Below are 72089 nucleotides of genomic sequence, written 5' to 3' on the forward strand. Positions count from 1 at the left end.
ATCAAAGGTCCTAGAGGGCTGTGGAGGTTCTAAAATGTTTATTTTTAATGGATGCAGCAGTATAAGGTAATGTGTCTTCAGGTGAGAGTAGGGCTGCACGATTGTGGCCAAAGTGATAACTACGATTATTTTGATCAAGATTATAATCTTGATCAAAACACAATTTTTATTGCACTATTTTTAAACAAACAATATTTGTAGTTTTCAGTGTAAAATGAATTTACCAAAGGATAACTGAATAAATACACTATTACAGAGTGCAGAGCCTGTATTTTAGATGTAAAATATTGCCGACGATCAGGTTAATTTAATTGTGGTGACCAAAATCGTGATCACAATTAAAATTCTATTAATGGTGCAGCCCTAAGTAAGAGTGGGATTATTCTAGACTTTATATTATTTTATCTGCAGCAATCCCATCATATAGTTGCAACAGATTTAGTTCTTTTAGTATGATACTGATAACCTTTCAATCCCTCAATAATTTTTGCAATATATATTCAAAATCTCTAAAACTAAAGATTACTATAAAACCATTACTCTAATTGGAGTGTGAGAGTGTTGTGAAGGGGTCACCAACATAGCCCGCATGGACCATGTGAGGGGCCCTCAGGAGCTTTATTAACCAATGAACGCCATCTAAAATCTGATTTACTTTCCAGGATTCAAACTCACAAAGCACTGAGTAAAGGTAAATACTGCTGCACGTGATAAAGTTTCAGTATTAAATTAACCATCTTTAAATGTTTAGTTTCACTGAAACATTGTGACAAATGTTTTTAAATGCTGCATATTTGGTGTATGGTCAATTATGGTCATATATGAAACTTGCTTTTAAAAATGTTATTGAGTTTTATTCTTATTTATAGTTTTTAATGTGTTTTTATTTATATTTATTCTTTTAAACTGTTTTATTTTTATTTATTGTTTTATACTCATTTAGTGGCAGAGCTCATTTGTATTGGTTTGATTTTATTGTTGTGGTCGCATGTTCAGCACTTTGGAAACGTTTTGTTGTTTAAATGTGCTATATAAATAAAGTGGATTGGATTGAAAAATGCAAGGTGGATTTTCACAATCTGTTACATTTTACAAATGTTCATGTTACACGATTAGTCAAAAGTTATTTGTTAGTTTGTTTTTACATCCTCGCTTCGATAAATATTTCTTACCCTTCCTTTGGGAGGGCTGGTGATGGTCACAATTATACAATAACATAAGTTCATTTATTTACTGTAATTGCAATAACAAAACATGCATTGTTGTGCTAAAAAGATGCACTTCTTGTAGTGTTGTCCTTTGGCAACATGTGCAGAAAAGGTTCAAAAACAAAAAAAAAAGTTATTTGTTAGTAGCTAGGAACATGATGGTTTTCAGTGAATTGTAAAAAATTAAATAAACTGTATTGCATGTTGAAACTTAAACATTTCCTACTTAGGGCTGTGATAAGCGATTATTTTTTCGATGCATCGATTAATCTATCGATTAATTTTCTCAGTTCGATTTGACTCGATTCGATTATCTCCCCATTAATTGACTAAAAGTAATTTATACATGTTGATTAACGTATAAAAAACATGAATTCCTTAACATTGCAATATATGTTTATTGCTCTTCAACTATAAAAGTAGATAATAATGCATTCAGAGTCAGAGGTTGCGTTTAATAAAAAGGCAGTAGGAGCCAGCGGCCTGTCATTGTGTCCTTCCTGAACCAACAGAATTTAAGATTCGTGCTGAAAACACATAGGGCTAGCTTACTGAAAAAAGTGCATCTTTTAATTCTTCATTCACATGAAAAATAATATACCTCTGCCACTCACATTTTTCTTAAACTCAAAATTCCAAATGCTGCAGAAAGTGCTTGTGTGCGTGCGTGCTGCTGATGTGTTTTCTCCTTGTCCCGTCGATGCGCTGTCGTCCAGCCACACCCGGGATAAAGGACGCGGTTACGGGGAACAGCTATCTTTGACGAATAAGTGCGTGCCCTCACTGCCTTGCACTTTTGAAACTAGGAGGAGCCACTTGCGTTAGTTATTCTCCGGCGCCGCCATTTTTGCGTTGACATATTTTTTGCGATGATGTCGACACGTTGTCCCGGCCCTATTCCTACCTTTTTAAGTTACTGCTAACCGTTCTTAGTATCTTAGCCTCTGATTAAAGTGAAACCGTGAACATTTAGTATTTAAGAAGCTCTTTTCAAACTGGTAGCCCTTTGGACTATACAGTCTCTATTAGGGATGTACTGATACAACTTTTTCACTTCTGATATGTTACCGATTTTGCAGTCTTGAGCATTGGCCGATACCGATCCGATATCAGCAGGAATCATACATACTTTTATTACTTATTTTGTAGTGTGGAATGTTAGAAAAGGCTTGATCAAGTGATGTCACTCAAACAGAGAACAATAGTCAGCAACAGTAGGGATGAGAAAAACTGACTCATTTATTATTAACCAATTGGTTACATACATTTAACCTTCAACATAATATCTACAGTATTCTGCAATTGAATAAATATAATATAATATATATCGGAGATTTTAGATGCAGTCCGATAAAATCCTATATTTGTTTTCTGGCTGATGTCGGACCGATATTCAATATCAATATCAGATCGGGACACCCCTAGTACCTATGAAGTAGCTCACAGTTTCAGAAAGGTTGGTGACCTCTGGTGTAGTGGTTATCACTTCTTCCACTGGTTTGAAACCTGAGGTGGACATTCTACACAACAAAAGTCACATTGGATGAACTCCAAAACATTCCCTTGTTATTTAAGCAATTTCACACAAGAGGTTGTGCTGTTGTGCTGAAATATCAGCACTGGTGTGATTCGGTCGTAGGCTGTAGATAATCACACCAGTGCTGATATTTCAACACAACAGCTCAACCTCTAACGGTTATTAGAACACCTGAACAGCAGAATGATAGCATCGTAAAAAATCCCAGTGTTGTTGTTACTCTATATCAGCACTCATTAAATGTCTCCTGTCCCATCAAATTACTTGGTCGGAACTAACTGTTGTAGAAAGTTCCTTAATTTAAATGTAGTACAGTTTAGTTTCTTTGTCTTCAATCATATTTTGGATATGATAAGAATTTGTGTTCATGTACAGTATATATCCCAATCCTTATATCAATGTTTCATGTATCAGCCGAGTTATTAGTTATTGGTTCGGTATTGGCCCCAAAAATCCTGAATCAAACCGGCTCCACTTGTGACCTTGTGCAGGGGAAAGAGGAGAGAAATGAGAATGAACGTCATCAAGAAAGACATCGATTTATTCTCTTATTTAAAGAGAGGCATTTGAAACCACTCCATGCTTGTAAATGACTCAAGAAGCTGTAGCAATTCAATTTTTTTATTGGATTGCTTAAGATAAATCAATTTCTTGTATTTTTATTTTTCTTAGCTTAAAGTCTTTTGACATGCAAACAAGGTACACTTCTATATGTTGTCGGGACATCAACAATAAGGGAAATTTATTGGAATTTGGGAGAAAACCAGCATACTTGGAAAAACCAATTAAGTTCAACCAGTGAAAATAAGGCACTAGTAGAGTAGCAGCAACCCTGCAGATAAGAGTATAAGCTTAATTAATTCATAAAAATATGTTTTATATATGAAATAATCCAAAATTTCATTTCCACATTTGTTGGGGCACCAAAAAACAAAAATCCATACCCAAGCAGGGCACGGGAATAAAGTTTTTATTCTATTTGGGTGCGTGGTCTATTGAGTTTATAGAATGAGTGCATTATGGTCACAGTTCTCTGGTGTACAAAACAAAAAAAAGGATTATTACGCCTTGAGCACACAGACGAGCTTCCTAGCTTCCATAAAGGTACATTTGTGAATGTGTTGAATTGGTATGTTATTGGAACATTTGATAGTAGACCAGCCCCAGCACCACCCACCGACCACAGCTGAGCCTGCAAAACATCTGTCAGCATGCAGCTCCTTCTGGAGCTCAGATGGCTGATTATCTCTGTAGACACCTTTCTGGCTAGTGTGTGAGGTGGTCGTACTGCTGCTTTTGTGGGCCGGGAGGGGGTCGGGGTGCATCCGTTCCGTTCTGGTTATTGGTCGTAGGCAGCTGCTGGGATGCGGTGGGGCTGCCCTGGTTCACCTTTGGCTAATTGTCCTGTGGTTTTGGTGTTGTGTTGGGTTTGTGTACTCGTGTTCGCACACAGAAAGTAGTACTCATCAGCTTTGTCTGCCGCACACACTGATATATTTATTGCTCAGCAGCTTAAAAGAGTTTTATTGTGAGGATGAAGGAGGGAACACATTTCAACTTTTTTAACCAATTTCAACTTTTTTAACCAATTTCAACTTTTTTCAACCTTTTCAACCCATTTCAGCTTTTTTCAACTTTATCAGAATCAGAATCCCTTTATTAATACCAGGGGAAGTTGCTTATTCAACCCATTTCAACTTTAAAAAAATTTTTTCAACTCATTTTGAACTTTTTCAACTCATTTTGAACTTTTTCAACCCATTTAAATTTTTTTTCAATTTTTTAACCAATTTCAGCTTCAACCCATTTCAACTTTTCAACCAATTTCAACCCACTGGAGTGTCTGCTGGTGAGCCTTAGTGCAGCTGGAGTACAATGCTAAAAAACTGTGTCAGATCACTGCTGATGGCACTGTTGTAAAAGTTTACCATCAGCTGATCTGGGATCCTGACGCTCCTAAATGCCTTAGGTAGTAGAGGCGTTGCTGGGCTTTTCCTTCAACTGATCAGCTGTTGGTTCCCCAGGACAGGTTCTTGATCACAGATTTTCCCAAGAATTTAAAATGTGGCACCTCGTTGCCAATAGATAGAGAACACTGATTGAGTCTGCTTTTGCGGAAGTCCACATTGATCTCCTCGGTCTCTTTGATGTTCAGAGACAGGTTATTATTGACACAACATGATGCTAGATGTTGCACTTCAGTCCGTTAATCCGCCTCGTTGTTGTTGTTTGAGTCCAAGCACTGTGGTGTCGTCGGCAATATTAACAATGAGATTGGAAGGAAGGGAAGCAGAGCAGTCATGTGTGAATAGAGTAGAGTGTAGAGCAAGGGGCTAAGTACACACCCTTGGGGGGCCCCGGTGTTGATTAAAAGGGTGGAGGACATGTGCTTGCCTACTCTAAGACTCTGTGTTCGATTTTGGTGTCTCCCTGGCCACGAGAGAAAAGTCCAACAGCTGGGATTGGTCAAATATGAATGTTTCATAAATCACACGTTGGTCCTCTCGTACAACCAAATGTGCACCCGCACGGGCCATCGTGTCCAGCTCTGTAGAAGATCAGATTAAAAGTTACCTATTACTGTATATTTATTAAACAGCAGACAAAGCCTTCTAGATCAAAGTTCCTGATCTTCGAGTACTAATCATTTTTGCAGCCTAAAGCTTGGCTTTACAAAAACTGTAATTGCCTGATTATTTTTGATATTTTGCCAGTTTTCCAGAGTAAAAGACCTAATGGACAGTCAAAACATTATTGATTCAGCATCAACAGTCATGCTGCCCAATCAATTTACAAATCTTGTGCTTACTGATGGAAAATAATAAACAAGTTTTTTGGTGCTTTCAGCATACACTTTAAAGCTAATTGTTATAACTGATGATTTATTTACAATTTATTCATTTTTCACATAAAAAGATTGTGTAGGGTCAAGCTGGACTTATAGTACATGTTATAAGGATATGCTATAGTCATCATTGCCACAGTACTGATCCAAACTATAGAATTTTAGGATAGAAATTGACTAATGATAAACCAAGGAGATTACATTTTTCATGTGACTAATCTTTTAAAAAACCAAGGATTGCATGGCAATAGGCATGAGCTGGCCCAGTCTATTTGATCAGGTTGAAAGGAGAAACAGGTTCTTCTTTCTTGTCTCACAGTCTGGCCTCCTGGACTAAGGCTCATTTAAAGTATCAAATGATAGCCTTTAGGCATTTTTAGGTACATAATGCTCATGCAAGAATAGCAACAGACACACATTGATCATTTTTTTTTGTTTTTTTAATCCAGCCAGAGGCGTTACAGCCTGATTCAACTACCGGCTTTTGCTTCAATATTCTGCTCTATCTGCTCTGGTCCAACCTGGTTATCCATTAGAAATCAGATGAAGGTTTGCTGTGAAGGCAAATGCTCCATCTTGACCCCCTTCTATTGCTACATTGCTACTCACAAAGACCAGTGAAGAATTAGTTGAGTGAACTCTTGGTGGTGACTATTATATGGTAACATCAATGCAAGCAAAACTGTTGAGCAATTTTCTTTTTACCCAACCACAGGTTTCTCAGAAAAACAGGTGATATAACTTTGTTCCATGAACAAAATGGGTAAGTGCAGAATGTCCGCGCTAGAATAATTTCAAAAATAGCCCGTATTGTCCCCCTATTCATCCACAGCCGAATGTTCAGTTAATACAAAGCCTAAGATACAAAATGAATGTAAAGCTTTCTTCAAAAAGAAAGGACACAACAGTGCCATTATTAACCTGTCAATTCTGCCAAAGTAGAATGCAGGACAAACGTTTGTCCTCAGTAATGACAGTGTTTCACTAATGTAGCTCAGCTCTACACAGCACCCGTCCACACATTAACAAAGAGTGTAAAAAGTTTGAGTGCATCCAAAAAGAATCAAACCAGGAGCTTTGACTTTAACTACTTTGGACTAGATTAGAGAATCACACCCGAGGTGTGAACAATGAGCTTTGTGTTTGCTTTTAATGTCACATACAGCTGTTTCCAACAGAGCTTTGGCAGAATAAATCCAAGAATCACAGTCCTCAGAATCATAAGGAGTCCCCTGTTGTTTCCTGGAGGTTACAGCATTGAGCTCTTTTATCCCTCTCGTTTCCATCTTTTCATGCACCGCAAGATGAGCGGTTCCCCAACAGTTTTCCCCCTTATTGTTCCTCATGGATGTGAACTTTGTGGCCAGCCCAAAAAGTTCTTATAGGATTTCACTGGAGGGGGGACAAACCATAGTACCAAGAAGGAAAGCGATGATGTCAGTTGCCCTGACTTTGTTCAGATTTTCCAAGGTTTTCTTTAGAAATTTCTTCTTAGCTGGAATACCGTGAATAAGGAAGGTGTACTTCCAGAATTCAACAACCTCCCCTTTTTCCTACTCCACCCTGTCTTTTTACCTCTTACTGCTTTGCCAGCTGTGCTGCCCAAACACCCCTTGCCAAATGACACACTGAGATTACGTCAACTTCCAAATAAGGAGCAGCTGCAATACTTTCACCCAAAAGAAAGACACTGGAAGTTGGGAGAAAGGGGTGGTGAAGAAGAGGAGGAGGAGATGGACAGGGAGAGCATCCCCTCCTTCTCATTCATACGCATAATATACTCGGCTACCTGTTTGTCAGCCCAGTGCACGTAGAGCGTAGTCTCTATAACCGCCCTCTCTCATTCATCCTTTCTCCCCGTCTTATATCCTTGCCTCTTCAGTCATTCACAAGCGGAGGACAACACCACCTGCGACCAGGTAAGGGGAAAAAAATAACATAAAAGCCATTGAGGTCTATTTTTCCGGCAATAATTCTCATGTTTCGAGGTGAGTGATGTGATGCAGGGACCGAGAATGATTTTCTTCATTCATGCCTTTGTTATTGCAGAACGCTGCCACAGCAGCAGGCACTAGAAAATCACAAGTCGTGCTGCCGTACGCCAAGACAATGATGTTTGAAGGATTTATTTATTTATTCAGCTTTAGCTGTGCTTCGTCTGTAGCGTCTGTATGTGTGTGAGTGTGTGTGTGTGTGTATGAATGAAACAGTGGTGGGTGCGTGCAGCGTGCGGGTTGTGAGCTGAATTCAAGCTCTGCAGCGTCGCTTTAGCTCGGGAGTGAATGAGCTTCACTGTGTGTGTTGTGCATCCAATCTCTGCTTTGAGTGTCCTCCTCCTGGCGGACTTGTGGGAGCACTCTTGGAGTACGCACACACACAAAGCATGTGTGCGTACTCCCCAAGGGTCTCTCCTCTCCATCCCTGGGGACTGATGTCATCAGCTTGATCACAGGGGAGCTTTTTTGGCTGTTGCTCCTGTTAGATGAGTCTGCAAGATTAACATATTTTTACTGCATCTCATCAAAGTACCTGCTGCTGTTTTTATCCGGATTCAGATTTATTGCCCCTGTAGCATCTCAGAAGGATAATCTATTTTTTTTATGATTTGGCATCATTTTCAACTGTTGGTTTGATGGGTGACCCATTATTAAAAATCATCTTGCTTCATATTTCCAAAAAGGAATCGATATAAGTATCAGTAAGGTAGAGCTACAAGAGCACTACAATATTTTTTTTGCCTTTTTTTTTTTTATTTTAGCTGTATTTTCTCTCCAAAAAATGTAGCTTCTGGGTGGAGGGGTCACCTTCGCCTACCTCCTTTCCTCTCTCCTCCCTGTGTAGTCGGTGAGGATGCTGGAAGATAAATTTAGCCCTCCAGCTCTCCTTCCATCTGCTACCACATGGTTTAGGACCGTTTCCATAGGAACCACCACTGGGTTAAGTGTGAGGAGTGAAAATGGACAAGCGTCTTTAAAAATGTGTGCTTGAATAGCCATTGTCTATTATTTGGAGATGTAATTTTGGTTTATTTTTACTTTTTTCTCTTTTGAACAAAAGTGTAACTGAATGCCTACAATGCACTGCAATTATTTAATGCAGAAAAAACTGTGTTTTGACCCTAATTTGTACGTTTTTGGCTTTTATCCTTATTATGGTGCATTATATTATGCTGCATATATATGGGCTGAGATTTGTGCCACTCGAAACTGAATTTGAATAGTTGGTATTGAATCTGAAATTAACAACTTGGAATTCAATTTACTGTTTTTTTAACTGATTTAGTAACTTGAAATTGTATTTTTCCTGCATCTTAGTACATTAAAAAAATTCAATATATTTCTGCTTCTCAAATTCAGATTTACCAGAGACGCACTTCCGGTTCACAAGGTTGAGCAATCAAACACTGGAACTCCTGTTTACATCTACAAAATCTCCTTTACGGCCCGTTGAGGGTGTGACCATGTATCTACATTCATTGAATATTTAAAGAAAATGCAAACTCTCAATGAAGATAGTAAACTCAACTTCTAGCTTCTTCAAAAGCAAAGAACAAAAAACAAAACAAAATGGGTACATTAAAGGAAAGTAAAAAAATGAAATATTGCAAATCAACAAATATGTGCATCAGGGTTCCCATATGAGTTGGGTATGCAAAAGTATACATATGAATAGGCACATCAGGAGGAGATCAAGGTTAACATAGCAACAAATGGTCAGCCTGTAAGCAAAAACGGATAAATCTGGGGCGATTGGACATTTCAATTAAAGTGTCTGTGAGTCTTACAATCTTACTAGTCTGAAGTTTTTGTCAGGGTTATATATTAAATATTAAAGGCCTTAACGGACTGTAAAGGTGTTTTTGCAGACATAAACAGGAGTTCCATGAATCAGTGATTGATTGCTTAACCTCGCCGTGTCTCTGTGTAATGAAATTTAATTGCGTGCAGTGAATCTGAATTTGAGAGCAGAAATATTTAGAATTTTTGGAATGTACTTAGATAAAAAAAAAATTCAACAGGAAAAACACAATTTCAAGTTACTAATTAAGTTTCAAAACAGTAAATTCAATTTCAAGTTGTTTACTTTCAAATTCAATATCAACTATTCAAATGCAGTTTCTAGTGGCACAAATCTCAGCCCATATATATATGCAGCATATCTTTCATTTTAGCAGAAAATTATCAACATCATGCACCATCATAAGGATAACAACAAAAACGTACAACATAGGGTAAAAAAATAATTCTGCATTAAATAATTGCAGTGCTTTTTAGGCATTCAGTTATTCTTTTGAACAGAAAACAGTAAGAATAAACTAAAATTACTTCTCCAATTCATAGACAATGGTTATTCAAGTGCACATTTTTAAAGAAGCTTATCCATTTCCAAATTCAGTTTCTAGTGGCACAAATCTCAGCCCATATGTATATGTTAATTATACTGACTTTTATAATTTCTCTTTAAGGCTGCTGGGCTTTGTGTGATGCTCTCGTTGCTCTCATCAGAATTAGCTTACTATGATTACACTACATATGCAATGAGCTCTATGTTTTTATGTCCAGTGGCCAAATACATTGTTAAAAATTTGTATCTTTAATGTTAATTAAGAATTTGAATGTTGACTAGCACATTACTAGTAATTAATGAGACTTCAAAAGTCTCTCTCTCTCTCTCTCTCTGTGTACTTGCATGTGCATTGCAACATTACAAGAAAAATGGTTACCTTAGCATTACTGTGAACAGTGATATGCTACAAGCATTCTATTACTTGTATTTACAGTTTTCGCAAGTTGGACAGTTATCAGTAAGTTGGATATCACCCAACAGTTTTCTCGTCTTACACCAGAGTGTGGGTGTAGAAACCAGCTGGCCGGTGTGTGGGATGCCTTGTTTACTGGTTCAGCATGCCCGTAAAAAAGAAAATAACAGGAATTTTCTTTTGTTTTTCAACTAATCCCCCTTTCGTTTCCTGTGGCAGCTATCCCTAAACTTTATATAGCCAGCTACAATGAGATGGATTGAAATATGGCTTTATTTTACTACAATACATTGTCCAACCATTATTGAAATGCAAAATAAAATGACATAATATTAATAATTTTGCTAAATAATTAAGTGCTCTATGCAAGGTTCAAAGTCTCCGTTTGTTGTTTTTGGTGTAAGCATTATTAGGGATAAATTGCAATGACTTTCTTTCTTTTAAAATTGGAATAGAAAACGAGTTTTAGACCTCGTATAAAACTTAACTGCCTTATCAAGAAATGTAGGGATATCTTGTATTGATCTTATTCTGTTGTACAATCAGAGCCTCTTACAGGTTTTGATGATGTATAGTGGTGTATGTAACAAAATGTTTCTAGCAGAATGGCTGAAAAGAAAAAGCTTATATGAAAGGGTAGAGGTGTGAAGTGACCATGAGCTCGAAAAACTGCTCCTCGAAAAATAGTTAGAGAATTATTGCTGTTATGAAACACATGCTTGTATGTTTTTCTCTCTCTACACAAATTATTACATAAACTAATCTAATTTAAGATACTTAACAGCCAGGGGAGAGTAAAATATGAATGTTATGACACATAAACGCATTATGTAATCTGAAACATAAATATCCATATCTGGCAAGCATGAAAATGTCAGAGGCCCAACATTAACATTGTCTAAGCACTGTTTAGTGTGCATCCTGTTTGATGATGAAATTCTCTTTTGTTTTCATAGATCTTTATGTCCAAAACATAGAAGAATGAACACTTCAACTGATTCATCACTGTGGCAGCAACAATTGCTGTGAACTTCAGGATGGGCTACTTCAGGTTAACAGGGCAGAGGACTCCCTCAACACCAAATGGCATATACAAGCTGCGTTCTGCAGTTCCACAATTTAGCATTTGATGGCATTGTTTTATTACCAAACAAAAAAGATGAAGCTTGATAGTCAAGTAACAAAAATATTGTGAAAGAGCTCATCCATAATTTAAACCATTATCCAGTTAATGAGTAAGCTGGTCCTGATTCTGTAGCCTGATTCAGTAAGCCGCATCCCACGTGTCACCCTAAGGTTGCCTTTCCGTTTTATGGAGGCGTTGGAAAGTCGCCTGACGACTGGGGAGCAGTCCGGAGGTCAAGAATACTCACAACAAGGGTCTCTTCAGCAAGACTTGCAGCCTAAATCTCCCTTCCAGCCCCATCAGCAAAAACAGCAAACCGGATCCCCAAAGCCCCATGTTGCACCCCAGCCACCCAAACTGTCAAAAAGACAAAACCCTGAACGCAAACGTCTCAGGCATCAACGGCAGACCGTTGATTCGGACTCACCGCCAGAAAACAAACATGAGACGTCATCTGAAACAAAAGTGTCGGCGGATTCCAGTTTGTTACCAGGGGTTCTGCCAACAATATTGGGTGCCTCTACCCAATCCAAAAAAGAAACCCAGGAGCTCACCTCAAAGCAGAAGCGTGAACGTAAGCCTCAGAGACCAGGCAAATACGTCTGCTCTTATTGTGGACGTGCTTGCGCAAAGCCAAGTGTCCTCCAAAAACATATTCGCTCACACACGGGTGAAAGACCCTATCCCTGTGCACCCTGTGGTTTTTCTTTTAAGACTAAAAGTAACCTGTACAAACATCGTAAATCACATACCCACAGGGTAAAAGCTGGACTGGCACTTGGGGAAAAACAATCGTTAGAGGAGCAAGTCCCTGAGTCAGAGGATGAATCAAGACCGCCGCCACCTATTTCCTCTTTATCAGAGACACAAAACAGTGTAGTTTCAGTCAAGGATAATGAAGCAGATGGTGCCAAAGACTTCAATATTGGCAATAGGGAATCATTTGCAGTGAAAAAACGATTGGCTCTACGTCTAAGTAGAGGGAAACATCCCCCTCAAGAATCTGATGAGAAGAACTCATCCTTAATTTTAGGTAGTAGAGGCAGCACAGAATCTGGGTATTTCTCCCGCTCAGAAAGTACTGAGCAATCACAAGACAGTCCCCCAAATACGAGTGCCAAATCCTATGCAGAGATCATCCTTGGAAAATATGGACGTCTTGGACAACTACATAGGATGTCTCGCCATCAGAACCAGCAGTCTTCTGGCGAGGAGGAGAATAGTGTTGCATTCACAGTTCCCAAGAAACAAGTAATAGACCATATCACCAAACTTATCACCATCAATGAAGCGGTGGTGGACACTAGTAAAATTGACAGTGTCAAACCAAGGAGGTTTTCTCTCTCTAGAAAGAATAGTTCAGAATCTCAGAAGAGTGTCAATATAAAGGAACTACACTTACAGAGCCCCAAGCTAGAAAATGTTGGCTATAAGAATAGTGGTTCCATTACCATGGGAGTTCCATGTGAAAGATTTCATCATCCATCCTTAAATTTGCAGCAGCCTAGTGGCCAGGCATCTACTGCCCCTCTTGTGAGAAGTCAGTCCATGCCGTCGGCAGCAGGTTCATTTGACAGTGGTGGCCCTGGAAAATTTCGAATTAGTCAATCTTTTGATGAGCAACAGCCGTCTCAAAATCGCACACAAACCCCTCGACGTTATGGAATGCTAAAACGACAGCCAGCTATTGAAATTCCACTTGATAGAGAAGAAGATTGGGGTCCTCAATCATTGTACCTTGAAAGTATGACTACCAAGCAAATTAATCCACAACCGTATGTGTGTGAGGCCTGTGGCATTAGTTGCATGGATTGGGAAGGTTATAGGACACACATGCAAAGGGTTTGTAGGCATCATCATCCTAAAAATGAAGAGGTGAATAGTCAAATGGAGTGCTCCCAGATGATTACCCAAACAGCCAGAGCTGGATCTTTAACAGTGCGCAAGAGAAGGAAAGAAGAGAGTTTTGAATTTGATGACTCCTCTTCTCCTTCATTACCCTCTACTAACCTTGCATCAGAGCAGTGCAAAGACAAAACCAGTCTAACATTTGAAGTTAACACAAGGCCTGTCTTACAAACCTGTTCAGTAATTCAACATACAAGTTCATTTGAAAAAACAAGAATCTCTTTGCAATGAAAATCAGAAGGTTACAAAAGGCTCTCCATCTCATGTAGACTGTCAGATTGAGCCTCAGAAACCACCTCAGCAGCCACTGACAAAAGCAATGCCCCGAAAGTTGGTTCGTCAGCACAATGTGCAAGTTCCTGAAATATTGGTGACAGAGGATTCCAACATGAGTAGAGAGAATCTAACAGACTCAACCATCACAGACAAGTATGCAGAGAAACCTGAAGAATTTCAGTGGCCACAAAGAAGCTCTTCTCTGGCACAGCTCCCATTGAAAAGCTTCCCCCTAAGAAGAAGCGATTACGTCTTGCTGAGGCTGCACAGTCCTCAGGAGAGTCGAGTTTTTGACTCCATATCCCTGCCTCACAGTCCCAGCCAGGACAGTAGTGCTTCTTATGCATCCAGCCGGTCAGCATCCTTTGAAGAGCCGAACAGACCAGAAAATGACACTTCATCATCAAACACCATTAAGGAGATCAAGAGCTCCTCACATGTTGACGGTACCTGGAGTGCATCAGCACAGAGAGCTGAGGCGCTCAGCATCTGAGCAGGCACCTCATGACCCTCAACCAAACACCCTGATAGCTGAGACACGCAGCAAGTCTTTTGACTACAGTTGTCTATTCACCAGAGCGTTCAGCAGCAGGGTGGAAGGAAAGAAGAAAATGTCTTCTTATGAAGCACACCCCGGTCAGAGATCCTGATGAGGAAGTAGAGGAGCCAGATACTATCTCAACCCAAACTCTGGTTCCAAGCAGATCTTCTGAAATAATACCTTTGTGCTCCACAAAGTGTTCTACCTTAACGTCTTTGTGAAGAAGTCCAATCAAATCCAGTCGAGTTACAAAACAAAGACATTTTCTCACAGGGTAACTTGGTCAAAGTATTCAATTGTCAGTAATGTCCCACAACCCTGCAATAGTTGTAAAAGAGGACTCACAGAGCAGTCCTGTACAATGTTCCCCCGCCCCGTGCAAACAACGGGACCCTCAGGTGCAGCCAGAGCCCATTACCTACCCATGTTCTACAGGACTAAAGCTAAAGATTCCCTTCCAGCAGATGGATTACTGGAGGTCCAAAAAGGTGACACCAACATTCAGGACACTGTCCCTCTGATTACATCGAGTCAGGAAATATTGGTGCCATTTACATCTCCAGCAGTTGTGGTGCATCTCCAAACCAACACTCTCACCCCTGCATGTGCCATATACACAACCTTTATCCCAGTGTAGTTCCCCTGGACCCCTAGAAGCATTTGATGCAGTCTCTAATAGTATGGGTATCGCCACAAACCGATTATGAAAACCTCAAGGACACAAACACAGATCATCAACCCTTTCTCTGAATGGAGGTCTGAGGTTGTTTGGCTCAGGAGGCAACAAACGTATGCTCTCTCCTTCAAACAGTATCGAACTTCCACCTGAATCCAACAGCAGCAAAAAAGAGTCAAAGAAGAAGAGGACAGAGATGTGGGATGTGCTGACAAGGCAACAATTGTCACATGTAATCAGGAGCTCTCACAGGAAACTCAAACTGTGCTTACCAGCAGTTTCTTCCACTGTGTCAAACGTGGGACTAACTTTCCCCAGTCGGCTGTCCAGTACCTGTAACAGCTGGTGCGATTTGAACTATATCAACCAAATCCTTCTGCTCTAGATGACCAGAAGCCTTCAGTGTATTCATCATGGTCCCAAGTAGTTACAATCCGAACCCACCTGGGCCTCTCCAGCAAGGACAGCTCTCTCCCCTATTGCACTGCAAAGCAGAGACTCAGTCCCTCTATATACACTGTTTCTCCCATGGCAGTGTCTGAGTCAATGGACCAAGAGGAGAACAAAACCTCCTGCTCCACAGAGGTAATAACATTGACACACTTGGATTAATTCTGTAAAACTCAACCAGCATCTTTTAATTCATACAAATTATAGTAACTATTCAAATTTAAAATAATAAGCTCATTTTGAGCTTTGAGGTTGGAATTCCATACGAATGTGAGTTACTAAGGTATTAAACTTGAGAATGTGGCCTTGTAACACACCAATGGAGGCCAAAAAATATATAAGAATTTTGCTATAAATGCTATAAAGCCTATCTTTCAATGAGATTTTCTGATTTTTGTCTCCCGGGCATACTGGAGCAGGGTTTGGTGAATTTGCCCATGTTTCTTTTGAGTGTAGGTTGAAAACAGCAGGTCGGGCTGCAGGGCCAAGAGAAAAACGGGGAAGGGACTGCTGATGGCGCAATGAAAACAACTCAAGCCAAAAGACAAAGGGGAGGAGAGGATGGAAAGGAGTTACGAGGAAAAAGGATGTCCACTTCACCCATCAGAAAGAAAACCGACTACCTAAAGATTGGATCTCCGTGCAAGGGTAAGAAGAACCTGAATCAACTTTATTTAAAAAGGAATAGCTCATGATAGCTCAATGTTTTTTTTTTTTTTTTTTTTAATATTTCTTTTAATTGTGTGTTGGGGGTTTATTTGGTGAAACATGACTTCTGTTACAAATATTTTTGTATGTATCTACTGTTATTTATGTCTTTATAATAGCGTTTCCCAGTGTTTGTATAATTTACCGTATGCAACACCTGGCAAAGTGCTTGGTCCACCCTCGTGGTTCAGTTTTGCTCTCTTCATTTATCCTTTCACTCACAAAATGTCACTTGTACAGACAAGTTTATTGTGGTTTAGACCAGAGATAGCAGCAGAGATAGCAGCAAAGGGACAGGGCAGTGCAGAGCTGTACCATCTGTGTATGACTGCTTTTTGGTTCTCGTGTACGACTGCAAACCAATTCCGCGGTCTGACTCATATTGATGCTCTTCCTAGATTTTTACAAGGATTGAATCATTCTCACACCTTTTTTGTGCTTTCTCTGAGCCTGTTTGAAGAACTAATGGAAAAATTCTTAATCTGCTGGAGACAATACATTTAACAAGCTAAAGACAGCGTAGGCCTCATAGATACATAAATCACAGATATTTTCCTCACAAACAAATGTTAAATGGTTTGGAAAATTGCCATTTGAAAGTTTGTTTTGATCTCAACTTTTAATACTGGGTTTGTTGACAATATCGAAAAACATTGCATTGTGAGATGTGGACAGAGGTGTTAAAGAGTACTTATATCTCCTACTCAAGTAGGAAGTACTGTTACCCTGATTGAAAATTGTCAAATGTAAAAGTACATGTAAGTCATACATAAAATGTACAAGTAAAAAAGTAGCTCAATTAAATAGTACTCAAAGTAAAAGTTACTAGTTACTTTCACCCCCTCTGTTTATTTTTGGTAATAAATCTTGCCACGGTTTCCTTGCATCCAGTAAACATCTCATGTATAAACGTAAAAAGGAAGAGACCCAAATGTTGCACAATTTGAACTTCATTTATTTTCCACAAATGCATCTGTATAAAATAAAAGGTTGTCAAAATCTACAGTTCTTTTTTTTAATTTATTTTTTAAAATAAAACAATTCATTCAATTCAAAATAAAAATACAATTCTACATTTATGAACTGAGAAAACTAACTGAGAAAATAACCTCCATTCAATGCTGTTTTGACACCTTACATTACGTTTGATCTGATTGGTCGCCTATGAAGTAATGCATTTGATTATTGTCTGGTTAATCGTAAATTTGATTTTAATTGCATGAAAAAAACTTCTATATGTTAAGTAAGTGACATATAGAAAGGCCATTAGCTGTTATGACTAAGTTTATAAAGTTTTGGTTGGTGCACCATATGCTATAATACCAGTGTGCATCTAAGAACATTTTTGTCTTCTCCAATATTTACTTCTTCCGCGCTTAGCTATAGCACATGCTCTATTGCAGTGGTTTCTCAAAACTTTTTTGGCTCTTATTTCTCTTTTGGCTCTTTTTTGGCTCTTATTTCTAAATTCAAGTACACCCTTGTCCGACTGCAACATTTTGCTCAGAATTTTGGTGAAAAAAAACAACTATAGATCATAATGATGGAATGAATGAGTGATAACACACAAGTTGAATAGAATCTAATTTTGTAATAAGTGAAATAAAACAGTATTCCAGTGCCGCCTGAATATTTAGTATTCATTTCATCATTTACAGTCATCTCCTTCTGATGTGGAAAACCAAGGACTGATCCTTGATTTTTCAGTTCATGTTCTAATCAAGATCATGTTCTATTGCCACTTTGGATGTTTTTAGTATAGTTTATGTGTTTTGTTGGTATATGTAAATTATTATATCTCAGTGTGTATGTTTTTGTTGTCATTTTGGTTTAATTTTGTTATTGTTTATCTGTTCTTTTTATTATTCAGTATATTTTTCTCTTGTTTTGTGTTTTGGTATTATTAAAATTATTATATCTCAGTGTGTTTTGGTGGTCATTTTGGTTGTTTATATGGTTTTGTATGTTTCTCTGTTATTTTGGTGTATTTTGTAGGGATCTTTTCTCTCAATTTATTGTGTGTCTTTGTTGTCGTTTTGTGTGTTGCTGGTAATGGTAAATATCTTTCTCTCTTAGTGTGATAGTTTTTGTGTATTTGGTTGTTGTTTGTCTGTTTTTTTTTTATTATTCAATATTTTTTTTCTCTTGTTTTGTGTGCATTTGTTGTGAGTTGCTGGTAATATTCAGTGTGATTATAATTTTAACTAAAAATAAACATTATAAAACACCATATTTTAAATGCTTTCATTACTAATGTTCCTCTCTCTCTCGTCTCAAGTGCCCCCCTGTAGTGCCATCACGTTCCTCTAATTTGAGAAACATTGCTCCATTGGTCAGACCACAGACCCTTCATCGCCCATATACTGTACCTATTTATATATATCTCATATACCTATACCTATTATCATCTATAAGCAGTGGCTGTTCACTACTGTTTCCCTTCTTCAACAGTTCTGATCAATATGGGGACCGAGGGCAACAAACTAGGTCTGATGTAAACATCCATCCACCATAAGCTTTCACTAACACACATCGCAGCCAGAATCAGTCCTGATGATTGAATAAGGGTTATTTCACTTCACCTGTCAGTGGACATAAATATATGTCCACTGTGTGTTTGTGTGTGCCAATGTGGGTGAGTAAGTGCAGATTTCATTCGGTTTGAAAGAAATCATACAAGGCCGCCATTAAGTTACCCACTCTGTTTATCAAGTCTGCAGTGAAAATAGAGGGAAAACAGCCGATGATATCCGGAACTGTTGTTTGTTGTATGAACGTGTTTTCCTTTTTCGTGTTATTTGGAACAGCAGCTGCTTTGGGCCTGGGTTTCCCTCCATCTTTGACCTGTTTTTATTGGCCGGCTGCAGCTAAATGGCTGGGACCTAATGCTGCATGGTAGGCAGGGTCTTGTTTGGACTCAGTGGTAGTGAAGAGGTTTTTCAGGCAGTTGGAGGGTGGGAGCCTGGTTTTAGTTTATGAAAGCTGCTCTGTTGAAGCTGAAGTAGGCAAAGCTGAGGGTCCCCTTTAGTGCATGTGGAGGGGTGGAACCCCCGGACACCAGCTGCCTCAGTGTGAGCTTCCTGTATAGGAAGGGTAAAACAGATTGCACACTTCCACTGGGCAGATAAATAAAGCCACTAACAGAGCTTCTTACTTGCACTGAAGAGCCCTGCCGTCTGTCCTTCTGTGTTTTCATCCTCACAATGGCCATTCCTGTCATCCTGAGAGCAGCAGCATCAACAACAGGTTTATTGAAACTAAACAATTCAATATAGAACAATATCTGGGAAAAACATCTTCCATTACGTTAACATGTCTCCCATTTCTATAAAAGACTCATCAGACTTTTATACTTATAATATTAAGGAGAAATAGGAATTGGAATCTAATACCGTAATACAGACATGGGCTCTCGGTTTAATTTTGTGTGGCCCCCAAATCAAATCCCATAAATTGTATTTCAAGAAGTTGGAAGGAATATAAAGCCAAAACAATACACAAAATAACTCTGATGCACACAAATCGACAGCAAAATGCACAAAGTACACAACAAATTCCAAAAATACACAAATGGACTTGTATAACATAAAAAGACAATAAAGACAGACACAACAACCACTTAAAACAAAATGACTACAAAAACACAAAAAGAAACAACACAGCTCCCAAAGACACACAAACTGCAAAAATGACAGGAAAATACATAAAACAACAATGCATAAAGTGACCCCAAAAACGCACAAATCGACAACAAAAATGCAGAAAATGACAGAAGAATACACAAAAAATAACAAAGTTGTAGTTTTGTCTGTTAATGGAGTAATTATGCATAGTCCCCCCCCCCCCCCCCCCCCTTCCCCGTCATTTTAGTGATTTTTGTCATTTTGCATAATTTTTGTAATGTGTTTTTCTGTAAGCGTTTTGGTGTATTTTTGTCGATGTTTTGTATTATTCTGGAGTCATTTTGAGTATTTTTATAAAAAGTAAAAAGGCGAAATTGAGAAAATTATGAAAAGAGATACCCCCTCAAATATACTGTTTGACTTATATCGGGGTCATACCGGTTGCCAAGATAAATGTAACGGCAAAATGGAAGAATGTTATATCATCGAGCATTGCTGAAGTAATGATATCTCTACTGTTGATGTAAGAGACTTAGCTCTTACTATCTTTTTTTACTTAGAGACTAACATCTGTTCCCCCTACATCTGTGTGTTTTAAGAAAAAGTACAAAAATGACAACACGTGCAGAGTTTATGGAAGCCATAGCGATGACACCTACTTTGAGTGGTCTTGGATGAGTTTAATACAAAAGTCTGTAATGTTATAGATGTGGTGGCTCCAATAAAAAGTATGAGTAAACCAAACACACAGAAAACACCATGGAGGAGGACTGAGATAATGCAGAATTTGAAATCTGATTGTAGAAGAGCTGAGCGTAAATGGAGAACAACAAAACTCCAAATTAATTCAGAACTGTACAAAATAAGTCTGTGTAAATTCAATGATGGTTTGTTCAAAGCAAGGCAGCAATACTTAATAGTTACTGAAATTATTGCTAGAAATGTCAACAACTCTCACACATAGTTTTCTGTAATTGAAAAGCTCACAACCCCCCCCCCCCACCAGATCAGATAGCTCCTGAATTACTGTCACTGGAAAATGCAATGAATTTGCTGTATATTTCAATGAAAAAATACAACCAATAAGGTCTGTTTAAAAAAGAGATCACTGGATGCCTCTATACTGGCTAACTATAGACCAATCAGCAACCTTCCATTCATGGCCAAGATCATTGGGAAGGTGGTCTTCAACCAACTGAGTCAATTCTTAATATTCAACAAAATATTTGTTGTATCTGTTCTCATTCTATTGGATCTAAGTGCTGCATTTGACACTGTAGATCATACAATTTTGTTGCACAGATAGCAAATATGGGTTGGACTAAATGGAACAGTAATGCAATGGTTTAAGTCCTACTTGGAATAGCAAAGTTATTTTGTAAGCAAACTTTGAATCTGACAGATTACCAATGTCCCGTGGGGTTCCTCAGGGCTCTGTTCTTGGACCCGTTATGTTTAGCCTTTATATGCTTCCTTTAGGACAAATTTTAAAAAACTGTAATGAGACACAACTATATCTGTCACTGAACCCAGATGACTATCGTCCCATTGAGGTGTTGTGTGACTGCTTAGAAAAAGTAAACTGCTGGATGAGTGAAAACTTCCTTCAACTAAATCATGACAAGATGGAGGTGATTGTCTTTGGTAACAAGGAAAAGAGGACTGCTGTCAGCAAGTATCTTGAGTGTCGATCTTTAAAAGCTAAAGACCAAGTCAAAAACCTTGGTGTTCTGATTGACTCAGATCTGACATTCAGCATTCAGATCAAATCTATCACAAAAACAGCCTTCTACCACCTAAAGAACATCTCCAGAGTGAAAGGTTTAATGACTCGGAAAGATCAGGAGAAACTGGTCCATGCTTTTATCTCCAGCAGACTGGACTAATATAATGGTCTATATCAAACAGCTACAACTGATTCAGAACGCTGCAGCTCGGGTTTTAACCAGAAAAAAGGGGTCAGAACACATTACTCCAGTTTTAAAGTCGTTACACACAACAGCAATTACAACACAAAACAACACACACAGGCTCCGTCAGCCTCAGAATAGACTTTAAAGTTCTGCTGCTGGTGAAGCATGTGTGAATCAGTGAGATGTTGGTCAAGTCTGAACCCAGTAGGTCTCTCAGATCTATGACACAGGTCAGATAGTGGAGCCCAGAGTTCACAGTAAACATGGTGATGCTGCTTTTAGTTGTTATGCTGCAAAGAAGTGGAACAAACTGCCTGCAGAGCTGAGTCAGCATCCAATGTGTTTTTTTTACTTTTTTCTCTACTGTGTATTATTGAGAGGGAGATTTTTGGTTATGTTTGTTGATATATTTTTTATTGTTTTTACTGATGATTTTTGCTGCTGTTTTTAAGGTTCTTATTGATTTTAAGCTGTTTTAAGCTTTTTGATCATGTAAAGTACATTGAGTTGCCTTGTGTATGAAATGTGCTATAAGGCAAAAATGTTGCCTTGCCTCACCTTAGTGGAAGCAGAGGTCCAGACAGGTGTATCTTTTGAAAAAATGACTGCACCGTTACAGCTGAAAATGGACCTCTTTGGAAATACCTGATAATGTTGCTTGGCTTGTTGAGGTTGTACTTTGAGTGATGGATAAGGTCCCGTTTTACCGTTTATTGGTTTATTCGGCTAAATAGACTGTATGTATACAACCTATTTTGTACCTTTTTTTTTCCCTTTGTTTTGCATCAGTGTTTCTCAATGGGAGTACGTGATGGCACTACAGGGGTACTTGAGAGAAAGAGAAAATACACAAGATCACTAGAAAATACACAAAAATAACAGAGAAACATACAAATGACACAAACAACAAAAACACACTGAGAGAAAATTTAATCCATTAGAATTTTATTTAATACCAACAACACACAAAAACGACAACAAAACACACAAATAAGAGAAAAATACTGAATATAAAGAGAACAGACAAACAACAAAATACACTAAAAAACACAAAATTACACCAAAAACACGCAAAATGACACTAAAACACACAAAATTATGATCTGATTAGAACATGAACTGAAAATACATAAGTCAGTCTTGGTCCCACATCAGGAGAGCGATGACCATAAATGATAAAAATCTATAGAAATAAATCTGTTAAGGTGGCACTAATAATGTTTCGTTCCTCTTAATTACAAAATGAGATTCCTTAAAATGTGCTTTCACTAATTCATTCCAGCATTATGCTCTATAGTTTTTATTTCACAAATTCTGAGCAAAATGTTGTAGTCGGATAAAGGGGTACTTGGATTTAAAAATAAGAAAGGGGGTAAATTAGAGAACCACTATTTTATATCACTGATAAGTTCTATTTTCTGGAAAAAATCTAATAAAAAGTTTCTAAATAAAAAGTTCTAAAAAAAAAAAACTAAACAAAAAATCGGCTTTCCTCAGCAGCAGCCCAAATGAGGGGTACAGTTTGGTGTGTGATGGAGTTGAAGAGAAAAACCAGTGTGAAATCACCAGTGTGGGCTCCACAGACTCACCTCCATGTGGCTGCTGGAGCCTTTGAAAGCTGCTGGTATGAACTAATGGAAGCATTGGTGTTGATTTCTAAATCAAAACTTATAGTTTGACAGGTCAACACTCGAACAATGTCCTTTTTTTCAGGGAGCACTCCAGCAGAACATCAAGAGGAACTCAGAAAAGACATCAGCCATCAACCAGACAACACACATGATGGTACCAATGTCAACCTATTATGAACTGATGAAGTGTTTCTTAATTGATTTAAGAGTATTTACATCCAAAAGAGGTGAACTAAAATAATAATAAAAAAATAAATAAAAAATCAATTTTAATATCCATTGGTTCATCCTGGGTGTTGCTGTCTAAGTAGACGTAGTTTTACTTTTAAGGGACGTGTTGAAAGCAGAACATTGTCTATCTGAGTGAACTCACAGAATTTTTACAGCATAAGGGAATCGCATGGAAAATTTTTAATTTATAACACTGAGTGCCAAATTTATTAAAGTAAAGTTAAAGTTGTTTTTTTTTTTCAAGCTAAAAGTTATAATAATAATAATGCATCAGTTTTTATATAGCGCTTTATCATAGACACTCAAAGTCGCTTTACAGAATTAAGGCATTATTCTTTCACTCCACACACTTAGTGGTGGTAAACTACTATTGTAGCCACAGCTGCCCTGGGCAGACTGATGGAAGCGAGGCTGCCATAGTGCGCCATCGGCCCCCAACAACCACCAACACTCACTCACACACTACATTCATACTAGGCAATGTAGGTGAAGTGCCTTGCCCAAGGGCACAATGACAAATACCACTGGGTGACTGCCACCCCACTGTGGCACCTGGAATTCTCAGTGGTCTCCCATCCAACTACTAACCAGGCCCAGACCTGCTTAGCTTCCGAGATCTAACGGATCGGGCATGACAGGCTGGATGTTGAATAGATGAAGGTGATGATGAATGGAGTTTAGAGAGTTACTCATGCTTGATAGGTCCTCCACTAATAATACTCACACACCCTGTAGAGACAAGGAATAACTTTTTATTCAAAAGACTGAATCCAAGACGTGCTTTTCAAATTTAAATGAGATATTATGTAGAACCTGTAGTAATATTGGAATAAAAACACACACGCACACGTGGAGAATGCACATACACACACGCCGAGTAAGCATACAGTAGAGCTTTAATAGTGCCGGAAAAAGAAAACCTGAGCCCAGCCTGAGAGAACATGACCCGAACCCGTCCGACACGAATGAAGCCGATGTCTCTTGAAGCCAGAACTCGTTTCAACCAGACGGTATTCACATTCGTGCGCGCACATGTAGAATGATCTGTTGTGAGTGAGAAACATGACGAGCAGCTTCATGTGCCGTTACACACTCCGTCTGGTTGAAGCTGCACTGTTTTTATTGGACGTTAATTACGATTACACATGCAACATCGGAGGCAGCTAAGTGGTAACAGGGGTCCTCGGGGTCGTCAGGTAAAGATGGAAGCATCCGAGGAAGTCGCCTGTATTAAAAAGATGGATGTGGTTCTGGGTTTTGCAGATTAAAAAGAGAGTTAAAACAACCCGTGCACACCTGGAAGTCCCTTTTGTGCAACACTTATTACAACGATGCTGATTAATAAACGAAAAAAAAAACATAAAATCTCCCCTACGTTGCTGAAAACGGAGCGTAGGGGTGCCATTGCTCCATAATGGAGCAAATTACAACGTCGGGGGCCCCTACGCTCAACAACGCTGGCGAGAACCCTGGAGTTTGTCAGAGGTGTTCCATGTATGCTCCAGGTCAATGTTCATATACACTGCAAAGCTCTGTCCAATTAGTTGTATAACATTGGTTAAATTGCCGAAAACCTTTCAGATTTTCATCCTGTCGCATCATTGTAAATGAACCATCTTCATTAGCATCCATACATGCCCGCACCAATGCACCAACACAAGCTTCACTCACCAAAACCTTTCCAACTAATCTTTGCTTTTCTATTTTTAAGGCTCATCAATTTCTCATTTGTTCTGGACATCATCATTGAAATTATAATTTTGCATTCATAACGTGTAAGAAAGTCATTGAAGTTAAACAAAGTGTTAAGATATTCCTTTTTCTGTCCTAGGAGGCCGTGATAGACAATCTGTGCATCATCATCAACAACAAGACCTTCAATCTCTTCACGTGGAAGGAGATGCAGATCATGACGATGATAACATAAACATAAAGTCTATCGCTGATGATGAAGACAGCAAGATCACAGTGGCTCAGGGATCTCAGATGGAAAGGGAAAAAGGCCACTTGGGAAATCCGCAAGGCGAGCACAGCCACAAACCGAAGGATTCTACCACCAGGATGTCAGCCAGTGCGAGGAGGACCATGTTCGCCCGCAGACACTATGACGCGTCGACGTTGTTGCCCTCTAGAGGCTCGCGCTCTCCATGTGCTGAATCCATGGCTCCAAGAAGGGAGACGTCTCCACCAGCTAGCCCATCACCTAGCCATTCCCCTGCTCCCACATCGTCCATCTCACCATCTGGTTGTCATGTCTCATCTGAGCCTCAGAGACCAGCCTCTCCAGTCATGGTTCAGTCTCTGGGGCTGGGCTCCTCTGGGCCTCGAGGCTCCCTAGCAGACGTTCCTGCTGAGTGTCAAACGTGTTTCCATCTGAGGGACCGACCGACTACAGCCAGACTGGTGAGTGCTTTCACAAATATCTCGATAAGCAACTCGGGCTAAACGATTTTGGAAAATAATCTAATTGCAATTTTTTTTCCCTCAATATTGCAATTATTTTTTCAAGGTTCTCTTCTCATGCATTTTTCAACAAACATAATCAATGTATTGTGTTCTAATAAAAGATATATGTATTTTACATAAATTATTCTTTCTTATAGGCTACACTTATGTTAAGATAAAGGAAAATGAAGCATTAATTAATATTAAAGACAGTTTATTTATATACTTCAATTACAGTTATGGCAAATGGACTTGATTGATATAGCGCTTTATCCCCACACTGAAGTAGTTTGAAAGCACTTTACAATATCAGTTCATTCACCCATTCACTGACCAATGGGATTGAGCTGCCATGCAAGGCGCTGGTCAACTACTGGGAGCAATTTAGGGTCCATTGTCTTGCCCAAGGACACTTCGACACATAGACCGGTATAGACTGGGATCGAACCTCCAACCTCTTACTTAGAAAACAACCCCTCTACTTACAGTCTTGTAAGCATTCACCATGACAACGTAACACAATTCTCCCAAACAGAATTAAAAACTAAACTAAAGGAAAAGTAAGGAGAACAAATATGTACAAATTGCACATATTTTAGGTCAATAAAAGTCACAATAAACACAAAATAAACAAGTGTATTATTAAACCGTAAAAAGGAAAACACTAATAAAATTATTATATTCTTTCAATAACAGCAGCACACAACACACTAAACTTATTGATCACATCACAGTGAAATTATTTCCTCCGCGTTTCACCCATATCCCCTCACAGATAACAGCGGCTGCCACAACACTGTAGGCAGTACAGGGCAGCTTTGGTCAGGGCGATGGCCGGGGCGAGACCGTCGTGGACGCCCATACAACCCCACGAGCGCGCCCGCGGCGAGTCCGTCGTGGTCCTCAGAGCGGGCCGAGAGATGCGTCATTGCGGGGTAGCGCAGCATCTTCTTTTTTACAGCCAAAATAATTCCACATACAGTAACTGATGCGCTGCTCCTCTTTGATTCTAAACTTTGTGCTGTGTCGGCGTCTGTCGAGCCTGAGGCCGTTGAGCAACAGGTTAAAGCAGCGTTTACACCTCCAAAGCTTGCTTTGCTTTGCGCTGCTCCGCTCGTAAGTCACGTGGCCAGAATTTTTTTTTTTTCAAAATTGCAGCCTTTGTGTTTTTGTTTATCATATTGCGATTTTATCCCAAATGCAATTAATCGTTCAGCCATATACGCAACCTTGCAATCCGTCTCCCGGCCTTTGTTCACTTCTGCACTTTAATCACAATGTTTTTCCTTTGTAGAAGCTTACCACTGGTTCTGGCTTTTGTTTGAGCCTCAGATAGTTGCTCGTCTGTGACTTGATACACGTCTGTTAGTGTAGCCATGTCTAAATAAACCTGTTTGGGCTCACAGAGCCAATCTTGTTTGGCTACGTTTAATCCCAGACAGTCAACACGGTGGGCAAATATAGATAGGCTGGTACATTTGTGGTTATTTCAAAGTCACACATTTATTGGAAAGGGAAGGAAAGGCAGCTCTCTTGTTTAATATCAGTCCATACAGAGCCGGTTGCTCTAAAAGCTTAAAATATTGCAGGAGAGCTCTCAAATAGTAACAACTTGTTTTTCCAGGGAAGCCGCTGATAAAATGAGAATCTGGTTGACAGTTAAATACCAAAGATTGGAACCACATTTGAACAAGAACAACATGGGTGAATGTCTTAGCTCAACCTATTTAAAAATGACCAGAAAATACTTGTCAACTTTTGGCCAGTTTGTTGAAAAAAAACCTCAGCGTTTCACCACGGGTCTCTTGGGATCCTCTTTTGACAGCACAAAAAGTCACACGTAAGGAGGAAGAAGTCCAACGAAGGTGTTATTTGATATTTGGCGATCTAAAGTTAAATTCACACCTACTATACTACAAAAAACAGCAACTATTAAACACCAGTCATTTACCAGTTTTACCCACACCAAATCAAGTGAGATTTGAGAAAAACATTGTATGTTTTTAAATTCTAAAAGACATGGTAATAGTAATTCCTGAACTGAGGTTTACATGGAAAACCAGTTTGTTCGGCTTTAGTTAATTCCACTTTAGGTCTTGGGGTTGGGAAGGGCTCTAATTGGACAGGGGGCAAACACGACGTGTCACGACTATTGGAAAAAACACAACAAACATTTTTATTGTTGGCTGTAACACAGAAGACCACACATGAGAACTGTTTTTACCTTTATTTTGATTGTAGTTTTGAAGCAACAGCTGGACAATAACACACTTTGGTCCACAGAGCGGAAGAGAGATACGACCTAATCACCAGAAATAAATCCCAGTAAAACTCTGGAAAACAATAACCAGGAATAAACAGTTGCTTCCTGGTAAAGATAGTAGCTCTAACAACCAAATGATTAACTTGGTGATATTACAGCCTGTGTATCAGTATTGGGACGCATTGATTCCGTCTCCGGGTCTTAGTATCACCCGTCCAATGAAGCCGTTCCGTTTACTGATCTCCATGTGTGTAATAAGTCCATATGTCTGTGTTAATGTCCGCGTGTTTATGCCTCCATTCATTCCCCTTTTTTCATTATATCCATGTCTTTTAAGGCTCTTATTAAATAGTATCGGCTCTATTCCTGGCGGCCATGTTTGATTATGTCGTCACCCAGCGCGTCATCGCCGCAAGTCGCGCACGCGCAAAACGACTGGAATTAACTTAAAGCAGAATTAAGTGTTGTTAACTGTTTACAAGAAAGAGGAAGTATTTAATTCAGATTTAAAAACAGAATAAACCAGCCAAATAATTCGGAATTAAGTTTAATCCGGAATTAAATTAGCAATAGGAATTAAGTGTTTACAAGGTCAGGTTAAGGAAGAATTAACTTTTATTCTGCTTTAAAGAGGAATTAAAGCTCCCATGTAAATGCGGCCGCTATAGAAGAAAAAACCATTAAACTGCTTTATCTGATTATATAATGGTTAGATATGGACATGTGGTTACAGAGGTGATGTTAGAATGTGGTCAGTCGAAAAGCTCTACCTGTATGGTATAAAACTATGCCATATGTTGCATACCAAGATACAGCACACAATACACAGTTTGTTTATACTGTGTAATAATTGTTATTTGTGAGTATATATGAATAGTAAATAAATAAATGTAAATCAAAAACAGTGGCACCATCGCCCTATAACACACCATTCTATGTGTTTAAGTACTGATATATCCTACTCAAGTAGAAGTACTGCTACTTGATTGAAATTGTACACAAGTGCAAGTAAGTCATACATAAAATACTCAAGTACAAGTAAAAAGTAGCCTAATTAAATAGTACTCAAAGTAAAAGTTACTAGTTACTTTCACCCCCCATGTTTATTTTTGCTAATAAATGTTGCCACGGTTACCTTACATACAGTAAACATCTCATGTAGAAACCTAAAAAGGAAGAGATCAGATCTTGCACAATTCAAACTAATTTCCACAAAGGCGTCTGAATAAAATAAAGGGTTTGTCAAATGTACAATTGTTTATTATTTATATATTATAAGAAATTAGATGATAGATGTGTTTTTAGTGTATTTTACAGCTGATTTAGGACCCGTTAGCATAAGAGATGCTAACATAAAGCTAACACAAGAGGAAGGTTAACTTTTATTAGGTTTTTTATTTCAGGCTCAGTAATTGAGAACGTAATTGTAATTTACTTTCTGAGGATAAAAAACAGTTGTATGTTAATTGTAATTGAAAAAAATGCTGGTCACTGTAATCGTAATTGAATATGGGTAATTGAACATGGGTAATTGAACATGGGTAATTGAACATGGGTAATTGAACATGGGTAATTGAACATGGGTAATTGAAAATGTAACGTTATTCAGGTGATTTTTTCATTCTTCCAGCCTATGGAGGACAACCACATCTCCTCTAATGCTTCGCGACCTCGAGGTTCCCACGTGCTGAGTCACCTCCCTCTGCACTCGCAGCAGCCGAGCAGAGCCCTGAGCCTCCTGATTCCCATCGGAGGAATTCACATGATCCAACCGCGCTCCACCCTCCCTCTGTACAACCTGAGGAGCAGTTCCACAGCAGCCCGCTGCCACCTCAGCGCCCCCTCGTCACACTGACGTCACCCTCCAGCCACGCACACCCCGAGGCTCGGCCGCACACACCCAGCCCAGATTGTTTTGGCAATCAGCAACCGTCAAGTCCGACAAAATGGCCAACAGAGCCCGAGCTGAGCACAGTCGCACCTGATTCTCAAAGTAACCAAGGCCAAAAAGAGGCTCCGCCTACCCAGACTCAGCTCTGATAGGAGGCGGAGCCCGAAGGGACAGTGCAAACAGACTTAGAGACCAGTGTGGAGACATTTGAGCCCACGACGAGAGCACTTGAACACCGCTTCTGAATGACGCTGTTATGTAATATACGAATAATATATATATATAAACACTATGTTAGATATGCAGTATGTTTTGTAAATCTTTTTTACCCTCTTGTTCGATGTCATCGGTGTTTTTATTTATATGCTATTATGCAAATTCTGTACTATATGCAAAAGCAGCTGGAATGAAAATAGACAAAGTTTTTATCGGTTTCCCTATCAGCCCTGTTTACAGCTCTAATATATGATCGCTGTGTTATTGTACTGTATTACCAAGATGAATATAGAAAGGTACCACACATATTTATTCAACCCAACCAGTATTTTGAAGTGCAATTTTATGTCACCATTGTGGTTTGAAAATATCATTCTTAAAGACTGTGATGATGATGATGATGACGATGGTGGTGATGATGATGACATATTCTTAGTCCTTTTCTTTCTTGTTGCTGTTGTTGTCTTTGTGTTAACGAAGCAGGGTAATGATCTACGATTCTTCAAGTTCAGTGGAGACATTTGGTCTGCACTGATGAACCATTTGATATCCCGTGGAAACACCTTTCAGCTTTTCACCATGGTAGCTACACTACTGTTTTTGTTTCATAAACAAATGCAGGTATTTTTTGTGTTGTTGCTTTTATAACTGATACAGTCACTGTCATTTTCATGTTTACCATTAAACGGTCCATTTTTACAGATTTCTATCAAACCCTGTGGAGCGTGTGTTGATTGGGAAGCGGATTTTGTTCTTTTCTACAGCCAATCAAATCTAAACAACTGGCAGAAGGTGTGGAGACGAGTAGAGACGAATGGAACACAAAGATACTGTAAATGGTGCAGTGTACCTCTATGGTAATATATAACTGCAAGAGTATACATGCCAAGTGGTTTCAGTTAAAGGGCATTGATAAAAAAACACATTATACACAGATATGTAGAACAAAATTGAGCTAAATAAAAAATACTCTGGGTATGACTTTTCCCCCAACACAAGTGAATATAAAATATACAATAAACAATAAGACTTTTTCCTAAAGTGTAAAAAGTGCTACTCTGCAAATAGAACACAAAAACAGAGACTGATAATTGCCAAATAATGTCATCGGGTTATTCTTAAAAAAAATGTGCATGAACTTTGCATGACAAGTTTTTTAAAACATTAAAACAGAACAGATTAAGATATAGCTCATACATTAGTTTTTTTTTTTTTTTTTTTTTTAATCAATATTAGCACGTCTTTGATTATTGACTGTCGCCTGCAGTTGGAAACGCAAACTCATTTGGTTGAGACAGATGCAGCCGAGACGGAAAGGCTTGTGTCAAAATATCGCGATACCACTTGTACCATAAACTATCTATCTTGTGACGTTTTTATATTGCAATATCCTGTTGCACGGTCAGCATTACCAGTATTTGCCTATAGACCCTTGCGACTGACGTCACGGCACATTGACCCAGCGCCATCTTGGAAGATGACGGCCCTATACGGATGCACCTGCGTGGGTGTGTTTACTTGAATAATAGTGTTATTTTTTGACATATTGAAAGCAGCCCATGTGCTAAACGTTTGTCAAAGGTCGTCTACGTTTGACCTCAATATGTCGGAGGCCACGGATTATGTTGACATTATCAGAGGCTGAGAGAAGTGGGTACAAGGAGAAACTGGGTCTGATCGGTGGGAATGACCACTACAACGTTCCTGTTGACAAATGGAATGAAGATGTCTCTTATTTCCCAGGAGTGACTTATCCTGACATTGTGAACTATCTCGGGCAAGGAAAAGCCACTCCAGGCTTGCCATTGGCTTTTGAAAATATTACAACCATTCAGGACACAGGATTTGGTTATAATTTGATTATAACCTCTCATACAAGTTTTGGCTTAACTGGTACTACTAGCACTACTAGGGAGAGTTTGTGTGTACTAGTAGTTCTACTAATACGGGTTTTTTGGTGCACTAAGGCACGAGTAGACCTTACTAGTAAAGCAAAATTGTCAACTAGTAGAATAATTTTATTTTACTAGTAGTACTAGTAAAGCTCTGGGTTTTTACTAGTAATGATACACTTAAAAGATCTCACTAGTAGACTTTTTTTTAGTCAATTAGTAGCAGTGATGTTTCGTGAGCACGAGGGTTGGGGAGGCAGGGCGTTACAAATGTCGACACCATAGACAATTTCATATGTTTCTGCTGGCAAGTGTTAATCTAACAAAATCAAGATTGTAAAACACCATTAAAGAAACATGAACAATTATTTAATATAGCCTCCATACTCTCCCAACAAGATATATCTCATGACACGGCAGCGCATTCGTTGTTTGTGTTGGAAACACAAAATGACGACAACAGCTCAGAACAGCCTCAGTGAGGAGCATCCACAAAGCCAATCCTTCCTTTTGTACCATTCACTGTGAAAAGTATGAAACATTTTCTGACTTTACCATTGCTGAAGGTCTGGTAGCTCAGGTGTTGGTCTCCCATCTTTTAAAAGCTGTTGTTTTTCCTCAAAAGAAAGTTTATTTATTGTTTCTAGTGCTGTCATCCTGACTGTAGTGTTATCCCACTCACTCGCTAGAACGTAACAGCAGCCACACTCTATCAATTCACTAATGCACTGTGAACGTACTTATAGCATTTAGCATAGCGCGGTTACGTCCAAAGGCAGCGTAGAAAGCTGCCTCTTTACAAAAATGGTTTTCATCTTGGGGAACTGATTGCGCATGCGCAAACACAAAAAAACACACTATGGGAACAGAGGCAGCGCAGCAATGTGCCTTTGGGAGAGGGTGTGGCCTCCTCCTGGCTCCTCCTCCTGCGTTACAGCGGAGTGAGACTGTGCAGCGTGTCTGCCGTACCAGGAAATAGCAATATTTAGTCATTTGGGCTATGAAAAGCACAAAATGCTGACACTTTCAAACCTATAGGTACTGCAGGCTATCGGAAATGGAAAAATAAACAATTTATATTCATATTATAATTAACTCACTCAGCTCATCATTTCAAATCCAAACGCCCAGTGCCATTGACGAGACACTCGTCATTTGCGTTTTTTTCACGGGGATTACTAGAAAACACCCTGGTGGAGGTCCCTCGTCAATATCTAAACTGTGGGGTGTTGTAGTGACCAACTGTGCCCAGAAGATAGCAGCAGTGCACCTTTAGATGAGAGATTAGCCACTGATGATACCCAGCAAAGCAGGAAGAAGCAGGAATAAGGGAGGTTATGGCGCTACAGAGTGATAATGTGAAGTATCACGCAGCTCACAACACCACATACTAACACAGAACATGTGTGGACCTGAGTAGATTATTGATAATGTTGTGATCGTGAGATAAAACCATCAACTAACCGGGCTAACCGCCAAAATACAGTAAGAAATTCATTCACCTCTGACCCAGATAGCAAAATAATAATAATTTTGCCATCAAAAGCCCGGTCTCGGTGTTTTTTTTTTTTTTAATGTTTTATACAAGGAAACAATGTTCAGATGTTAGAGTTGTCACTAAAGCAAAAAAAAAAAAACAGCTTTAAAGTCACTGACAGGGTTTTTTTTTTTAGAAAAAGGCTTTTTTCTCAGCTTTTTGCTCTGAAACTGAAGATTTGTGTAAAACTTGCTCTATTCAACGGCTGATTACAAAAGAACGAAACAAGCCAGAAACAAATGTGTTTTTTTTTGATGAAAGTAGAGGCTTCAATCTTTCAGAATCCGGTGTCAGATTTCAGATAGTCATAGTAGAAAATATTCTGTGGGTCTTTAAAAATCAGTCAAAATGCTCAAAATCGGCTGGCACTGAGGGGGGTAGAAATTCTGAAAATGGCTGGCACTGAATGAGTTAAAACAAATAATCAAAATATCAATTCACCCTTGGGTAGGCACTGCCCACCTTGCCTACCCTGACTGCACGTCACTGACTAGTCGTACTAGTAAAGCGAAAAGATTCACTAGTTAGTTCTAGTAGCCCCAATGTACAGGAAGTAGGAGGGATTAAAAGCAAACCCAGCTCCCTGATTGGTTTAAATCAAGGAGCTTGCAAATGGAAATCCTGAATTTACTTTACCCGCCTCCTTATTAGCATATGATGCTTTCTATTGACACTTTTTATATCACTCGTAGAGTCTAATCGTGCACTAGGAAACCAAACCAGAGTAGACATAGTCCAAATTTCAGCACTAGTACTATGATTGATATGTCTGATATAATGCTGACTCTAATGCTTTAACAGCTTTCTATACGTCACACTGTTCTTCTTCTGTGGTATTGTATCATTAGCTCAGGTCTGTTTCCCAGAGATGAAGTATGTGCTTTTAACCACTAGGTGGCAGAAGACTGCAGCTGAAAAGGAAATCTGGCCTCTGCTGAGAGCGATGACGTCATCCACTGAAGGTTTGCAGTGTTTGTTAATCCAGATAAAGGAAATGCAGTATAAAATAATCAATAATATCTATCCCACGACGTCTTACATTTCAAAGTTTGCTGAGATAAGTAATATTTATTTTTGCAAAACAACTGAAGTCAATATACTGAATTTATTTTATGAATGTCCAGTAATTGAACTGTTGTGGAAGATATGGAACTATTTAAAGATTAGAATTCTGACTGCATTGTCACCTATTTAATCTAGACTGATTTAGATTATTTTCATTTCCTTTATACAATACAATGCCTCTTTATTCATTTATTTATTTATTCTGTCTCTATTGTTGTTGTTTATTATGTCACGTTCTATGTACTTATTTTTTTTTTTTTACTATTACCGAGAAGCATGAATGCACTATGCTCTCTTAAATAAATAAATAAATAAACATATATATATATAATATATATATATATATATATAATTATATATATATATATATATATATGAGGTGGTAACGGATCAGACAGTTAAAGAGTAATTGTGCTGCCATTAATCTTGTGTTTATAATGCAGATTTAATAATAGTGCACTTCGAAACTCAACGTTCAGAGTAATTAAATAGATCGTTTATACTCAAAGTTATTGGAAAAGTTCTACTAACTTGTGGTCAAGTTGGTGTAACGTGTTCTTCCTTTTTGAGCAACTGTAATACTAATATTTTTTGAGTAAATGGAACTACATTTGTTTATATGCTAGCATAATTTTACTTAACTGCACTTAAAACAATTTAAGTGCAGTTTATTATAATTAAGTAATTACATGCTGAGAGTGATAAAGTTATTTCCGTTGTTTCAAATAGGGATTATTAAAAATGAACTTAATTCATACAGCAATTTAACTGTCATCAAAACGTACAAGTAGTCATCCAACCTTTTAAGTTCTGCAAAATTTTGACTTTTAAGTTAATCAATGTAAAATCCAGGCAATAAAATGCCTCAATTTTCTTTTGGAAGAGCGAATGGAGGCAGACATGGTAACATGTGGCCAAAAATGGGCCAAAAGTGGCAAAAACATCACGAGAGTCTGGCTGCAGACATGCACTGTCATGACCCTACCTTGCAGAACTTTCACACCTCTCAAAACGTGGCAAGGAAAGAGTGAAAAGTGACCAAAATATGTGCCAAAAGCAGTCAAGAGGGGCCAAAAAATAGGCAAATAAAGATAAATCAGATGGTATGTAATGGTAAAGAGCAAAATGTGCCAAACTATAGTGAAAAAGGGTAAAATTTGGAACAAAAAGAAGCTAAATGTAGGGAAAAAAGGGAAACAACTGGTATTTATTGGGCAAAAGTTAGCTTATTTGGAAGAAAAGGGCCCAAAAAACAATAAAAAAGGACTAAAAGTGTCAGAGATAACTTGCAAAAATTGGCAAAAAATAGAAAAAAGAAAAAAGGGCTATTTATTGACAAAAGGTAGATAAAGATAAAAAATTGGACAAACAAGTTGCAAATGGAAATAGGTAAAAAGGGGTTAAAAATGTCCCCTTTTAAGGTTTTCTGGGGAATAATAATCAAAATGAAGACATAAAAAGCCACATGTTAAGCATCACTGACTTAATAACAGCTTCTCCATGGTGTCTACTGATAATGTAGTGGACTGGTCTGGATAAGAAAATGCCAGGGCTGGCATTTTTGTCCCAGTCCACCCCTGGTGTGTGAGTTATAAAAGGTTCATGGCTGTGAAGTGAAAATAGTAATAATAAGTAGTCAGTCACAAAAACAAATGGCAACATGAAAACATATGCAGGGAAATGAGTGGTGGGATAATGATGCAAAGATATAAGATAGAACAGCTCCATCTACTCGTCAACAAATGTGGTTCTTAATCTTCAGGTCAGTCATATCAGGGCTCCATGGTGAGTCAACAACAACACATCCACATGTCAGTGGTTACTAGATGTGAGCTATCTATTCTATCCTAGAGTTTGTTGTTGATTTGGAATGAAGAATGTGGCTGCAATGACACGCCTGCATTTTTGTGTGAATGTGGTGTCGTCCCTGATTGTGTAGTGATGTCATCGAAACGCCAGGATGAGATGAGAGCATGTTTCAGTTATTTAACGTAACACTAATTCTGGTTTGAACTTCCTGCTAAATGTTAACTCCACTTTGTTTGGTTAAACAGACAACTCCATTTTTGTCCTTCAACTTCCACTTCTGCCCCTACACAATAAGAGCCCTGAATATGAACAATACAGTACATTAATAATCATAAAATAATCAAAACCAGATTAAATCAAGCGTGACCACAAACTAAATTAAAAATGACCCAAAACTCCTGCAAGTCATTGATTGCCACTCGCTAACTTTGTATTATAATGTATTGTATATACAGTATGTATATGTGTTGTTAACGTTTATCAATGTATTGTTGTTTTGTTTATTGTTGTGTTTACTTTTACTGCTTCTACTGTATATTTTATTCCATTAAAAACAAGATGAAAGCTTAAAGTTCATCAAATATTGAGGTGGGCGTTGGTGGGGGGCCTCGGGGTTGGGGTCGGCGGCGGGGTGCGCTGGTCCTCGGCTCCTTGGGGCTTTCTTAGGTGTGTGTGTGGGGGGCGGTGGCTGCATTTCGGCCTGGGGTCTCTTGGGCGTCCATAGAGGGTGAGGGGTGGCTGGGCTGCTCGGTCATGAAGGCGTGGCCTGGGGCTCCTTGGCTCCAGGTTGTTTCTCTGCCGACCTGGCTGCATCTTGGGGTCCGGGGCGGAGCCTGGTTCACAGTAGCGGTTTTAGCTCAAACATTGGTGGTGGACGCACTAGTACTGTGGGATAAAACTTGTACTGGGCTTAACCTTTGACACGTTGATCCCAAATACCAGTTTTAGGTATAACCACTCACTCCTTCCCTCTGCTCACCACCATTATACTTGAGCTGGGTGCTGTGTCACCCTCTTCAATTTCTCCACACTTGCTGAACTGATTATACAACACAATAAGCACAATATGCACAACTATAAAACCCTTCCATTGTAATACCCTGACTCCCTCTCTTCCCTGTTCCCTTCCTTCCCCCCTCACCCAGGTGTAACACTGTTCTCTCTTTTTATATCCTCCCTATAATAAAGTATTTCTTACCCTTCCTTAGGGAGGGCTGGTGATGGTCGCATTCATGCAATAAGATAGATTAATTTATTAATGCAATAACAAAACATGCATTGCTGTATTAAAAGATTGCACACAGAAAAACAAAACAAAAAGCAAATGTTCACATTTAATGCTAAAGGTTCTGGATCATAGAAATAATTAGGATGACCCCGTGAACGGTAGGTCACTTTTTAGTACACTGATGGTGAGCATGATGCCTCTCGGTGCAGGGATCATGAGTTGAGTCCCACTAGTGCCCCCAACCTTATAGGCCAAATAATATTAAAAACAAGTTATAATAGCATAATAACTAAGCAAAATGAACTACACACACACACACACACACACACCACACACACACACACACACACACACACACATATATATATTAATACTAGCATTATTGGATTGCATATTCATTGCATTGCATGATTTGCTCTTTAAAATAGTATGTTTATATAATTATATTATATTTTTTATTTTAACAGTTTGACGTCTTTATTGTGACAGTGGCGCCTCATGTGTGTTTCAGTTACCCATCACTGCTTTTAAAATATGTGTACGAGCAGAATAAATTTGTGTTATTATGAGTTTGTCACATCACAGAAAAAATGTGTCAGTGACCACTGAGCCAAATTTGAAAGATAAGAAAAATTGCTCAGTATATAAAATTAGGTCTCACAATCATGGAAAAAACAAGCACTTCTCTCTGCTTTGAAACGCTATGGGCGTGTCTGTTAGAGGCGCTAGAACCACAACCACCTCCATGGACTGTGTCTATGGGAGAGAGCAGTGTGAAAGCGGCTCCGGTGTCGATAGCGCTTCTCCCATTGGTTTTCTAAAAGTGCTCGGATCGGGCCAAATGAGGTGTGTTTTCGGCTAGGGACCAAATTGCGTCCACTGGAGGCCGCGGAAGTTTGGTGTGCTTCAGCAGCAGGGTCGGGTTTATGCTAATGATTGCTCCGTTACGTAACGCGGCTATGATTTCTGACCCGCCCATTAAATCCTTAACACAAAAATTGTAAACAGTTTGTGAAGCCAATTAAATTTTAAATAGTTGAATGGCTTTTTACATGTTTTAAGGAATACATTTATGACCAGTGACGTGCCGTGGCCACTAGGGTTGGGTAGGCACGTTGCAAATCGAGACACCAATGACAACTTTCATATATTTCTGCTGGCAAGTGTTGATTCAATTCAATTCAACTTTATTTGTATAAAGCAATTTCCAACAGGTCATCTCAATGTGCTTATCAAAATATAAATTCATAATAAGAAAGAAAAAACCCAACAACATTCACATGAACAAGCCTTTAGCCATCTAACAAAATCAATATCATAAACACCATTAAAGAAAAACATAAACAATTATTTAATATAGCCTCCATACTCTCCCAACAAGATATATCTCACGGCAGCACATCCTTTGTTTGTGTTGGAAACACAGAAACACGGAGAAAATGACACCAACTTGGAACAGTCTCAGTGAGGAGCATCCACAAAGCCCATCCTTCCTTTTGTACCATTCACTGTAAAAAGTAGAAACATTTTCTGACCTTACCTTTTGCTGAAGGTCTGGTAGCTCAGGTGTTGGTCCTCCCATCTTTAAAAGCTGTCTTTTTTCCTCAAAAGAAATTCTTTATTGTTTCTAGCGTTGTCAAGACCACACTATCCGAGACCAAGACTTGCCCGAGACCAGAATGCACCAAGACCAACACAAGACCAAGACTTCCGGACCATAAACATTTTTTTTTTTTTAATTTAAAAAAATATATATAAATAAATAAAATTATGTCAAGGTTCGACAGTTAAATAACATTCTCTCTTTAATTTTAGTTTATTTTAATACATTTGACGGAGAAAAAGGTGCCTGCGAAAAATTAACTAAAATATTAAAACTACTACTGCTACTGATAAATTCACAATTATTGTACATATTTGAAAACAGATTTTTATGTCAGCTGAATGTACAGCAAGTGTTTAAAAAGCATTTCTGCCAAGAAATAACATGATGAAACTGAATAAAACTAACTCAAACTCTGGAACCATATGTGACAAATCAATCAATAGATCTTGTTGAGAAAGATTATTATTATTCTGGATACAGTGGAAACAGAAACTATAAAAAATAGTATATTGTGAATCTATTTATATTGTGGATTAAAGAATGAATAAAATATTGTTTTATCCCGTTCTTCTCCTTGTTATTATCACATTATAAAAAAGTGATCCTGACTGTAGTGTTATCCCGCCCACTAGCTAGAGAACGTAGCAGCAGCGGTCACATGGGATGAATTCACTAATGCACTGTGTACTTACGTATAGCATTTAGCATAGCCTCCTCCTGCCGTTCCAGGAAATAGCGATGTTTAGTAATTTGGGCTATGAAACGCACAAAATGCTGACACTTTCAAACTTATAGGTACTGTAGGCTAATGGAAATGGAAAAATAAACAATTTATGATTATATTATAATTAAAACAAATAATCAAAATATCAATTCACCCTTGGGTAGGCACTGCCTACCTTGCCTACCCTGACTGCACGTCACTGTTTATGACCTATTTAATGTGTTTAGAAGAAAATGACTGCAATTCTTTACACGGTCTTTAATTTTTTTTTTTCAATATTTTAATGAATGTTGCAGTATATCACAAAACAATAATTACCTGCTCTACATGTACAGTATATATGTTCGTTCTTCTTCTTCTTCTTCTTCTTCTTCTTCTTCTTCTTCTTCTTCTTCTTCTTCTTCTTCTTCTTCTTCTTCTTCTTCTTCTTCTTCTTCTTCTTCTTCTTACTGTTTCTGTTTCTGTTTTTGCACCATCCACCTAAGCTAAACTGTGTATTGTGAAAATTCTACTTGGTAATAAAACCTTCTCTGATTCTGATAAACAAAGCTACTTTACACTGTTTCTTGAACATTGTTAGATGTGACTGAATCATACTTTAATGTGATGGGAGTGATAGTCATTCTGCTTATTCACATAAAGTAGTGGGAAAGATGGCGTCCATTCCTGAACCATGATTCCACCCAACGTCTCTTATCTACTCGTATATTTCTATGGTCAGGATAGATTACTCAACAACATACTCTGCAGCTGGCATTAGTCGGCATATTCTGTTTTTGAGTTTCCAGTTGTATAACAATGAACCTGTTCTCTGAACATCAGGCGTTTGTTTGGTATTGTTTGAATGTTTGTACCTCATTCAAGAGGAATTCTGTAATCACGTGTGCACGAGCTACTTGTTTGTCATGCGACCTCCACACGTTATTCGTCTGCCGTCGCCGGAAGTAGAAACCGATAAGAGGGACGGTTTTTCCACTTTCAGTGTGTGTCTGGAGGAAGGGCTAATGAAGGTTAAAATGACACTTTGTCTTGATTTCTCCTTCATAGTCAACACTATTCACCTGATATTATTGTTTGGCTTCTAACAAAATGTTGGCCAGATGCTGATCTGTCACCATGGCGACAGCTCTTTGGTATTTCCTCTTTCACAGTGACAGCTCACAGATATGTGTGTGTGTGTGTGTGTGTGTGTGGTGTGTGTGTGTGTGTGTGTGTGTGTGTGTGTGTGTGTGTTTCAACCTAAGGGCTTCCCTCGTCCTGTTTGCCAAAGTTTCTCTCTATCTTTTTACTTTCCGCTGCAGCTCGGAGGTAAAATTCCTCAACATCACTGATATTTTCCAGCCATCATGACCCAAACTCCATCCTGTTTTTTCCAGCTGGACTTCAGACCATTTATGGCAGACAATATGCAAACATAAAACACATCCCTTCATGGTTTTAATTGGACAAAATGTTCTTTATTTTATGATCGGAGGTTGTTATTTCTTCATTTAAAATACATCTTTAACTAGATTTAAAATAGGAAAACATGCAAGATGAAATGATTAATATTATAAAGATTATAAAACCATGAGATATTGGTTTTTTTTTTTTTTCATTTAAAACACAAACAAAAAAAACCTAGAAATTGTTACTAAGCAGAGATGTCTGATATTACCGTTAATTTCTGATTCCAATAAAATGTTTTTTGTCCACTAAGCTCATTTTAATTCAATCTTTAATCAGTATTTCATTATCCACAGAAAACCAATTATTGATTTGTACCGATATACATTGGTATGCTCAAACCAGGCCAATATCATTGGTGGGCCAAAATATTTGGACACCCCTACTAATAAGTACAATGCTAATTAAGCCACAGAGTTGCAAAACTGGGTGGTTTCCTTGACTTTTGCTTAGATTGTGTGACATGTGTTTATTGTGGTAAGTTACAAAGTCGTAAATGTGAAATTTTTATTTTATTTTTTTTTTTTGGAACATTTTCATTGTTTTTTTTTTTTAATGTTTTTTGTTTTTTTTTTTCGCCGTTTCTGGCAACATTAATCTTTAATCAAATAGTCAAAATCTGAGTAGATAAAATAATTATAAGGTACACTATAGATAATGGGCCTATTCTATGAATTAAATGCATTCTAAGTGTGACAGGTATCATCTTTCATATTTTACTGTTAGCGTTACAAATTGCTAATAATTTCGGTTCAATGTTTCAGGTCCGAATGACCCAAAAGTAAGTTGCAAACCTTTGGTACAATTTTCTTTTTGTAAAAAAAATAATCAATTCAACTTAATATATTCATATAGCATCAAATAAATATGTCTGATTATAGCATGACAGGATCATCAGAGTACAGCATTACAGTGGTTGAACCAGTAATGCTGAGCATTACATTTAGAGACATTTAGAGCACAATAGTGTCTATAAAGTGCTTAAAACGTATTGCGTATCCACAATTATAGGCAAGGCAAGGCAAGGTAAATTTATTTGTATAGCGCATTTCATACTCAAGGCAACTCAATGTGCTTTACATGATAAAACATTCAATTGTTTAAAATCAATAAGAACATTTAAAATCATCAGTAAAATCAATTAAATCATCAGTAAAATCATCATGACATCAACAACATGACAAAAATCTCTCTCTCAATCATATGCAGTAGAGAAAAAAAGTGCCTTTAACTTTGATTTAAAAATGTTCACATTGGATGCTGACTTCAGCTCTGCTGGCAGTTTGTTCCACTTCTTTGCAGCATAACAACTAAAAGCAGCATCACCATGTTTACTGTGAGCTCTGGGCTCCACTATCTGACCTGTGTCCATAGATCTGAGAGACCTGCTGGGTTCATACCTCACTAACATGTCACTGATGTATTCTATTATATCAATTAACAACAAAAACCAAAACAAACAAAAAAACAGAGTCCGTGTAGAGGAGGTTAGCTGTTGCCTAAACAGGAACCTGCAGGGAACGGTGAAAATAAAAGGTCAACAATCAAAAACAACAGACAGAAATAGTTCATCTATAAGAAATATTGATATCCAGTGAGACATTGGGTTATGTCTGATGTTCTGAAGGATCTGTAAAGAACTGGATTGTTGGTGAAGGTCTGCTTTGTTCCCTAGTTTGCACTACATCAGGGTTTGGAGAATGAATTGGTGAATGAAAGAGAAATCCTACTTCCACTTCCAACCATTCACAACAAGAGCCCTGAAAAGCTCCAACAGTGCAGTCAACAGATAACTACGGTACGACTGCTGTCATAAGAAAATGCTAGAATCTGTTTCATAAATGAGGAACTATCTTTGTTTAAGCTGCAACTTTCTACTAGGGCTGGGTAATAAGGACCAAAACTCGTATTTTTTCTCAAAATGGCGATATACGATATAAATCTTGACATTTTTAACTCATTAGTCTTAAAAAAAAAGACAATTCTGGGTTAAATATGTGCCCCTTTTGGCTTTTTCTCCTTTAAGGGACAGCACGTGTGAGTGAGTTCCATAGTGAGGCTCGTTTAGTGGAAGGGACACACTCAGAAATCTACTTAACTGTGCTTTTCATGCTGTTCTGAGAAGTAGTGAAAGCAGCAACTCCTATAACTAGTATTTTAATACAAAATAAGCTATGAAATAAAATTGTATTGTCACAGGCAATAATGTAATTTTCTATATCGCCAAAATAGAAAATTCCATATATTGCCCAGCCCTACTTGCTACATCTTATTACAGCCTGTAACGTGCAGGGTAAAAATACGTAAACATTTGAAAACCAATCTTGAACAAGAGCACACAGAGCGCCAAAACTCATAGTACCACGATCAATCACACTTTAAAGCAGAACTAAATAACTTGCGCTTAGCGCTCCCCCTAAAGGTCCCTTTTGGTTATGTTACTGTCATAAACACTCTGCACCCCCCGCCGCCTGCCCCACCCCACAGCTACATGCGCACCTTTACTCTCCCAAGACAGAAGCAACCGATCACTGATAAATCCTAATACAACAGTGACACTAAGGGTGCTTTCACACATATAGTCCCATGTGACCATGTGAACAATATAAGGAAGAGAGACAAGTAAAATAAATGAATGATGTGGGAGTAATACGGTAGTGTGTAAATGTGTGATGTGTTTGTTTGTGTGCTGACAAAGCGGCTCTGAAGATGGATAGATGGATATTTGTGTGTGTGCTGCCTCATGGAGCGCTGGGTTGTGAGTGTGTGTACGTGCCTGTTGCCACGACGACAGTGTGTGTGATTGCTGTGTGTGGCTGCTGAGCTGTCACTGCATGAAGTTGCTCCGTTCCTTAGACAAAGGTCTTCTCTGCCTTTTTTTTGCTGGCTCCGCCATGATATAAGTTTGAGAAAAGTGAATTTGTAGACAACCGTGTGCAGCTACAGGGCTGTTCATAATCCAGCATTAGTTTGTTTTGGGCTGCTGTAAAGCAGTACGTCTGCCACCGGGTCAGAGGCAGGGAAAGCTGCAAGTGCTGTTTTCTGGCCAGAGACCCCCCAATCACCCCATAAACACTTGTATTACCCTCACAGGGATTATGAGAACGATTTATTAAGGAGAAAAAGTTATTTAGTTCTGCTTTAAAGACTTGGAACAAATGTTCATCCCAATAGGCAGTCTCATTTTTTTTTTAAATTGCCAGGTAATGCATAATCCAGATCCAATCTGTGGAGTTGTTGACAAACCAATCTGACAAAACTGAGTTCAATCTTTGAAACTGATCCAGAATCAATATATTCTATATTTTAATAAACTTTTCCATGATGTACTGTATAATTTTGGTTAAAATGTAGTAAAAATCCATAAAGTTCTGTTGACGTTATCCTGCTGACAGACAAACAAACTAATTAACCCTCTTATTATCCTTGGGGTCAGTTTGACTCCACTCAATGTTTATCATTCAAATAGTTGACTTTTTTTTTTTTTTTTGCTTCATATTTCATGACTTTTTCTGATTTTTTGGGTACAATTGATTGAGCATAAAATTATCATGATGATATTTTTTCAACACATATTAAGCGCATTGGTGTTTATGTGGGGTCAATTTGACCCCGAGCTGTTTTAGCTGTGTAAAACTTGTCTTTCTGTGTGTGACCTTGCATCCCCCTACCTGCCAAAGTAGAACTGATATGTCTGCTATTTTTTCTGATAGTGACGCTGTAGGAAAGTTGATATCATCACCACAGCCAATAAGGTTCATATACTCTTGTGGTCATTCATGTTGTCAGTAAATTTGAGAACAATTGGATGAAAACTATTCAAGATAAATTAATTCTGATTTCAAAAGTTTGGCCTGATGGAGGCGCTAGAGAACAGGTCAAGGTTTGATTATCAAGTGATTATTTATGTATTCAACAAATAAACAAAGTGCCTGATACAAAAACTAGGCAAATATCTCCAGGGTCAGATTGACCCCTAGGGTAAAATGTGTTCGTAATGAGGGGTGTCCCGATCCGATATTGGTATCGGATATCGTCCGATTTATCGGACGGCATCTAAAACATCCAATATAATATATATTGATTTTTTGGATTTATTTTTTCAATACGTTCTATTTTATATTTTTATTTATTTCATTCAATCATAGAATATTATTATTCTAAAAGGTTAATCATATGTAATTCATTGACTTGTAATAAATTGATTTGTTTTTTTTTTTTGTTTTTTTTAACAATCAAATCTTTTCTAGCATTCCACACTACAAAATAAGTAATAAAAGTATGTATGATTCCTGCTGATATTGTATCGGATCAATATCGGTATCGGACAATACGCAACTATCGGGGCATCTCTATTAGTAATACTTAAAGATAATAGAAGGTTTGATAAACACAGGTGAAAATATAACCTGCTTGGCTGAGGTAATTAAAGCTAGTGCCAAAAACACTCTTCGTAATTAATCACATTTCAAATAAAACACACACACACACACACACACACACACACACACACTACAGGAATCGCAGCAGGGAATGATATTATGTAATCCTGCGGCCTATAAAATGAAGAAATACCTCAGAAATCCTAAACTCTTTAAACCACGTTAGGGGCCAGGCTGTGGTCTAACTCAGGACGTGTGTATGTGTGTGTGTGGCATCACCAGGTCAGGTCGGTTACACACAAAGACGTGTGTGTGTGTGTGTGTGTGTGGGATGATGATGTTGCCATGACCTCACTTTCCTATGAGAGATGCTGACAGCTGTCTTTTCCCAGCTATCAGTCATGTGCCACATGGAAACGTCCTCTGTCACTGCTCATCATACGCCTTATGGACAAAACCAGAGAACATTCAACACTGGAATCAATTCAACTTTATTTGTATAGCGAAAATTACAACAAAGTCATCTCAATGCTCTGATCAAAATATAAAATTCATAATAAGAAAGAAAAAAAACAAGATCCACATGAACAAGCATTTAGCGACAGTGGGAAGAAACAACTCCCTTTAAACAGGAAGAAATCTCCAGCAGAACCAGGTTCAGAGGTGGCAGCCATCTGCTGTGACTGGTTGGGGTTAGTGAACAGAAGGACCAAGAGAACAGGATAGAGAGATAGAACATCAGAGTGTTCCAGACTAGTTGAGCCGTGAACCACAGATCAGGAACTGTCATCATCAGCTTCACGACACCTGCAGTAGAGAAGACAGAGAAGGGCGAGGAGAAGGCACCGACTGCAGAAAAACAAGTATCAGTGTACTTGTGTAATAAATAATTAATTACAATTATGGTGTAATTATGATTTTAAAAAATGTGTTGCTGTCGTAATCACAATTAAATTGTAATTTAGTTTAGATGATTGACTTTGTAATTGTAATTGCCATGAAAATTCTATAAAAATTGTCAATTCTAATTTTAATGCAAAACTGGGGAACCATGTAACAGTTCTATGTACAGTTCTACACATATGTAGTTAACAATTATTAAATTATGTTTCAAATTAATAAATCGAGGGGTATACTGACACAAAAAAGACTCAGACGCCCAAACCAAAAATATTAAAACCTATATTTTCATTGATTATGAAGCCTATAACAAGGTAACCAATAGATAGAAAATAAATTAGATGTTATATATATATATATATATATATATATATATTTTTTTTTTCAACTGTCGCTGATGAGAGGAAAAGAGAAATGACTCAATCTTCAAATTAATCAATGTGAAATAAGTAAAAGCCAGTTTATGTTGGTTGCCTAAACTAACTCCCTTTTAAGTGGGGACCTGCTCTGATGGAGAACTTGCGGGCCGGCTTTAGGTCATTCGATGCCCTCAGCAAGAGTGGACTTTAAAGCGCACCCCCAAATAAATGAATACAAATGATTTTTTTTAAAAAAAAGTTTTTACACAGTATGTACACATAACATTTTATTGATCAAGACAAAACAATGCAATTGTCTCATTCTGCTACACAGCAAAACATTAATGATGAGGTGCATTAATACACTTGCGTCTCATAATGAGAATGAGGTTCACACACTTGAATCCCAAAATGAAGATGATGAGCATAAACTTGAGTCCCATTATGAGGATAAGGTTCATAAATCTGAGTCCCATAATGAAGATGAGGGGCATCAACTTGAGTCCATTAATGGCGATGAGGGGCATAAACTTGAGTCCATTTATGAAGATGAGGGGCATTAACTTGAGTCCCACAATGAGGATGATGTTCATAAACTTGAGTCCATTATTGAAGATGAGACGCATATACTCGAGTTCCATAATGGGGAAGTGGTTCATAAACTTGACTCCCATACTGAAGATGGTGAGCATAAACTTGACTCCAAAAATGAAAATGAGGAGCATACACTTCAGGATGTGCATCAGCTGGAGTGTAGGATGCGGAACTTGAGGATCCAAACCAGCAGCCCTGAAAGAGTAAGAAAAGACAGAGCTTTGTGCAACTAAGACGTGACCATAGGGAAATAAACTTCTTCCATCCTTCCTTTTTCTCTCAGTGTGCAATTCACTTCAAAAACTTAACCATTGACCAGAGAACATTCAACACTTACTGATTTTTAGGAATTTGTTTCGGCAATTCCGCTCTGTACTTTTCTTTTGTCTTCTTGGCCATTGTTTTCTTCTCTTTCTCTGACACTCCTGCAAATTACGTGCAAATGTGGGTGTTAGGCTCAAACATACTTGGGCGTACATCGCTCTGAGCCAAACAGTGGTGCTTACGTTACAGTAAGTAATTATTTATCATAATAAAGATCACAAAACCCTTTTTTTTTGTGGCCCATGCTAACGTGATCGTCTGTAAGTGCTCGTTGATTAAAAGCATGTGATGATAATGCCCCAATTAATATTCCCTCCACCCCCACCCCACCCGCACACACGTCTGTCAACGTGAACGTGCAGAGCCGACACAAACGGAGGCGCTTTGTAACAGCAGACAGTGCACAGCTGCTCCTCCCCTGCCCACCAGCCAGGTAACACATAAATGAATGGATTTATTTGTCTCTGTTGTGAAGTAGCCTGTCTCAACGCCACACAGCTGGGCATAAATTAGCCGATTATGAGTTGAAAAAAGGTAAGAATTTTTCCTTTAACTTTTAGGGTTAGGGTTAGGTTTCGGGTTAGGATTACAATTTCGGTTCATCATAGTGGGAAAATTTAAGGTAGCAAAACATTGTACGTAAATGTCTAAGTATTTACTATGCTATTTGTGCGCAATCTAAAGAAACATTGTTATTATTATTATTATTATTATTATTATTATTATTATTATTATTAGACAACCCTGCAGAATTTGAAGTTGTTGACATCCTGAGTCAGGAGCGAACGGAAAGCTTTTTACTTAATTTGGAATTTAGCTGAAAAAGTAACTATCCATCCATTTTTAGACGCGCTTTTCAATAAGTAATTAAATTTACAATATTGTAAAACAAGCAGTATTTTTTAGTTGATTCAGGAATATCACTGAATTAGTCATTAAAGTTTACAATATTACAAGAAACTTACTTTGGTCACAAACACTTGTCACTGAGGATATCTTCTGGTCAATCTTTACAAGTTGTTTCAGTGATATTAGGCAGAATTTAGTGCTTTCTGAATTCTAACAGTCTTTTGTGCAGTTGCTCATGTAGATTTTGCGCAACTTTCATCTTTAGCCTGAGTTGCCATGACAACCTGTCAACGTTCTACAAAGTTGCATTGTTCTTTATGACATCATAAAGAACATGTAAGCATATTATTAGACATACAGGTCTAAAAATATTGTAACTGTTGAAGCAATTGGGCATTGTTGCTAAAGATTAAAAAAAAAAAAAAAATTGCAAAAATTACGTGCAAATGTGGGTGTTAGGCTCAAACATACTCGGGCGTACATCGCTCTGAGCCAAACAGTGGTGCTTACGTTACAGTAAGTAATTATTTATCATAATAAAGATCACAAAACCCTTTTTTTTTGTGGCCCATGCTAACATGATCGTCTGTAAGTGCTCGTTGATTAATTAATTAATTATTTTATTTTTTTAATGTCAAAAAAAAAAAAAAAGAAAGAAAATTTTACTGTTTGAACTAAAAGAATCAAAGATTCAGGCATGTGATTCTGCCTGAAATAGATTAAAAAATAAATAAAAAAAACACTGATAAAATGTGTCATTAAAAGAGATTTATATGACAATAAACATAGTATATATTAGTGAAACAAGGAGCCTTACGGTATGATTTAAAAATAATGTAGGCCAGACCAGTGACTGTAACTGAGCTGTATGAAATTCTAAATTAAAACAGTCAAATATTTGAAGAATTATATATATTTTTTTACATAGTGACTCTAATCTAACCCTACTCTAAACAATTTGAAATTGAGCTTTTAACTTTTACTTGTGTGAAGTTGAGTCAGTACATTTTAACACAAGTGATGCTTTGCTACCTGTATGACGTTCCTTATGAAAAATAAGTCTATTTAAGTGGGCTTAGAGTATACTTATTTTAAACTAAAAATTTAAAAAGCATACTTTCAGTTCACATTTTATATAGATACACTTGAAAGCGCATCACTTTAGTATATTTACTTCATACTTGCATTCAAACTTTTGATATACTTCAATGACTTTTAAGTATATTCAGCTTGTGAATGTGCAGATTTTTGATGATTGCAGCTTAATAAATAAATTTCTCCCCACATCTCCCTGATTTCTTACCTTTTTATTAACAAAAACAAAACAGGTCTATTGGTAGGATAGTTAACTTAACAAGTTTACCTGAAATAAAGTTAAAAGTACATCACAGTGTATTTTATATATGTTTGTGTGTATTATTATATTAATGCATCACTGTAACCTCACAGCTTGATTGTTGTAAATATATGTATCATAATTTGTATATTTGTAGTATTATCTATCTTTCTTTATTTTTTACTACTGTAATGTGTGTGTATCTGATCCTTATTTTTAACAGTCTTTTACCTAATTATATACTTATTTAACGTTTATTCTTTCTTTCGTATTTGTTAAACGTTTAATTATTTTATTGTGATTTTTTTCTTAAGTGGCTGTAACAAAAGCAATTTCTCCCTGGGATTATTAAAGGAATTCTGATTCTGATATTATAACAAAAAATGTTCATTTAAATAAAAGTGAGTTAGGGTCTAGTATACTAATTCTAGTATACCTATAAGTTTACTTGCAGTATTTAAATAAAGCATTTGGTGAACTGAAATTGTGCTAATTTAGTCCCAAAAAGTATTGAAAATGCACATTTTGAAGTATACTACAAGTATATTGGATAAGTGTACTTGGTACCTACCTGTAAAAGTGTACTGAGCAAAATATACTTAAACTATACTTAAGTAAACTTAGTATAACACACTCTTTTTGGTAAGAGTTGTGTATTTTTTTGTTTACTTGTATAACTCCTTGGTAAGTCTCTTCACACTACTCTCCAATGAATCCGACTAAACATTAGCGCAACGACACCCAAATTCCTAGAGGAATCAGAGGTATCTGTTGGCTTAGCCTAAAAACAATGTGAGTGGAAAATCTTCCTTTAATCAGACGCGCACACATGTCCTTGTTTGGGAGGGTTGGGGGTGAGGAGGGGGGGTGGGCTCATATTGTGCCAGTGAGTCAAGTATGCACGGAGGTGGGAGGGGCCGCTGTGATATCAGCCACAGGAGGTGTATATAAGTGGAAGATCTTGCAGCAGACGTGAACACAAAGCACCTGCTGCTATTGCTCTCAGAACAACTCTGCTGAGTCATCGACACCTTCAGGAGAGACGGACCCAACAGCTTGAAACAATTTGATCACATCAGAAAACTTTGATTCCAGACGACAATGGCAAGCCTCAAGATCTTCACTTTGTTCATCATGTGTGCTGCTCTGCAAGAAGGTGAGCATTTATCATGTTTGGGTTATTCTTGCATTTCCTTCATCCAACTAAAGGTAGCATAATTTTTTTATATTTTGTGGATAAAATGTTATGACATATTTGTTGGCTCCACATGATAAACTATAAAGATTTGGCTCTGCCTTTCTGGAAAACTTAATATGACGACCTTGATGTGTCTCTCAAGTGTTGAATATCTTTCTCTTTACATGTGATAAAAATCAATGCAAAACAACATTTGTCAAGGATTAATCTCTGATTCTATGTGTTTATTTTTCCAGGTTTTGGACTTCCATTATCAGACCAGCCAGAGACTGAAACTCACGCTCCATCCAAACGCCACGTTCGAACCAAACGGTGCTCCTGTAACAACTGGGAAGATAAAGAATGTATTTACTTCTGTCACTTAGATATCATCTGGATCAACACACCGAGGTGAGGCCCAATACAACCAGAGTAGACAAAAGCTGGCTTTTTACACAAACCAAGACCACCCAGTTAGAACATTGAACCTATCAACAAGTTTCAGCTAACACTGTGTGTGTGTGTGTGTGTGTTTTTCTGTTACAGTAAACTCCTTCCTTATGGCCTGGGAAGCCCCTCATCTCGCCGACGTCGTTCCGTGGACCGATGTGAATGCCTGAACTCGGCCGACGCAGCCTGTCATGGCTTCTGCCGTAAAAGGTGAGCCTTCCTTCTTCAAACTCGATCTACAGAAAAGCCAGACAGTCTCTTCCTCACGTACCCGTCACTGGCTGCAAGATTGTATCGTAGCAGTCCATCTCGTTCCCCTACTGGATTTCCAAAGCAAAAAAGATTGTTTCTGTGATAACTTTGAGTTGCTACATAAGGGTTGCAGTCATAATGATACAAGAGCCCTCATATCTGCGCTGGCCTTGAAGGAAATAACACAGGTTTATTAAAAAAATCTACTTCTATTGTTAGATAGTTTACATTTTTGCTCTTGCGTATCGGAATGCTGCTCATGTCTTCGATTGATTGTAACCACCGTGAATGAGTCACTAACTCGAGATGTTGTCGGAGGAGTTTAGAAGAAATCCTTTGGCGGCCTTCTACATTGTTTTTGCTTCATTGAACTGTCACCCATCAACAATTCACACACTTTTGGAAGACTTTTATCCCAGTTTTAATTTCTGTATCTTATCATCCACAGCTCAGATGATGAAAAAAATGGAATCTTGAGCCAATTTTCTAAATCACCAAAGGAAGAGAGCCGTAGGATGCTGGAAACTCTCAGGTAGGAGACACGGAGAATCAAACTGCAGTTTATGACAAATTATGAAGTGTTTGAATCACCTCTAAAAGGTTATTTTCTGTTTTTCTTAAACAGAGATGTGGTCAAGTCAAACATAGCCATTGGAAAAAAGGCATTACGTCTTCGAAGAAGAACTCCTCTGGAACTAGGGAAAGAAAAAGAATGAGAAGAACAAAAAAAACGTTATGGAATCAACCTCTGAGGACCAGAGATTCCTTACGCTCCAGCACCGTGGAGGCACATGTGGTGACCACCTCCAACTTGTGCTATGATACAGAGTGACTGGAATCAAAAACAGAAACGCACAGTGGATCAAGGTCAACGAAGCAGAGGCAGCAGCTTCCAAGGCACTTCAAGGCATTTCCTGGAGTGTTCTTGGATTTTACCAAGTTTGGACAATGCTAACATGCTAACAGAGGCTCTGCCAAAGAAAAGGACAGAAAAACTTCCATGACAGACAGTCAATCAGTGTGTGTGACTTGAATACACATCAATTTGTATTTCCATGTGTATTTGATGCACCGACTTCATGACCATGACGCTATAGTTGGTCAGTGCCGACCTTTGGTTTAAACCATTAACGTATCCTCTGTATCAGAGCTGAGATCTGCTGTCTGGCCTTACGTGTAGCACAGTAAACATTTGGAAACAGCTTTTAAATCATCAACCAGTACTTGATAGGGCTGGGGTTAATTATAATTGTAATCTCGTAAAGGATCATTATTTACAAAAAATTGTAATTGAGTTTAGATAATTGACTTTGTAATTGTAATTACCATGACAATCCTATAAAAATTGTCAATTCTAATTTAACACAAAACTGGGGATTCCTGTTACAGTTCTACACATTTGTAGTTAACAATTATTAAAATATGTTTCATATCAAGCTTTCCCACATTTTACCATTTAAAAAAAAAATATACAAATCTAGGGGTATACTGACATAAAAAAGGCTCAGACGCCCACACCAAAAATATCAAATCCTATATTTTCATTGAATAGGAAGACTAACAATGTAACCAATAGATAGGAACAAATCTAAATGTATATTTGTGTTTAGTGTATTTTACAGTTGATTTAGGACCCGTTATCGTAAGAGATGCTAACACAAGATTATTAGGTTATTTATTACAGACTCAGTAATTGTAATTACGGTAATTGTAATAGAACTTTAGTAATTGACAACATAATTGTAAATGACTTTCTGAGGGTAAAGAAATAATTTAAATGTAATTTGGATTGGAAAAAAGTGCATGTCACTGTATTCGTGATTTAATTGTAATTTAACATAAATAAATTGTTATTGTAGCTGAAAACTGTATTTGACCCCAACCCTGCTACTTGAACACATCAGCATGTCTCCTGTTGGGACAAAGCTGCAGCGTCAAACTGAAGGTCATATATTTGGTAATTCGCCATTTAACACTTAGCTTTCTTCCATTGTCAGCACCTCTGTGCTGCGCACGCACACACGTGCACGCTCTCTCTGTGGCCACAGTGGCTGTAAAACAGGAGCTCTATTGTTTATTGCACTGCTTCTGTTTTCTGTTTTGACTGAAGATAAGCCAGAACGCCTCAGTAATGTACAACAGTTGTTTCCCTCCTCAGACAAACACTTGATTCTTCTGTAATTGACCAATGAGAGAAAGCAGCACCTTTTGCATCTGTCCCTTTTTGACAGATGTGTAATGAACGCATTAATTATACATAGCACACTGAAAATGCTAAATCCTCCTCTTTGCTGTATATGATGAATTGTTTACCAGCTGAGTTTTGTGACTTCTTGTTAATGGGATATTTTATTTATTTACTTTCTAACTTATTGAGAGATATTTATATATATTTCAATATCTGATGTGCTCAGTATTATATGACGCAATAAAACGTACATGTTGGGTTTTTTTTTTAAACGTGGACCTTGTTTTCTTTCACTCATGATGTGTGCAATCTGTGTACATTCCAGTATATTTACAGTTATACAGTTGACCACGCAGTGTTTGCGAGAAGTAGAAAACATTCAATGACTACTTTTGTGCTTTCTGTATGAATAATTATTTGTTGAAAACATGGAATGATTTTGTATATTGATTTTTTTAAAAATCAATGAGCTTTTAGCGCGAGTTGATTCCTTGAGTTGAGTCAGTAGAGTTGGTAGAATCATTTTAAAATCTATTTCTGTAGCACAGCATAGAGTACAGGCCTCTGATGAAACAGACGTAGCTTATTTAAAGAGTCACATTTTGAAGAAAAAGAGGGAGGGATGATGTAAACTTGCAAGTCCGTCTAAATAAGGTCTGCAAACTTTCTTAATTAAGGTGTCAAATCCTTCATTTGAGACATTTATACATTTGCAGAGGTGGACAAAGAACTGATCTTTATTACTCTATTCAAAAACGACTCCAATAGAAATACAAGTAGCTCTGTCAAAATATTACTTAAGTGAAAATACTGAAGTATTTGCATAGAAAAAATACCTAACTATTGAAAGTAATTAAGAACAAAATCATTTTCATCATCATGATTCCAAATAAGAAAACACCTGCTTTATATAGTACTGTAGTACAACTGACTAATGGCGGTGTTTCATGAACTAAAATAACATTTAGGTTTTTTTTTTTAAGAAAACCACATCAAACCAACCAAATCGCCATTATTGTCAAAATGAACAACGTGCTACTCAATAGGCTCAACATTACACAAATATAGATAAGAAGTCTGAGTTTAATAACTCAGCTGCATTATTTGTGAAAGAAACCCAAACTGTAACCAACAACTGCATTATTAACACATAAAAAAATGTTTTTCTGTTACTTTTAGTAACATTTAAGCATCATATTTAACAAACACTAAAGAAGTAATACTTAAGTAAAGTACAGGTACTCCCAGAGGGGAAAGTAACAGATTACAAGTACTCATGTTATTGTTATTGAGTTGATTTTATGTATACTAGTACTTTTTTGAGTATATTTCTAAATTAGTAATTTTACTTGTACTTAACTACGTTTTAAAAGAAATAAAGTAATTCACTACATTTCTACACCCAGTCGTTACTGAGTAAATTATCATTATTTTTTTTATGATTGTTTTTATTTTTTTATTTCTGTTTCATGGTACATTGAACATAATCCATATGTTCTTAGTCGTGCCATTTCTGATCAAAGCCCAGCCATTTTCTACAGTTCAGGCTGTGGTTTCTACCTATTATGTTGTTACCCACATGGTACATTTGGCATGGAACTGTTTTAGAGTTCATAAATGTAGCTATAGACTTAGAGCCTGAGAATTTGTTTTTAATTTGAATTGAATTCATCGGCGTTATTTATTTATTTATTATTAAAGAATTGCACTTTTTGACAAACCTTTTAATTTATACAGTTTACTTTGTGGAAAATAAATAAAGTTCCAATTGTGAAAGATTTATTACTAAAAATAAATGTGGGGGGTAAAAGTCACAAAAATAAATAAATAAATAAATACTTTGAGTACTATTTAATTGAGCTACTTTTTACTTGTAATTGAATACAATTTCAGTCAAGTAATCAAGTACTTCTACTTGAGTAGGATATACAGTGTCAGTACTTTTTACACCTCTGGAAAAATACAACCTTAGTAAATTTACTTTGTTACTCGCCACCCCTGCTGTACAGGGTAGCGGGAGCCTATCCCAACAGACATAGGACATAAGGCAGTGTAAACCCCCCTATAGGCACCAGGCTATTGCAGGCTTTGACAGAGACAAGTTGGGGGCACTAGCGGTACTTGAACCCATGATACCTGCAATGAGAGGCATCACTAGCTGTGTTTCCATTACCCTTGGAAATGCGCAAAATCTGAACTTTTAATGTTGCTATCAACAATGTAATGTCTAATATGTCCAGCCTATCATGTGGGGTTGCCCAGGGCTCTGTTCTGGGGCCTATTTTGTTTGTGTTGTACCTGTTACCTCTTGGTCAGTTGAAATGTGGTTTTGAAGATGTGTCTTATAATTTCTATGCAGATGATATTCACATTGTACTGCTCCTTCAATGACTCAGAGTTTCACTTTTTATCTGAGTTCTTGGAATGTGTATCTTGGATCAAAAACTGGTTGTCATCGAATTACCTTCAGATAAATTCTAACCGAACGGAAACTCTGATCATTGCTCCTGATAAAATGATCCCCCTGATCAAGAACTCCCTTGATGCTCTGGGCTGGTCTGTGAAAACCAGCCTCAGAAACCTTGAGGTTGTGTTTAATCAGTCAGTGTCTTTGGAGGGACACTGTCGTCAACTGACCAAAAACAGCTTTTATCACATGAGAAATATCTCTAAAGTGAGGAGTTTGTTGTCAAAATCGAATCATCCATGCATTCGTCTCGTCTCGCATTGATTATTGTAATTCTGTTTTCATTGGTTTCAACAAGTTGACTCTAAGCAGACTTCAGATTGTACAAAATGCTGCTGCCAGACTTTTGACCTGTGCACCCAGAACAGCCCACGTTAATTTATTCTTTTCAGGACTCGACAAAGCACGATTAACTGCCAACATGCTGGATTAATATGCATGCTTGATATGTTGCAAGAAACTAGCAATTAGTATGTGTTGACCGACATGACCATGTGTCATCAAATTCAAGTTATTTTTTGTAGCACTACAAATGCATCAACAAAAAAAATTAATTTTTATTAATAATATTATTTGATATATTTGTTACTACATATAGAATTTTCTACACTATATTGTCTTCATTGAGAAGGTTTTTTTTTTGGCTCCAGAAGGATTTTATTCCAGGTCAGAGGAGGAAAAATGGCTCCTTTGAGAATAATGGTTGCAGACCGCTGCCCTAGGTACACTTGAACACCTTACAGGAGGTACACAAATATTTCACTTTATTTTTCAACATTCTAGATTTTTTTACATGCACACAGACTTTTTTTTCATCCATCGATCATAATTTGTGGCACAACTCTTTAAAATAAACCAAAAGCTGAATGAGCAAAACATCTGAAATAAATGAAAAAAAAGGCTTAAATTCAAGGTTGTTGGACGAGAAGCGGAAAGAGTTTAGATGAGTCTGTAGACACTAATAAATATTGTAGAACATGAGCTAAGGGGTACATGGGGCAACAACGTTTGGGGATCCTACTATGAATGTAGTGTGTGAGTGAGTGTTGGTGGTGGTCGGAGGCCGATGGTTCACTATGGCAGCCTCTCTTCTGTCAGTCTGCCCCAGGGCAGCTGTGGCTACAATAGTAGCTTACCACCACTGTGTGTGGAGTGAAAGAATAATGCACATCAATGTAAAGCACTTTGAGTGTCTATGAAAAAAGCACTTTATAAAATACAATGCATGTTAATTATTATAATCATTTTTATTCTTTTTAAATCATGTAAATCACGGGATGAAATAATACTAAGAGATATGGAACCTTCCACACTTTGAAGGATCCATTTTTTCTCACTCTTTGCAGCAAGGAAAACAGCAAAAGATCTTTTTCAGGAAACCTAGTTTTCCTTCCTTCTTCTTGTTCTTCTTCTCTGCTTCGTCCTGCTCTTTCTTTCTCCTGGCCTTCTGTTTGTCCGTCATATGGGCGAGCTCCTTCAGTTCAACGCCCTCCTTCACCAGAAGATCAATTTGCAATTGCTGGTTCTCCTTAACCGTAGTCAGAGTGAGATGTTTCTTCTGCAGATCTACAAACATGGTCTCCATGGCGTGGATGGTAGCATCCTTTTCCTGGAGCTGTTTTGCAGCCTCAGCAGCGTTCCTCTCATAGAGCTCCACATCTTTGTGTAGAGCCTGTAACTCTGAGCAGACGTGGCTCAGCATGGTCTCATGGGACGTGATCAGGGTCTCCTTCATCGTCTCCCATTTTGCTTCCTTCTGAGCCACAGTGTCCTTATGGTCGCGCTCCTTCAGACACAATTCCTGCTCCATGTGCTGCCAGTCAGTGTTCACCTTATGGTGTGCTTTCTTTAACACGACCAAGTCCTCGTTCTTTTTCTCCAGCTCAGTGGTCAACCTCATCTTCATGCTGTTGAAGTCACAGCGTTCACTCTCCAGGCGCTCCACTTCAGCGTTGGCTTGTTGGAAAGCTGTCGTTAAAGAGCTGATCTTCTGCTCTTTGTTCTCCAGCTCAGAGCACATATTCTTCACCCAGTCTTTATTCATCTGAGCATTTCGTGACTGGCAGACCTCGTTTTCTGCCAGTTCTTTGTTCACCTTCATCAGCATCTGGTTCTCCTCCTCCAGGTTCTTCATCTTCTCAGACAATGGAGACTTTTGTTTCTCCTCAGCCTTACACGTATCTCTGTATTGAGAGATGGACTCTATCAAAGAGTCAATACTGTTCTCAATGCTGTTGTAAGTTGCCACAGAATTCTCCATCTTCCTCTTTGGATCTCCAGTAACCTGTTTAAGTTGTAATTACTCTGTCTCTGAAAACACTTCTGTCCTCAATGAATACCACAGGTCAGACTGATCATCAAAGTCACAGTGAAGACTTTACGTTTTTCGGAACCCTGCGGCATCAGGAAGTAGCTTTTATCTTTTTAGATGATGCTCTTTTAGAACACGTAGGGCCCTATGGATCAATTTGATTTTTTTCTAGATTCATTTTTTTCAGTAAATATTAGTTTTTAACTCCTGTGAGGAAATAAAATAATAATAAAAGAAAACCATGATTTAAAAAAAAAAAAAAAAAAAAAAAATGAAAATATAATTTACACATTAAACAGGAAAATGAAATAATACTAAGAGATATGGAACCTTCCACACTTTGAAGGATCCATTCTTTCTCACTCTTTGCACCAAGCAAAACAGCTAAAGAACTTTCTCAGGGAACCTAGTTTTCCTTCCTTCTTCTTGTTCTTCTTCTCTGCTTTGTCCTGCTCTTTCTTTCTCCTGGCCTTCTGTTTGTCCGTCATACAGGCAAGCTCCTTCAGTTCAACGCCCTCCTCCACCAGAAGAGCAATTTGCAATTGCTGGTTCTCCTTAACCGTAGTCAGAGTGAGATGTTTCTTCTGCAGATCTACAAACGTGGTCTCCATGGCGTGGATGGTAGCATCAATGGCATTAATTTCTTAAATAAAATTCAAATAAAGTTAATATGCCTCTTTTTTATTTGCAACCTTCTGATTTAATTGTGAACAGTAACCTTTTCCACAGGCTAATAATATTTTTAAAATTAAAATAACAATAATAAACCAAAAATCTAATAATAATATCTTTCAAGAAATGTGCAACCATCCAAACCTATTCCCTGAAGTAGCACAAAAAAGTGCATAAAGAAAACAATAATTGTAGTTCAGTTTGCTACACACTGATTTACACTAATGTGTTCATCGCTAGTTTATCAATGTTTGGGCTCAGGCTCTGAGCTGAGGAAATCCTGAGGATCAAGCGAAGGTGTTTATCAGTCAAACGCAGTGACGTGCCGTGACCACTAGGGTTGGGTAGGCACGTTGCAAATCGAGACCACCAATGACAATTTCATATGTTTCTGCTGGCAAGTGTTAATTCAATTCAAATCAATTTTATTTGTATAAAGCAATTTCCAACAAAGTAATCTCAATGTGCTTATCAAAATATAAAATTCATAATAAGAAAGAAAAAACCCAACAAGATCCACATGAACAAGCATTTAGCCATCTAACAAAATCAACATCATAAAACACCATTAAAGAAACATAAACAATTAATTAATACAGCCTCCATACTCTCCCAACAAGATATATCTCATGACACGACAGTGCATCCGTTGTTTGTGTTGGAAACACAGAGAAAATGACAAAAACAACTTAGAACAGTCTCAGTGAGGAGCATCCACAAAGCCAATCCTTCCTTTTGTACCATTCACTGTGAAAAGTATGAAACATTTTCTGACCTTACCTTTGCTGAAGGTCTGGTAGCTCAGGTGTTGGTCTCCATCTTTTTAAAAGCTAAAAAAAAAAGTCTCTTTATCATCTCTAATGCTGTCATCCTGCCTGTAGTGTTATCCCGCCCACTAGCTAGAGAACGTAGCAGCAGCGGTCACATGATATCAATTCACTAATGCACAATGAACTTAGGCATAGCATTTAGCATAGCGCGGTTACGTCCAAAGGCAGCTCTCTATACTGCCTTTGGGTAGGCACTGCCTACCTTGCCTACCCTGACTGCATGTCACTGATTAACTGTACTCATACAGTTTTGGTAATACAGCTGTCATAAAGGTGGTTTGTTCTGCACTGTAGTGGACAAGGACACAGGACAGATGAACAACGTGTTCCTTGTCTGATCTAAAGCACATATTGATTCTGTAAACCTTATCTTGTAAAGCCATTGGTTTTATGATTTGTAGAAGACTTAGTTTTCTTCCTCTGATGTCGATCAATTGCCCTTCATTCTTCATTTTTTGTTCCTCCAATGCTTGGTTGTTAACACCAATTCAACAGATAGGACGCATGTCATGCAGTGCAGTGCACCTTATTTAGGGTTAAACTACATGCTGAGACAAAGAGGATCTGCTTCAGGGGGTCTCGTTCTTTTATATCTGAGATAATGATTAACCAGACAAAACCAAAGCAGTTTTGAAAAACTCACATGGCCTGTTTCAATCTCAAAAGGTTGTCTACACTGTGGGGAAGCTCTGAGATCGTCCACACCAACTCTATCGATGGAACAAAACTCGTATCTTAATATTTTTTTTGAAAATGATATAAATAAATATAAATCTCAATATTTTTAACTCAGTAAAGTCTAACCAGAAAGACAAGTCTGGATGGAATTCGCTGATGCAAAATGCCACACAGGCACATTTATTAACAAACTGCTGCACATTATGTGCCACTTTTATCTCATAAGGGACCGAGTCAAGACCAAGACCGAGACCAAGACCAAGACCATAAACATTTTTTTTTTATTTAAAAAAATATATACACCTACCCCCCAGCTCATTAGCATCAGCCATCACCTGGACTCTGCCCTTCCTGCTCCCCCCACTTCTGCCCCTACCTCACCCTCTGACCCCCCACCTGCCCTGAAGATCATTGAAAGAGATGTGTGCCAGCTATTCAAGAAACAAAAGATCAAAAAGGCTCCTGGACCAGACGGAGTGTCTCCCTCCTGCCTGAAAGCCTGTGCTGAGCAGCTGGCCCCCATCTTCACACGGATCTTCAATACATCACTGGAGCTGTGTGAAGTACCTTCCTGCTTCAAAAGCTCCAGCATCATCCCAGTCCCAAAGAAACCTGCCATCACAGGACTCAATGACTATCGACCCATTGCTCTGACATCCATAGTTATGAAGATCTTTGAGAGGCTGGTACTGAGCCATCTGAAGGACATCACAGGACCCCTGCTGGACCCCCTGCAGTTTGCCTATCAGGTAAACAGGTCGGTCGAGGATGCAGTCAACATGGGACTGAACTACATCCTGCATCACCTCGACTCCCCAGGGACCTACGCTAGGATCCCTTTTGTGGATTTCAGCTCTGCGTTCAACACTATCATCCCGGACATCCTTCACCAGAAACTTACCCAGCTCACAGTGCCGGCCTCCACCTGTCAGTGGATCACCAACTTCCTGACTGACAGGAAGCAGCAAGTAAGGCTGGGAAGCATCACATCCAGCACCCGGTCACTCAGCACTGGAAGTGTTCTCTCCCAACTTCTATTCTCCCTCTACACCAATGACTGCACCTCAGGGGACCCCTCTATGAAACTCCTGAAGTTTGCAGACGACACCACCATCATCGGTCTCATCAGGGATGGGGACGAGTCTGCCTTCAGACAGGAGGAGGAACAGCTGGCTCTCTGGTGCATTCAGAACCATCTGGAACTGAACCCGCTCAAGACTGTGGAGAGGACAGTGGACTTCAGGAGAAATCCCCCCACTCCCCCCCTTACCATTCTGAATAGCAAAGTGGCTACCGTGGACTCCTTCAGGTTCCTGGGATCCACAATCTCACAGGACCTGAAGTAGACCTCCCACATAGACACAACCAGGAAAAAGGCACAGCAGAGGATGTACTTTCTGCGTCAGCTGAGGAAGTTCAACCTGCCTCAGGAGCTGCTGATCATGTTCTACACCTCCATCATTCAGTCTGTTCTGTGCACCTCCATCACTGTCTGGTTTGGATCTGCAACCAAACTAGACAGACACAGACTACAAAGGATAATCAGGACTGCAGAAAAGATCATTGGTGTTGATCTGCCCTCCATCCAAGACTTATACCTGTCCATGGTCAGGAAACTGGCAGGTAGCATCACTGCAGACCCCTCACACCCTGCACACAATCTGTTAAAACTCCTCCCCTCCGGCAGACGCTACAGATCACTGTACGCCAAAACAACCCGCCATAAAATCAGTTTCTTCCCCCAGGCTGTCACTCTGATCAACTCTAAACCGTCAGAGTGTCAGACCTGGTTCTGTGAAATAACCCTGGAACTAAACATAACAACCCTGGATCAACCTGTCACTGAGAATGTTCATGTACATAAACGTATACTATTTAATTTAAATGTTCACCTGCACTATTATCTTATTATTATATTATATTTTATTATTATCTTATCTAATCTTGTTATTTTATTTAGTTTTGCACATATTAGTCTATCAACTGTTTATAATATATATATATATATCTATATATATATATATATATATATATATATATATATATATATATATATATATATATATATATATATATTTTATTTTTTTTCTTCTTCTTTTTCATTATTCATTATTGGCATTATTTACCAAGTGAAATTCCTCGTGTGTATAACATATATTACTTGGTCAATAAAGTTGATTCTGATTCTGATTCTGATAAAATTTTGACAAGCTTCGACAGTTAAATAATATTCTCTCTTTAATTTTAGTTTCTTTTAAATACATTTGACGGAGAAAAAAGGTGCCTGCAAAAATTAACTAAAATATTAAAACTACTACTGCTACTGATAAATTCACAATTATTCTCCATATTTGAAAACAATATTTTTATGTCAGCTGAATGTACAGCAAGTGTTTAAAAGTATTTCTGTCAAGAAATAACATGGCTGGTCACCTACACACTGCAGAGTATTTCTTCTTTGCTAGGGTTGGGCATCGTTTGGATTTTAACAATTCCGATTCCAACAGTTCTTGTTGAGAAAGATTATTATTATTCTGGATACAGTGGAAACAGAAACTGTATAAAATAGTTGTATTGTGAACCTATTTATATTGTAGGGAAGATATTATATATACATATGTAATTGGAATCTAAAGCCACAAAAAAGAAAATAGACCAATATAAGACCTCTTTACAGTTATTTGAGTCCAGGCGATGGCGCGCTGGTGACGACATAATCCAAGATGGCGGCGGCCCGGACTACAGCCGACACTATGTAATAAAAGCCTTAAAAGACATGGATATAATGAAAAGAGTGGATGGACAAAGGCATAAACATGCAGACTTTCACACAGACACACACGGACCTCGGTAAACGGAACAGGTTTCACCGGCAGGCAGGCACTAGGACCCAGAGGCGGAGTAAATGCGTCTCCGTAGTTTATCATTTTACCAGTTGTTAGAGCTACTATCTTTACCAGGGAGCAAATATTTACTCCTGGTCATTGTTTCCCAGAGTTTTACTGGGCTTTTTACCAGTGATTAGTTCATATTTCCCTTCTCCGCAGTCCAAACTGAAACCGTAGCCACACACACACGTCACTCAGTAGCATTAAGGAAGGTTGCGGTCATTAAACGGGGTGGATTAAAGAATGAATAAAATATTTTTTTATCCTGTTCTTCTCTGTGTTATCACATTATAAAAAAGTTTAAAAATAGCAGGAATTAGTGCTGGTGTCAAACGGTCTTGAGGGAAAATCCCGAGTCCGAGACAAGGCCGAGTCAAAATGCTTCCGAGTCCGAGACCTTTAAAATTTGGTCTCGAGACCAGTCTCGACTACTAGAACACGAGGGATCACTGTTCTATGTCCAAATGTTTCTATTTTTGAGGATTTTGTTCACGATCCCCTGGCAACCCTACTCATACCCCACTTTGGGAACCTAGGCTTTAGAGCAATGACACCTGAACAAAACTTTCAATGCAGAGTCCCACCAGCATTGGTCAAAGACCACTACTAGTTCATTCTCCCAGGCTTGTTTGGTTTTTGTGGTTAAATCACTATCGTGTGATTGAATAATATTATATATTTTAGAAGTGATTGACTTCTGTGAGGGGGTTAATTGTAAAAGTTCAATCCAAGGCTGCTCAGGAGGAAGGTAAGGAAAACTAGGGAATAGTGCTTTGGCACAATTTCTCACTTGGAGATATCTAAATAGATGAGTGGGTGGTAGATTAAAGTCAAGCAATACATCTGTAAAAGAGTGAAAAACCCCATCTTTGTAGAAATCCTTAAATCGCCTCAATCCCTTATCATGCCATGATTTAAAAACAGGATCAGTAAATGTGGGTTTGAACCTATGATTTTTCAACAATGTTGAAATAATGTGTTAAAGGCGTAGAATCGATACATTTGAAAAAAAAATCCTAAGAGTAGAAATTACCACCAAGTTATAAGTAAGGCCAGAGAGGTTGACAGAAACAGAGGCAGTTAGTAATGCAGAAAGGGATGACAAGGGGAACGACAGCAACTCCAAATTACACCAGGGCACATCAACTGACCCTGACCAGTCATAAAACTGGTAATTTGGCAAGGACAAGCCACCATCAAATTTGCAACTTTAAAGTACTTTCTGCCTGACACAAGGTGGTTTTTTTTCTCGTTACACAAAAAGTGTGAAATAGTTGTATCAATAAATTTAATAAAAACTGTTTTGGTAAAAAATATGGACAGGCACTGAAACAAAAATAAAATTAACTTCTGTTAGCCTTTTTATGACGTTGCTCCTGTTGTTTTAAATTCAGCTATGTTTTGTACGACACTTTGTGATTTTTATCTGTTAAAAAGCGCTTTATAAATAAAAATGTACTTACTTATTGTTGTTTTATCACTAAGTAGGTTTCAATGTATTCATATGAGCATTGAAGAGGCCAATGTTAAAAAGCTAAGATATTCCTAAGTGGGTTAAAGTCCAAAGGTCACTGAAAGGTTTTGATCCCATCTCCTATTCTAGAGCATAGAGGAGCATTGACACATTGAATGTTCTGAGGAAAAGTTTGTTGTTACTACTTATCCACTGTGTAACGTGAGGTGGTTATCTTTGTGCAGCAGGTAGCACATTAAATAGCTCTTATAAAGCGATGTGAGCTCAGAAATGGATTATTATGGAGGATGCTTATGACTTTTGGGACCTCATTATCAAGAGGAAGTCCTGAGTCGCGGCTCAAGTGTTTAAGGCATGATGGATGATAGCAATATGCATGGCAGACACTGTCTAAAGCCAGGAGAGGTGGCTTTGTTTGCACAGTAAAAAATAGGCAGAAAAAAAAAGAAAAAAACGCAATCACAAAAAAAATAGGTAGGACGTGCGATACGACCTTGTATCTGTGTCTCCATTTGTTCATCGAGCCATTGACCCTGACGTCACCCAGAACTCCCAGACCCCCCAGCGTGTGCCACAGAGCGCAAAGAGCTTAGTAAGAGCACGGAATGAAAACAGGATGCTTTTTCTGCATTCCACACACATTCCTCCAGGAGAAAACAGAGAGAGGAAAAGAAACAAAGGAAACACAGGAGCATGCTTACTGTTAGCGCACAGACCTGATACGAGCTGATTGGGCGTCACAGATTGGAACCTTAATCCCTTTGTTGTCAAAACTGTTTTGCTCAGTTTTCATTTTTGTTTAGTGTTACAACCTTTAAGCTATTTTTCCATGTCAGTGTGCCTATTGGTAGAGATCTTTGAAGTTAAACTTTTAAGCCTTTAGCTTAGGGTAACCAGACACCCTGATTTACCTAGGACAGTATCGGTCCTACGTCCTGTGTCCCGGTCGATTTCCCCCAAACCATTGATTTGTTTCGGTTTTTCACAAGCTCATGAAAAAATGTGTAGCGGCTAGTTGGGGTTGAACAGACTAGTCGACTTTAGTGGTGTCTCACAACTCTGTCTACGTGACGTCGACGAGTTGTAGTACCTGTCTTTTGCCCAAGATGGCGGTACAACACAGCAAACGAGGGTCCTAATATCCCTGCACGGCAAGGCAGCACAACATCAAGCGTTTTTCCTCATACTGCAGCTGGTAGGCAGATACTACGGCTAATATGCATGCTAATGTTAGCTGTTGTGGGAACATGTATTAAGCAGATCTGGAAAACATCAGCAGCACAGGACGGAGGCTCCGTTAGCGGGGGACGTCCGCTGTTGTGTCAAAATCTGTGACCGCAGGTGGTGACAATTCCAACCTCTGCGGCTTCTCGGCGGACATTTACTCCCCCTTAAACATGTTTGTAATTCTTATCCAGTCTGCATTTACTTCACCCACCGGAGCGTCATGTTTAAGGGGGAGAAAATAGCTCCTGAGATACGAAGAGGTTTACGCAGTTGGCGTAGCACTCTTCTTCACTACCGCAGAGAAGCCACTGTTGATGTCGACCTTTAAAATGATGTAGTCGTTCAACCCCGAGCGGCTAGCATGGACACCTGGACAGTGCTAACTGCAACATGCTGCGAGCACGCTGTGTCTCCAATCCACACTGGACAAGATGACAGGGTTCAGAGCCAAAATGAAAAAGGCCACGACTGACAAATGCACAAAATCACTGGATAAATATTATTATCTGAATGAGAGAAAAAGCAACAAGTTCGGTGTTCAATAACTGTATTGCTTAGAAAAGTGTTTTTACTGTTTATGATGTGCTAACTTCACAGCACTACATATGGACCTGATGTTTTATTTCATTTGTGATTTATATTATTTGGAGATTGACAAAAGTACACATCAATATTTCCTCTGATGGTCAAAACTAAATGTGATAGGCAGCCCTTGGAACTTGTGTCAAATACAGTGGAATATCAATGTCTTCGCCTGTACCTGTTCAAGTCTATTAAAAACAATAAATGACCTCATAAAGCCACTTTGTTATAAATCAATATTTTGATCTGCCACCATGATGTAATTTATTTAAACGAGATTAAAAAAGAGATGAACTGGATGAATTAATTACAGAGCATAATTAATTAATCACTCAATTTATTTAACAGAATTCCAACAGTATGCAAACGGTGAAAAAATGCTTTAAATGTGTTTTGTACGTTACAGTGCAGATCATGTCTTTTTCGCGCTGAAAAATATAATTTTTCCAGTTTAAAGTTTTTTTCTTTTTTTTTTTCTTACAACTCAGAATTCTTGCTATATTCAGCTCTTTAAACAGGATTCCCACAAATCCCTAAAAAGTCTTAAAAGGCTTTAAATTAATGAATCTAAAAAAAAAGGGCCTCAATTGTCATTAAAATGTCTCAAATCAATGTTTCAAAAGTCTTACATTTTAACGCATAATTATGTAATTAGTCACATATTTCAAAATAAATGGTAACCGTAACATTGCGGAATCACGATAGCGGAACCAACTACAAAACGGTGATGTGGTGCAGATGTGTGTCATGCTTGTAGCAACCTTTAACAACATGGAGAAAACGAAAATTTTATGAAAATTGCCCGTCTAACAAAGATTTTTCTTAATGGTTTATTTTTTTTGTATTTTAGTTGTTGTTTCATAGATTTCTGGCTATTGTAGTTATCTTGTGTGTTTTGAGTGATTTTGATTATTTTAGTCTGTTTTATTTGGTGTATTTTACTGTCATTTTGTGTTTTTACTTTAGGGGCCACCAGTTGAAACCTCTGCATTAGACACTGGAAAAAATTGACCCTAACACTATGTAATTAATGTGGCTTTTTTTTTCTTTCCTCAATTGTGTTTACTGTGAAGTTGGTCTTGAATCTTACATTTAATTTGACTGAAGCTGTAAGAACCCTGTTTCATGTGTTGCATGTTGTACAACTCCAGCCTGGCTGGCTGCGGTTACAGTAAAGGCCAATGTCTGTACATTCCTGCTCTTCCTGGGTTTGTTTGTAGGGATGCCGGCGACTTTGGGGACAGACAGGGGACAGACTGGCCGATCTGCACCACCGCTCCAAACATGCCTGCTGATACCATAACATAAAGTCTGGCCATAATCAAAAAAGCCTGGAGCAACAGGAAGGAAACATGGAGTCAAAGTTGTTTTCTTGCATTAATAGGTAATTTTCCATTACCATTTGGTAGTCAGTGTCATGACTTCACACAGCTCTGAAGAAGCATGGAGAATAAACAGTTGCATGGTTTGTCCTGAATAACAAGCATTCCTGAAGGCCTCCTCACCAGGTTCAAAGGGCAGTCTCATTAGGAAACAGCAGCAGAGGTGTGTAATCATTCAATGACAACAGCATTAAACAACATGAGTGAACTTTGTTGTTCCTCAGAGAAAGGACTAGTGGGTCATTTCTCTTTCAGACCACCAGACATTCCTCTGTCTGCTTACAGACAAGACACACATTTATTCCTCTAGTCTATACCACCTTGCTGGCATGTCTGTACTGGATAGCATTTACGGGACATCATTGTTTAGATTCCCATCTCTGCTTCTTCTTTGTCAGATACGTTGATAACTGTAAGCAATGCATCACTTGTTAGAACTGAGTAAACCATGTTTGCTACTCTGTAAACAGCTGAAATATTTGAGCACAACAGCTGATTAAAATCTTATTTTGACATTGAAACACCTGAAAATGAACATTTTGGATCTGAGGGAAAAGATATGTAATGAAAGACGTGATACTCTGCAGCAAATCCATATGGATAAAGTTTGATAAAGTAGATGTGCGTGACTAGTTCTGCATTTATTAATAATAATAATAATAATAATAATAATAATAATAATAACACATTCTATTTGAAAGCACTTTTCGAGACACTTTACAGCATAGAAACAACAACAAGTACATTGATTGAAGAAAACATGACTCAGAATAAAGAAATGAGTGAGTTTGTGGTTAAACGTTAAAAGCTGAGGGAAACAGGTGAGTTTCACTATATAATAAAACAATAAAATAATAAATAAATAAAAATAATAAAAACAACTCCTCAACCTTAAAAAAAGCAGTGTAAGTTGAGCAAATCATCAGCATTATTGTCTCGTTGCTCAACAACTGTATTTTTCTAGCATTACTTGCATTCTAAATAGAAATATTTAGCAGAATATATAAAAAAAATAATTTGGTTAAATCATATTTTGGGATGTGCTTTTGGTTTACTATTATTTTTCTGACTAATTTTCTTAATAGAACAAAAAATATTTAAACCTTTTGGAAACAAACGTACAACACTGCCCCTACAGGAAGTTAAAGGTATTGAGTCTTTTCTCCTATGTTTTTGCATTGCTGTTTTAACACAAGGACCTTGAATAAAAGTGTCAAAAACTGCATTATTCTTCAATTTAGAACAGTGCTTCTCAAATGGGGGTACGTGTAACCCTAGGGGTACGCAATGGCACTCCAGGGGGTACTTGAGAAAGAGGGGGAAATTAACAAATGAAAGTATTATCATTTTTTTTTTCAGTTAAAATGATAATCACACTAAATATTACCAGCAAAGTCACAAAACAACAACAAAAACACACAAATAAAGATAAAAGATATACTGCATAATAAACCGAACAGACAAACAACAAGAAGATACACAAAATGACACCGAAAACTACTATACTATTACCAGCAACACGGCAACAAAGGCACACTATATGAGAGGAAAAATACACAAGATCACTACATAATATACAAAAATAACAGAGAAACATAAAGAATGACATAAACAACCAAACAGCACCAAAAACACACACACTGAGAGAGAATAATTTAATTAATACACACAAAACACACAAAAACGACAAGAAAAATACACAAAATAAGAGAAAACTATACTGAATAATAAAAAGAACAGACAAACAACAACAAAAACACACAAAACGACACAAAAAGTACAAAATGATCTTGATTAGAACATAAACTGAAAATGCAACAGATGACTGTAAATTACAAAAACTATACAAATAAATCTATTCACAAAGCAATAAATACTATTTCAATCACTGATTTCCAAAATGAGGTTCTTTAAAATGTGTTATCACTCATTTATTCATTTATTATGCTCTATAGTTGTTTTTTTTCACAGAATGCTGAGGAAAATGTTGTAGTCGGACAAAGGGGGTACTTGGATTTAAAAACAATAGAAAAGGGGTACTTGAGCCTAAAAAGTATGAGAACCACTGGTTTAGAATATAAATTCTGGAGGTAGAAGATAACAGTTCAAATGTGTTCACATTGGCTTCCTGGTTTCATCTTTTCGTCACATTTCATGCGGTGACTGAGGCGAACAGCAAAAGTATTGTTTCAAAGTTTATTGAGCAAAGTGTAACATTTTGCAGCAGCACACGGTGAAAAGCTGACTTTATAATTGAACTTTCTTTGGTGTTGCCTTTTGAGAACTTTTTCATTTCAAGGACCACTGGAAGCCCTTCACACCCACACATTGTTTCTATGGTTGAAATAAGGATTTGGCATCAGAAGCCATATTAAATGAAGCAGCATTTATCTGTCCTACATTCAGGTTCCTTAGTGCTTGGATAATAATTACGAGTAAGTGTCACAATGTCTGGAAGCCAGTGAAGCAATAAGTAAAGGTATTTTCCCGCTTGGTTTCACAAGATTTTTTTTTTTTTTTTTGAACCACATATTTTGGATACCAACACTTTTTATCAGTAGTTTCGCTTATGTTTCTTTTTCATTCCTTTTGTTAAGTGAGGTGTGAAAACTGGTGAAATACTCCTTGAGCAGTGGATACATTATTACTCAGATTTTAAACACTATGTTTCCTTAATTCTGAAAAGCTGAACATGGCTGAAAATGAATTTATTTGTTTATTTGAAGAAGAAAAAAATAACAGAAAAACCACAGAACCAAAATTCACCTCCAGACACAGAGAGCTCGCACTGAAAAAACAAAAGAGAAATTGAATGAAAATGGAGCAAAATGAAAAATGTAAATATTTACAAACAGTAAAATAAAAAAACGTTGAACCAAAATTTTTTGAAGATTTAAAAAGTTAGGATAAGATGAAAAACTATCATAAAAATAAGTATATGAAAACTAAAATACTAGAATAAGCAAAGTAGTTTAAGATTAAACCGGAGTTAAACACTGATTAAATCCAATCAGGAGCCAAACAGAAAATAAAAGCATTTAAAACATCCATAAAAATAAATAGCTGTCTTGTCATTAAAACTAAAGTAGAAAAGTGAGTCTTGGGTTTGGATTTATACAATTATCAGTATCCTCTATGGCCCTGAGGTTTTCTGTTAGTGCTGAAAAGCTGCCTCATTGTAGGTTTTTCTATTAGTTCACTAAAAGTGAGCTC

At 37.9% G+C, this 72089-nt stretch overlaps 3 protein-coding genes across 3 annotated transcripts; all 3 read left to right on the top strand.

Annotated features, from left to right (window-relative positions):
• Positions 1–5755: 5755 nt before the first annotated feature.
• Positions 5756–14309, top strand: LOC114472615 (transcription factor HIVEP3-like). The gene is given in 5 exon segments (XM_028461932.1): positions 5756–7509; positions 11306–13874; positions 13877–13949; positions 13951–14092; positions 14094–14309. Coding segments are annotated over 4 exon segments (603 nt in total). The 5' UTR covers positions 5756–7509; positions 11306–13702.
• A 1611-nt stretch (positions 14310–15920) lies between these two features.
• Positions 15921–29995, top strand: LOC114472617 (transcription factor HIVEP2-like). The gene is made up of 5 exons (XM_028461933.1): positions 15921–15974; positions 23071–23194; positions 23284–23355; positions 25264–25835; positions 29771–29995. The coding sequence occupies exons 2-5, from the start codon at positions 23164–23166 to the stop codon at positions 29993–29995; spliced, it is 900 nt and encodes a 299-aa protein (XP_028317734.1). The 5' UTR covers positions 15921–15974; positions 23071–23163.
• A 21286-nt stretch (positions 29996–51281) lies between these two features.
• On the top strand, positions 51282–53518 carry LOC114472306 (endothelin-2-like). The gene is made up of 5 exons (XM_028461507.1): positions 51282–51454; positions 51733–51886; positions 52022–52135; positions 52626–52709; positions 52803–53518. The coding sequence occupies exons 1-5, from the start codon at positions 51400–51402 to the stop codon at positions 52891–52893; spliced, it is 498 nt and encodes a 165-aa protein (XP_028317308.1). The 5' UTR covers positions 51282–51399; the 3' UTR covers positions 52894–53518.
• Positions 53519–72089: the final 18571 nt, after the last annotated feature.

Source organism: Gouania willdenowi, chromosome 11, assembly GCF_900634775.1.
Source record: "Gouania willdenowi chromosome 11, fGouWil2.1, whole genome shotgun sequence".
Taxonomy (NCBI): domain Eukaryota; kingdom Metazoa; phylum Chordata; class Actinopteri; order Blenniiformes; family Gobiesocidae; genus Gouania; species Gouania willdenowi.

Bases quoted from the DNA above. Each gene is read 5' to 3' on its own strand.
- LOC114472617 (XM_028461933.1), top strand. From the start codon at position 23,164: ATGTGGCTGCTGGAGCCTTTGAAAGCTGCTG. The intron at 23,195-23,283 runs GTATGAACTAAT...CCTTTTTTTCAG, and splicing joins GGAGCCTTTGAAAGCTGCTG to GGAGCACTCCAGCAGAACAT. The intron at 23,356-25,263 runs GTACCAATGTCA...TTTCTGTCCTAG, and splicing joins ACCAGACAACACACATGATG to GAGGCCGTGATAGACAATCT.
- LOC114472306 (XM_028461507.1), top strand. From the start codon at position 51,400: ATGGCAAGCCTCAAGATCTTCACTTTGTTCATCATGTGTGCTGCTCTG. The intron at 51,455-51,732 runs GTGAGCATTTAT...TTATTTTTCCAG, and splicing joins GTGTGCTGCTCTGCAAGAAG to GTTTTGGACTTCCATTATCA. The intron at 52,710-52,802 runs GTAGGAGACACG...TTTCTTAAACAG, and splicing joins AGGATGCTGGAAACTCTCAG to AGATGTGGTCAAGTCAAACA.